At 38.8% G+C, this 53528-nt stretch overlaps 2 protein-coding genes and 1 long non-coding RNA gene across 8 annotated transcripts; 1 reads left to right on the top strand and 2 right to left on the bottom strand.

Annotated features, from left to right (window-relative positions):
• Positions 1 to 5016: 5016 nt before the first annotated feature.
• map7d3 (MAP7 domain containing 3) lies at positions 5017 to 31946 on the bottom strand. 6 transcript variants are annotated; one of them, XM_054597745.1, is made up of 20 exons: positions 31810 to 31946; positions 22760 to 22861; positions 22341 to 22421; positions 22058 to 22221; positions 21646 to 21757; positions 20690 to 20773; positions 19848 to 19955; positions 19037 to 19138; positions 18522 to 18620; positions 16520 to 16645; positions 14401 to 14516; positions 12010 to 12140; positions 11646 to 11866; positions 10006 to 10126; positions 9631 to 9916; positions 9336 to 9389; positions 9160 to 9256; positions 8754 to 8922; positions 8056 to 8348; positions 5017 to 7957 (listed from the first exon to the last, which is right to left on the bottom strand). In XM_054597745.1, exons 1-20 carry the CDS (start codon positions 31853 to 31855, stop codon positions 7950 to 7952), a joined length of 2520 nt encoding a protein of 839 aa, XP_054453720.1. In that variant the 5' UTR covers positions 31856 to 31946; the 3' UTR covers positions 5017 to 7949. The 6 variants fall into 6 exon arrangements, with proteins under 6 accessions (XP_054453720.1, XP_054453722.1, XP_054453721.1 ...); XM_054597747.1 differs by lacking the exon at positions 16520 to 16645; XM_054597746.1 differs by lacking the exon at positions 20690 to 20773.
• A 2342-nt stretch (positions 31947 to 34288) lies between these two features.
• Positions 34289 to 38194, bottom strand: LOC129089763 (tumor necrosis factor receptor superfamily member EDAR-like). Its single transcript, XM_054597126.1, has 10 exons — positions 38077 to 38194; positions 36927 to 36943; positions 36641 to 36819; positions 36435 to 36550; positions 36264 to 36314; positions 36072 to 36182; positions 35830 to 35977; positions 35599 to 35743; positions 34669 to 34708; positions 34289 to 34557 (listed from the first exon to the last, which is right to left on the bottom strand). Exons 1-10 carry the CDS (start codon positions 38192 to 38194, stop codon positions 34289 to 34291), a joined length of 1194 nt encoding a protein of 397 aa, XP_054453101.1.
• Positions 38195 to 49401: 11207 nt separating this feature from the next.
• On the top strand, positions 49402 to 50154 carry LOC129089708 (uncharacterized). Its single transcript, XR_008531165.1, has 3 exons — positions 49402 to 49464; positions 49779 to 49900; positions 50133 to 50154. It is a non-coding gene; the product is annotated as an uncharacterized LOC129089708 (long non-coding RNA).
• Positions 50155 to 53528: the final 3374 nt, after the last annotated feature.

The raw sequence follows: 53528 nt of genomic DNA, 5'->3' as shown, positions 1-53528 counted from the left end.
CTATATTCATGACTTTTTTTGACATCCTATAATAAGACTTTTTTCGACATACTATGATTACTTTTTTTTTACCATACTATAGTATGACTTTTTTCGACATGCTATACTATGACTTTTCTTTTATGACTTTTTTCGACATACTATAGTATGACTATTTTTTCATGATGCTTCTTTTATTGAGAATAATAATTTGTTTTTGAAAGTTTGCTATATTTACTTATTTTTACATGTAAATAAAATGTCAAATAAATAAATACATGTAAAATAAAAAGAATGGTTTTTTCTATTCATATTCATCAACATGTATCCCTTTAGTTTATGACTGTATGAAAATAATTGTTAAACCATACTATAGGCATATTGTTTTTTATAACATACTTTAGGAATTTTGCATTACTTTACTTTTAAAGGATGATAGTGTATCCTATACTATGATTTTTTTTTTACCATACTATATTACTTTTTTGACATCCTATAATAAGACTTTTTTCGACATACTTATATTGATCAGTTATGAACTTTTTTTTACCATACTATAGTATGACTTTTCGACATACTTTATGACTTTTTTCACATACTATATTATGACTTTTTTGACCATACTATAGTATGACTTTTTTATGACTTTTTTTTGGCAAACTATACCGTCACTATTTTTTGCCATACTATACTATGACTTTTTCCAGATACTATACTATGATTTTTTTATAACCTTCTATGACGTACTATACTATGATTTTTCTTTTATGACTTTTTTCGACGTACTATATTTATGACTTTTTTCGACATACTATAGTATGACTTTTTTTTACCATACTATATTCATGACTTTTTTTGACATCCTATAATAAGACTTTTTTCGACATACTATACGATTACTTTTTTTACCATACTATAGTATGACTTTTTTAACCATACTATAGTATGACTTTTTTATGACTTTTTTTGGCAAACTATACCGTCACTATTTTTTGCCATACTATACTATGACTTTTTCCAGATACTATACTATGATTTTTTTATAACCTTCTATGACGTACTATACTATGATTTTTCTTTTATGACTTTTTTCGACGTACTATATTTATGACTTTTTTCGACATACTATAGTATGACTTTTTTTGGCAAACTATACCGTCACTATTTTTTGCCATACTATACTATGACTTTTTCCAGATACTATACTATGATTTTTTTATAACCTTCTATGACGTACTATACTATGATTTTTCTTTTATGACTTTTTTCGACGTACTATATTTATGACTTTTTTCGACATACTATAGTATGACTTTTTTTTACCATACTATATTCATGACTTTTTTTGACATCCTATAATAAGACTTTTTTCGACATACTATACGATTACTTTTTTTACCATACTATAGTATGACTTTTTTAACCATACTATAGTATGACTTTTTTATGACTTTTTTTGGCAAACTATACCGTCACTATTTTTTGCCATACTATACTATGACTTTTTCCAGATACTATACTATGATTTTTTTATAACCTTCTATGACGTACTATACTATGATTTTTTTTATACTTTTATGACTATTTTTTACCATACTATTTTATGACTTTTTTTTTTTTCGACATACTATATACTTTTTTATGACATACTTTTTTTACTATATTTATGACTTTTTTTGACAAACTATACCGATTATTTTTTTTATATACTATGAGTATTTTTTTTACAAACTATACGTACTATTTTTTGCCATACTATACTATGACTTTTTTCCAGATACTATACTATGATTTTTTTATAACCTTCTATGACTTTTTATACTATATTTTTCTTTTATGACTTTTTTCGACATACTATATTTATGACTTTTTTCGACATACTATAGTATGACTTTTTTTACATACTATATTCATGACTTTTTTGACATACTATAATAAGACTTTTTCGACATACTATACTATGATTTTTTTTTACCATACTATAGTATGACTTTTTTTACTATAATATTTTTGACAAACTATAATATGGTTGTATGACTTTTTTCGACATACTATAGATATACTTTTTTTACCAAGACTTTTTTATATATATGTTTTCACTTTTTTTTTTTCGACATACTATATGATTACTTTTTTATCATACTTATTTATGACTTTTTCGACATACTATAGTATGACTTTTTTTTTGGCAAACTATGACTTTTTTTTGCCATACTATACTATGACCAGATACTATACTTTTTTTAACCATACTATACTATGACTTTTTCCAGATACTATACTATGATCTTTTTATAACCTTTAATGACGTACTATACTATGATTTTTCTTTTATGACTTTTTTCGACATACTATATTTATGACTTTTTTCGACATTTTATCGACATACTATAGTATGACTTTTTTTTTCGACATACTATTATGACTTTTTTTGGCAAACTATACCGTCACTATTTTTTGCCATACTATACTATGACTTTTTCCAGATACTATACTATGATTTTTTTATAACCTTCTATGACGTACTATACTATGATTTTTCTTTTATGACTTTTTTCGACGTACTATATTTATGACTTTTTTTCGACATACTATAGTATGACTTTTTTTTACCATACTATATTCATGACTTTTTTTTACAATGCTATATTTATGACTTTTTTCGACATAATATACGATGACTTTTTTATACATACTATAGTATGACTTTTTAACGACATACTATTTATGACTTTTTTTTGACAATATATTTTTTGCCATACTATACTATGACTTTTTCCACATACTATACTATGATTTTTTTATGATGACGTACTATACTATGATTTTTTATGACTTTTTTCGATATACTATATATATGATTTTTTTTTCGACATACTATAGTATGACTTTTTTTTACCATACTATTTATGACTTTTTTTGACCATCATGACTATATAATATGACTTTTTTCGACATATTTTTTTACCATACTATAGTATGACTTTTTTTTTATAGTATGACTTTTTTATGACTTTTTTTGGCAAACTATACCGTCACTATTTTTTGCCATACTATACTATGACTTTTTCCAGATACTATACTATGATTTTTTTATAACCTTCTATGACGTACTATACTATGATTTTTCTTTTATGACTTTTTTCGACGTACTATATTTATGACTTTTTTCGACATACTATAGTATGACTTTTTTTTACCATACTATATTCATGACTTTTTTTGACATCCTATAATAAGACTTTTTTCGACATACTATACGATTACTTTTTTTATCATACTTATTTGTGACTTTTTTCGACATACTATAGTATGACTTTTTTTACCATACTATAGTATGACTTTTTTCGACATACTATATGATTACTTTTTTTATCATACTTATTTGTGACTTTTTTCGACATACTATAGTATGACTTTTTTTACCATACTATATTAATTACTTTTTTCGACATACTATAGTATGACTTTTTTTCGACATATTATAATATTTTTCTTTTGACTTTTTTCGACATACCATTTATGACTTTTCGACATACTATAGTATGACTTTTTTTTACCATACTATATTCATGACTTTTTTCAACATACTATACTATGATTTTTCTTTTGACTTTTTTCAACTTATATAGTATGAATTTTTCGACATACTATAGTATGACTTTTTCGACACAATATACCGTGATTTCTTTTCTGACTTTTTACGACATACTATAGTATGACTTTTTCGACACAATATACCGTGATTTTTTTTATGACTTTTTCCGTCATGCTCATTCCGTCTATGACTTTTCTTTTCTGACTTTTTTCGACATACTATAGTATGACTTTTTTTCGACATAATGAACTATGACTTTTTTCAACATACTATACTATGATTTTTCTTTTGACTTTTTTCAACTTATATAGTATGAATTTTTCGACTTATATAGTATGACTTTTTTCGACATAATATCCAATGACTTTTTTTACCATACTATATTTATGACTTTTTTCGACATAATATACGATGACTTTTTTTACCATACTATATTTATGACTTTTTTCGACATACATAGTATTTCCGACATGATTTTTCTTTTGACTTTTTTCAACTTATATAGTATGACTTTTTTCGACATACTATACTATAACTTTTTTATGACTTTAATCGACATACTATGATTTTTCTTTTGACTTTTTTCGACATACTATAGTATTCATTTTTTTCGACATACTCTAGTATGACTTTTACCATTATACTTTAACTTTTTTGTCATACTATACTAAGATTGTTTTTTCTGACCATTTTCAACATACTATGCTATGACTTTTTTCGACATATTATACTATGACTTTTGTAAAATGACTATATATTTTCTTTAATGCTTTTTTGGACAAGCTATACTATTTTTTCCCCGTTTTTTTAATGATTATTTTCGACGTTCTGTAACCTGACTAGTTCATGTTTTTTGACATGCTAACCTATGCCTTTTCAAGCCATTGAAAATAAAATTCTGATTACCGATTTCTTTTTTGACTTACTATATTATGACGTTATGACATCCTATACCAGGGCTTTTTTATGAAAAGACTTCTTATTTTAAGACTTAAATGTAACTTTTTGTCAGATTTCTTATGGCATACTGTACAATGTTTTTTTTAATAATTTTTATGCCACACTATACCATGACTTTTGAAACTAGTTATTTTATGACATAATACACTTTTTTACACATTTTGTTGAAATTGACAATATGCTATGACTTTTTTTATTATTTCTTTATGGCATACAATATTATGACTAATATTATACATTTTCATGACCTTCTATACTGACTTTTTACTGCATCTTTTGTCGATGTTTGTTTAAATGCATACTTCTGCTCATACAAACTAACATATTAATATTTGTTTACATTTATGTTTGAACTGATTGTGCACTTGAGGCTTTATGAATTAAGTTAAATGTAAAACAAGAATAAAAGGAGGGAGTAAAGGAAGAAGGTAGTCTCTTATTTCACCACGGCAAGAATACATGTAAAAGGAGTATCTTTGCAAGACTTTATTTGTATTAACAGTTTGTATCTTCTCAGTACACTTAAGATATATTTACAGTACAAATTTTACTCGTGGACAGGGCGTTGTTAGGTCTGTAACTCTTCGAAAAAAATATTCATATTCACTTAGTCGCCCTGGTTGGATAGACTTGATTGTCGAGGCCGAGGTAAGGAAAAGCTTTCTTAGTTAAGTGTAATACAATAAAATACTAAATATCATTCTAAGGCACCGTTCTATCCTATTGTTATAGACAAAGTTGTGGATTTAAAGCAGTCAGCTCTGTACTCGAGCCCTCGAAGATACAGCAGGACTTGGAAGAGATACAGTATCTGTTCGAGCAGCAGCTACAACAGCCCCCCAGCAAATGCTACACATGAGTGGAAAGATGAGTAAGAAGAGTTTGGGGGGAATTTGGATGCAGGCAAGTTTGGGATTACTAATAAGACTAAAACATTTGGGAGGGAACAGATTACTTTTTCTTTTCTTCCAGAATATCACACAACTCTCCTACGATTCAGTACACTAAAACTACTCCTCAGTAACCATCCTTAAACATAGGGAGTAATTTGTAACAGTGCAAAGAGTATCATGTTTTCTAAATGAATAATGGATGAAAGCCAAGAGGAGGGCAGCTCTGAGAGACACGGTAAATAATGAAGGACGGTTTATGGAGTCTGTTACATTCTTTGAGAGAATTAATCAAAGCTAAGATGTAAAGCTTCTAGTCTTTATGTACAAAGAGATTTGAGTTAGACAGCAGAGAACAAGGCAGAAATAAAAGGTCCCCAAACCTCGTGCTTGGACTGTTCAAGCATAAGGTATTCAAGATTTCAATTCAGTTTTTGAAAAAATGAGACAGAAAACCAGTCTGACCTGTGACATATTTTGTTTGGTGCATGTTCCCTGCTCGTACTACAAAGAATAGTTAAAACCCAATTTGATATGCCGACCATAAGTATCCCCACAAACCCTTAGACAACATAGAAACCATGTTTTGATGACAGTTAAAACATCACTAAGAGGCACAGCCTTTACTTTGTTCATGGGTCAGACATTTTGCTGAGGGCTGTGACAACTGGCCATCAAACTGTCACCTTGTTTAGTCACTGTGAGGCAATATTCAGAATCAGAGCTAAGGTAAATGAGGTTGAAAGCGCTCAAACATACATACAAATACACACACCAGATTTTTCAGAAATAGTGGCCCATTTTTTTTTTGCAGAGCTCATGTGGAAGAGGGCTTTATGTAAATGTTTCCAGGCTGCTCCAAACGTAACCCGACAACCCCGTCACAGGGCACGAGTCGAACCGAAACCTAACACAGTATAGCATGGTCACATACACAGAGACTTCAATTATCCACATCCTGCCACCACTCCATCCTAAACATGGCTTCATTTGCCTAATACTGATTATATACACAATACAAGAAACACTTAAATATATGTAGAAATGTATTTTCATATATAAACAAAACAGCCAAATTTTATATTATATAAAATAATTGAAATGCATTTAGTCAGATGTAGCAGCTAGTGAGTTGAGAATTTTTAAAGACGGCTAGTTAATGGGAAATAAATGTAACTGATGAAGGAACCGCACAGACAGAAGGATGGATGGAAAAGTGTGAATTGATGTGTTGGTTAAGCTTAAATTAAAACCAGATAATTGGAAACCTGATTTTTAGCTTTAGGCTAATATTCATGTTCTGTTCAGTAACAAACAGAAACCGCCTTAAGAAGTTAAAAAGCAGCTGTGAATGAAACTAACGGACTTCCGCTGTTAAGATAGTATGTTGCTGTTATGTTTATTCAAACAGTTGTGTGGTTCGGATGCAGTCAGTGGAGACTAAAACTCGATGAACTAAGACTCTAATGCAAATTACAATGATGTTGTTAGTAAACATAAATTCTATATACATATGTAAAAATTAACAAAACTTAAACAAGCCCTACATGAACAAACTGAAGAAGCTTCACTGAACATGTGAATTCACTACAGTGTTTTGAATGAATCTCAACACTATTCAGCTTTAAATGTAACAGTTGGAGTTGTGTTCCTGATGCCCTCTAGAGGCCGAAGAAGCAAACACATGGGGAGAGAAGATGGGCGACAGAAAAATGGGGCTGAAGAGTTCTGATGGGAGGTATGAATACAGAATCCACTCCCAAGCGTAAGCACATGACAGATGAGTGCTGAACTGTGTTAGCATGAGCTTCAGCACAAGCAATTTAGCATATTCACACTTTAAATTAGAAGTTTGAGAACAAAATGGTAAGGCCATATTGCTGGATGCTGCGAAAAGCAGCCGGTCAAGTAATTTTCGATGAATCACATGCAAAACTTGGGATGCTGATATCCTTACCAAACCCCAGACAGAACAGAATGTAATAACGTTCCTTCCTTTAACTCACGATATTCAAATCACAAAGCCAAATGTGCATGTGTCCTGGAATATTCTCACACAAGAGAAAACAAAAAGACTAAACATATGATAACAATTATTACGATAACAAAGAAGCCAAAATTAATAAATTACATCAAATGCACCCCTGACAAAGACAAAACTCTTAAAAAACATCATCAAATTTGGACACCAAATAGAAAACAAAAATTTAACACAAGAGGAAGAGGAAAGAGACCTGACGCAAGCAAGTTGACGAAATATATGGAATTTCCCTGAAGCATAACTTTTTTTTTAATATATATATATATAATTTAAATATATATGTTTCCTCACAATGGGGGTGCAAATGTAGCACTTTGGGTGGTCTTTCCACTTCACCTTGTGCTCCTCCTTCTGGGGGAGGAGGAGGAGAAAGAGGAGGAAGCTGTTTGGGACTGGTAGAGGACATTTTTTTAAAGGAGCTCAGCTGGACAGGAACTTTACGAGTGCAACAGTAAGAGGCTTCTCAGCAACGGCTGCAGCATCAAATCTCTACAGAAACACAGAAGAAATGAGTTAGGGTCTTTAATAAGATGTCAAATCATGTCAAAACGTTCCAAATAGGTGAATAAGTGTAAGTGTCTCCTCACCTGAAAGGGCTTCTATGGGTTGATTAGAGGAATGCAGGGTGTTGACGGGGGTTCCCTTGTCCTCGAAGGCTACCCTGGTCCCATCTGAGCTCCCGTCACAGTTGATCAAGACCTGGTTACAGTCCTCTGCCTTGATGAGGGGCAGAGTCTTAGAGTGGACGTTGAGGTCAATGAGTTCCTCGAAGCTCCACTGGTTGGATTTACCGTTGAGACCGGAGACCAACCCCACCTTGGCGGAGTCCTGCTCATTCAGGAACTCCGAGCCCTCGACAAGGCGGCTCTTAGGGGCTGGACTGGAGAGGGGGAGGAAGGGGAGAGGTAAATGGTTAGGTGAGTGATTTGGAAGGTGAAAGACAGATTTCTCCCGAAAAGAAAAAGCTAACAATGTGTTAGTCCTTCTTAGCAATATTTCATACTGAAGAAGAACATCTTTAAATAAAAAGCACATTAAAAATACATAGTTTCACTTTTTACTTTCCTGAAACAGTAAGGCGCTGCTTTATTTAACAAATTATAAAACAAACAAATGTGACAAAATTGGTGCTTCTCTGGAGTTAACATGTGGCTGCTGGCATGTGGGAAACCATTACATTTCTGTCACAATTATTTAGTAGTGCTGACTCATTATCTTGCATTCTATGGCCATACATCATTATCTTCTGTAGTCATTCCTCATTATCGTTTCTCTCTAGTCATACCTTACTGCATGAGTCCCAGCTGTGCTAATGCCATTGTTATTCTCCTTGTCGTCTGTCTCTGGTTTTCCGTTCACGCTGCCCAGAGGCTCCTCTCTTTGTGCCACCGGCTCGCCAGAGGGCAGACCGCACTCGTCTCTGTCATCCTCCATGGCGAGGTCATCTGGCTGGCCTACGATGTCAATGGAGGAAACAGAATTGTATGAGACAAGTCATAAGTCTCGTTGAGTATTACGTAAATTCACACAAGCAACCCATGTTTGTGTATGTTAAGTATATTCAAACAAACACAAATAGGGGAGGACACACCTTCACTCTCAGTGACAAAGTACCAACTCATAAATGCAGTGATGAATACATCTTTCTAAACCTGCCCTCAGTGTGAAAATTAGGGGATGGGAACACTTACTCTGAGTATCACAGTCCTCTCCCTCCTCTCCCTCTTCTCCATCTTCATCTTCTCCATCTTCTCCATCCTCCTGTTTATCGTCATCTCCTCCTTCACCCTACGCAGGAGACACAAACAAGGTTTAGTTTTAACGTACAGTCAATGTCGATGATGAGGCTGAATGAATGTGAGCTCACCTTCAAGTCACTTTGGTCCCCTTTTCTTGTTCTTTTCATTATTTCTTCAATTCTCTGAAAAGGAAAAAAAAAAAAACATCTTTTTAAAATAATGTTTAATTGAGACCAACACAATGAGAAAAAATCTGTTCATGTGTTCATTGATTAAATCATTTAAAAGGAGAAGCCAACCTGGATAAATGTAGTAAAATGTAAACAAAAGTAGTGTAGGCACTTAATGCCTAGGAGTTTATATATCAATATACCAGATTATTGAAGACCCAAATAAAGAGAAGATTCATCGGTCTATCTATACCTTCTTCCTCTCCATTCGTTCTTGCTGGTTCTGCTGCATGATGCGGTCTCTCTCCACACGGACTCTCTCTGCCTCCTCCAAGGCCTTGGCTTCGGCCTCCTCCCGTTCCTTCTGGAGCTCGGCCTGTTTCACTGCCTCCTCCTCTGCCATTTTCACCCGCTCCTCCTCTGCTAGGCGAGCATCTTCCTCGTCTTTAATTTTCTTCTCCTCTGCAAGCTTCTTCTCCTCCTCCACGCGTATCAGTCGAGCCTCCTCTGCTAAACGCATCTCTTCCTCCTTTCTCAGCCTGGGAGAGTAAAGAAACAGCATTGAATGGCTTGAAGGCATGCAAAATGGTAAAATATCATGTTTTTAAGAGATAATCAATAATCTTACTTCTCCTCTTCCTCCCTCTGCACCCTGAGCTGCTCCTCCTTCTCTTTCTGCTCTCGCATCAGTCTGCGGTTCTCTGCCAGGATCTTGGCTGCCTCAGCGGCCGAGTTGGTGCCTGTCGAGGCTTTAGGGTGGGACAGGTGGAAAGACAAATATTGAAAATCCGTTTAGCACTTTATGTCTCACCAATTTCTGAATGTAGTGCCAACCCGAGACCACAACATCTGGCCCTCCAAAGGGCTGAGCTATGTAACTTTCACATGATCGTCTCTGTGCTCTCTGAGGGGATATAGTCACATTTCAGAAATGATCCCTTCAATATCTCTGAGTGTCAATGAGCAGGACTTCAACACATTGAGATTTCCATCAGATTTTTGTATCACAGTCAGGCGTTCATTTGGTTGATGAATCAAAAACAGACAGACATTCTCCTCTGGTTATTTCAGCCATACAAAGTGTCCCAGTTGATTTGATAATATTAAATGGCATATATATTATGCATTTACCTTTTCATACACTCCTAAACATACATTTGTACACCTAAACTGTGCCACCTACAATTTTATTTTTACATCTTTCTAATGCAAAGTGCTGTGCCCAGTTGCATATAGTAATAAATCATTATTAAGCTATTTCATCTTGCAGATAATGCTTCCCTCCAGGAGGTGGCAGCAGCAACAACCCGAGGTCTGTAACAAGATGTGACTCCAGATGGAACCTAATATGGCTCCTGCTCCACTGAGATTTATTGCAAACTGAGCTGGTGCCACGTCAGATTGCAGCAGACAAACACATACACAGACACACACACTATTCTGTTTATGGTCTGTGTATTAGAGGCTCCATTTTAATCTGCTCAAGTCAAGTCAAGGTGCCGCTGTGAGCATCTGATAAGATAGAGAGAGAGAGAGCGAGAGGTCAAACGGGAATAAGGACTGATCTTTTTTTTTTTGGTCCCCATGAAAGGGGCTTAGTTAGCTAAACTCACAAAAGAAGATGTCGAAAATAGAATTAGAGCAATATTCTTATGTAGTTCTGCAGCTTTAACAGTTTGGTTTACCAAATAAGCTTTTTTAGTTTCCTCCTTTTATTACTTTTTGCATTCCCTTAGTTCAGTATGTATAATGTAAGTGTAAATGGAACACGTGTGGCAATGAATACAAGGAGAATAACCAGCAAGAAGTTGTGTAGGAATAATCAATGATCAATACTTTAAAAATTAAGGAGCACCAAATTATTCAAAGCTGATTCTCTGGATCAAGATGTGCTTCAGTGATATGTCAACAAGGACATTACTTTGAGCTCTTCTGGGAGTGTAAGTAGGTTTGGATCTGCATCATTAATATTTATATAGTCAAGATGAAAATGATATCTCACTGGGTCACTTCTTTTCCTGAAACGGACACCATGTCTCTGTGCACCAGTGCAAACATCCTGGTTGCCAGAAGAACGATCAGCCTTGGCAAATATTGGTACTGACTAATTAAATTCTGTTAGCTGACCATGGTTGGAAAGCCCGCCTTTATATGAACCGGTTTTACATGTTTTGTACCATTATGAAAGACCTTCTATAGTGTTCGATATAACAATACAGTAAAACATTTATATTGTGGACTGTATTCTTATCACTGGGAATTGCTCACCATCTTTGTCTTTGGTCTTGTTGGAATCAGTCGACTGTGGAGACACAGCTTGGATAGGTAACAGATCCTTGGACTTGGAGTCCCTCTTTCTTAAGGTGGGGGGCCCTGTCGGAGTGAGAGCTGGTTTCTGGATAGGCGGCGGTTTGGCCGATGTGGGCTGGGGGGATGGGGGCCGTTGTTTCATTGCACCCGGTGAGGGTGGGCGTGTCCTGGGACTTTGCCTGTAAGAGAAAAGTGTGAGTTGAGTCCATTTGTGTTTTTAAATTAAAGCAAAATTGAAAGGCTGCATACAAACTCTCAAAACACTTGAATTAAAATATCACTAAATCACTAAAGCTGTGTTGGAGAAGCCTTGTAGTCTTACTTGGGTACTGTTGGGGAGGGCGTCCTCTTCGGGGCCGGGTTGGGGGCTGGGGATGGTGAACGGTTGCGTCCCAGGGTGGTAGATGGAGAGGCGGGACGTTGACCTCCAGGTGATGTTAACTGCTTGTCCTTCTGTAGGCCCATAGAGAAGGGACAGAAGTGAGGAGGTCATTCATGATCATGCTAACAACTCCTTACAAACACCCTTAGCTATAATCATTGTTGATTTAAATATCATTGCGTCATGAACAGTTGTAATTAAAGTTGTATTGACATTGAAAAAGGGTCAGTCCACCACCCTAATGAGTACTCGCTACAACTTGTGAAGCAAGAGTTACCCGTTATCCCTCATCATCAGAGCCTTTATGTGGACATCAATTGTAAGCACTTAAACCAAACTGTATCATTGACTTAAATGTATCATTAACTTTCTTTTAGAGGCCCAAAAGAGGTGAAAGTATCCAGAATTATGGAAGAAAAATGTTAGAAAAAGTAAACAATTTACACCAACATCATAACAAAGTAACTGTAATTCAAATGAAAATTGATAATTAAACTCCTTTTTAAGTATTTTAGTTTCACTGGCCCATCAAACAATGTTACAATGCTGCTGTGAATGAGCCATGTATCAGGTTATATTCATCTATTTTTAATGCTAATCATGTGCTATGTTTGGCGGCGTAAACATGATGACGGTACAGCAAGGTTAACCATGTCACACTCAGACAGACACAAACATACAGTACCACCCTACTTATATCATTTGTGAAGCAAAGGAAGGAAGCGTGAAGAAAACCTACATAGTGTGTTTTTGCACCATTTAAGTTGTTATCTTTAAAACTTTTTGATCGAAGAAATACCCCCTCTGAAGGCAGGCGGATTAACTCGTCTGACTTTAAAACAAAATTTAACCAAAGTGTCTCGCAACGCCTGAGTGATAAACTGTGAATTATCTCCACACCAATCTGTGCATGTGTAGGAGAGAAGACAATGACACGGTGAGGAAAGTCAAAGGCTTTTTACAATAGGCCCCAGGGTCAGGGTGGGGTCTGCTTTGCATGGTCTGATCTGTCCGTGATCAGGCCACTGTTGATCCCTTTGTCTCACGCTACGACAATGAGAGCCTTGACTGTCACAGAGGAGGACAGGCACGTTATGAGAGAGATGGAAAGAGAGAGAGAAGGAGCCAGGCACTACGGGCCACCAAGAGAGAACATCTGAGATATCAGTTATGAGTGTTGCCATGTTGCGCAACGTATCAACACATTCATATTATGAGGTCAGAGAGCAGCTGGAGGAACAACATTTCCCTATGGTTAGCATCCTGCAGAAGTACTTTGACAGGCAAATAAGCAGATATGTGCATATAAATCTGTCTGTCTGAGTCTTTGGTGCCGTCTGCTTATTACTCTGAGCAATGTCATTTCAATGCAGAGAAGACTGCATGTGTTCTCACTGCTTAAGACGTCTGTGTGCTGTCAAATGGTGTCGCTTCTTCTATTGCTACTAAATCATGTGCCCAGTATTTAAATTATTTTACAGTCCATCGATATTCAAATTTAATGACTTTGCCTTGGAAATAAAACCATACTACTGCTAAAATTAAAAGGCAACATGGTTTTACAAACGCAGCACTATAATATACATTGTACTGTATAATATATTTTTTAATTCTGTTCCCTAACAGTTTATAAAAAAAATTGATAATACACAGTATCTAGCTTATATGTACAACGAGAATGTCATACTACCTTGAAGCAGAGTTGTCATTGCTCGACCAATGTCAATTAAATATATATACCTCTCTGTAGTTTGAAAATGGACAAGATTAAATAATCCCTCAGTAAATGCAAACAGACTGACTAACACAGGGCTGTAAAATATTCAAATGATCCTACTGACTCCATAGGTGTATCGTAAATTAATTAATAAAATCCTCAAATTGAGATATCATTGTCATCATTTAGATATCATAGGTTAAATCTTGAGAGTGATGTCATGTTACAATAGGGGTTTCCATACAACACCTATAATTGGGATTCCAAAGTGACTGGACCCCCCAAATGAAACGTTTTCAATTTTTTTCTTTAAATACCGTACAAGTAAACGGACCTCATGCAGGAAACAATATCAGTCTGTCAGCTAGCACATGCATTTCTGTTTTACATGACTGATACTAAGTATACACTCACATAGCCATATAAGACATACTTATTCAATGAGGATTCAAAAACACAGCTTAAGGAGAAGAGCACCGGAAGGATGTTCAGGAAATCACTTACTGCGCTGAAAGCTTTCACATTAGGTCATTAACAGCTTTACACATGTATTTTTGTGAATGTCAGGTTCTGGCCAGTGGTGTTAGTAATAATAAGTCGAAAGGTGTTCTCACCATTGAGGGGTCGAGGGCTCCGTCGGCCGACACAGAGGTGGTCATTCCGCTCTTCTGTCGGTCAATGCTGCGGCTGCGCACAGGCCCCCGTGGTGGATGCAGGGGACTGGCAGAGGCTGAGCGAGGACACAGGTGACACTCTGGTAAAGGACACAGTCATCGCAGGGCCAGGGGGGCATTAACCAATGGGAGGCGGGATAAGCGGCCGAATTGGGCAGCAAAGCAGCAAAGAAAAGAAGAATAAAGACAGTGGAGGCAAAAGAGAGAGAATGAAGGAGACAGGGAGAGAGGAAGGGAGGGCAGATGATGGTTGAAAGAAATGAAGTAGAGTGTGTTTTGTGAGGGGACAAGAGCACAAAAGAACAGCGATTTGTTAGAAATAGCACAGTAGGCAGGCAACAGCTTGATTTCTGAAGCTTTGATTGAGCTGCAGATTACAGAAGACATGAGGAGCAGGGAGCGACAATCTCACAAAAAACCCAGACACTCCACAGGTGCAAAAGCCTCTGAACACAACATGAACACACCCCAACACCAAGAACCACAGCACAGCACGCACTACACAAAACCTACCACCAACACAGTACGACAAACACTGCAAACACATATCACACAGATTTATTAGTACACTAAACGCACAAAAAATGTTGATTGTGTTGTGTTCAGCATCATTTACTAAAAAATGTGAATTTGCAATCTTTCCGTTCTTCCTGACATCATAATGTAACTCTCCAGACTCTGGATTAGACATTGAATGCAACATTTGCTGTAGTTTCACGACAAAACTGCCTCTGGCATTAACATTACCTTACAATTTAAATCTCAATTGTCCAAAATGTCGATGCTGAGCTGCTGTGTAGTGAAGCCTGTATGTAGTAAGGATAGTAAAGACTGTAGTCCACTGGCTATGATCTTGCTGTGTCAGATTGAGGGATTAGCCATGATAATCCTGAGACCTGAAGAACTCTCCCTTCCACAGCCTGCTCACAAATGCTTTTTGTTATTAATTCTGACCACAGACCAGCTATGTTGACTACGAAATGTATCCTGCCATGAGCAACCACTGCTGCTGCTGCTGCTAATGCAGATGTGTCATGTTTCTACTGGGGCTATACTTAGCAGAAGATCTATAGCTGCTAATGGGTTTGTAATGGCCAGTCAATAAACACCACAGCCTAAAACCAACACGGGGAATACAGTAGCAGCTTTGGAATGACTCAGCGCTTTACAGTACAGTTCTTTCAACCTTGCTGAGTCTAGGACTATATATACCCTTAATCTCCGCCTTAAATACTGTAGAACACATCCATCGTAACATAACACTGAAACAGTTCACTTAAAATGTAAAGCATGCAGGTCAACCAGTGAGACTTAACACCTCACCTGGACAGCTTCTGAGGCAATTATACTACAAAATGTCAGAACAAACTCTAATGCCAGAATGGGGACATCCCGGAGTTTGAATAGCGCAACTTCAAGGCCATATATTCCATGGAAAAGCCAGTAATTACTCTTTCATCAACATGTATTGGAGTCCCCAGCACTCTGGTCTCACTACCAGAACACATGCAACAGCACTTCAGTCTCATTCTGACGCAACGCGAACCACCAGGTAAGCAGCTTAGAGCAAATCTCCCAGCATGGTCCCTGAGGCTCCTCGAAATGCTCCCAGCCAAGTCTGCCCTGCTCTGCTCAGCTCAGCTCAGCACACAACAGCCAATTGTGTCAGAATGCATGTGAGCTGGACCCGTGTGTGTATGTGTGTCAATATTTACTGAGTAACTATGCTCTCTCACATGAGTGTACTTTACTGCAAATAATTCCTGTACATGCATAACATAAACAGCTGATCGTTACAATAGCGGCTTTTAAATACATGGAGCTGATCAGCAGCTTCGGTAATTCCACCACCAACACCGCCAAGAGGCCACTATGAACTCTGAGAGGACTGTTTCAAAAGCATGAGGGTCTGCCGAAGGGCACTGGGATATGAGCTCAGATCTAGTGAATGATACTGGGAGCGCTGGGTTGAATTTCTACTGATATAATGAGGGCAAGTAGGGAGGACCAAGGTCTATGTCTAGCCATCCTTCCTATCTGTCAGGGTCTCCGAGGTTACCTGGAGCATTTGTTCCTTCAGCTGACAGGGCGGCGGCGCTCTTGCTCCTAGCTAGTGAGGCCTGGGTGGGGGTGAGCAGGCGACTAAGGACCTCTCCATCCACAGTGCCGGCCGGTGGCCTGCGAGCTACACGGCCGAAAATCACCCGAAAAACAGAGGAGAACAAAGAGGCCAAGAAGGAGAGAGTGGATGAGAATGGGGGATGAAGGCAAAACAGAAGGGGAGTAGGAGGGGTCACCATGTGATTTAACCAACAAAAGAGAATCAACATAAACAACCAAAGGTTATGTCTCAGTAATCTTACATGGGCTCCTTATCAATTGTCTTTAAACTGTTAACTTTCAGTGATATTCAATAAAATGAGGACAGTCAGTAAGAGACAGTAAGGTAAAGGATGCCATGGAAAAGTGCTGAGACAGACCAAATACTGATTGTCTGGTAACTGAATATCAGTTAAAACGTTAGTCAAGGTAGACAATAAGGTCAAATCAATGGTCCCTTGAGGTAGAGGGAGGTGTGCTGATGGGAAAAACAATCAATTAGTGAACTTCAAAGACGGCAGAGAAGAACTATTGGGTAGGAAGATGAGAAGTGAAACAAACCTAAAAGTGATAGGGAAAGTGACTGTGACCTGGCAATAGATATTTAGCTTCTGCTGTGAAAACTTTTCTATGGTTAATATAAAGAAGGTGGCAAATTTGATTAAAATTAGGCGGCTGACTGCAATGGTCATCATATCATGATAGCACTATTGTTAACATTGATTTCACAGCAGAAACAAATATCTCTTGCTTCCATGAAATGAGAGAATTAACAAATCCCCATTTAGTCCTTTGTTGCTACCTATCCTACAAAGTAGAAATAATACCAGAAGAGTTAAAGTGTTGTCGGGTTCCTTTTGCCACATCTCCGTAAATGCTAGCTCTTTAAAAAGAGAGTACAGAGTCACACACTTCCCGTTGGAGCTCTTACTGAGAAGACATCTGTTGCAGACAGACTTGTTTGTTAGCTGCTGAGTGCTCACCCTTGGGGCATGGCAGCACGGCTCGCTGCTCTGCACCCAGGTATTAAGAATCTGGGGTGTTAGTTTGAGTTACGGTTATAGTTGTGTGGGAGATTTTTGGTGAAATAAATGTATTAAGTGTTATTTTTGCAAGTTGGAAGTATTAAGTCAGTTTGAATGATGGTAGCTGTGTTGTATTATTGTCTAGGCTAACCACACAGAACAAAGACGTATACAGAACATTTTTACAGCTGATCTTCCGTACGAATGCTGACATTGCTATGGGTCAAACAAAAGCATTGGTGGTTAATGGCAATACACAGACTAAAGGGAGTCATTTCTGTGCTCTGGGGGTGCTATGGTGGGATGGCACTGCCACACACCACACTGAAAGCACGCGCCTTGTGACTTAAATCAAGCTATGAAGTCATCTTGGAGGGAGAAAACAATCAACACTGTGGCAACAAAACAATACACTTTGTTAGTGCAGACAAGGCACACAACAAAACCACTCCTGGGTTGTCACTTGAAAAGAAAACAATAAAAATGGTTAAAACAAGACAAGTTGTAAGTGAAAAACATGGCACATTGCAGGATCTGGTAGGTTAAGACAGCAGAAAGGTTAAGGCACACATGGAACGAGCAGAATGTTCCTGGTAAATCACAGATAGTTAGAGGGGCTTAGCAGCTGCCTAGGGGTAATGCAGAGTGAGCAAGACTTAATTAGAAGGGAACATAGACGGAAGGAAGGAACACACGGAGAGAAGAGTTGGCCAGTTTATAGACCCATGTAAGCTGATGACACAAAAATGAGCCAAGGGTTATCCCCAGAACCTCTTAGTAGCCAACTGTAGATAAGGTTTAAAAACCGAGCAAATTCAGAATGAGCAAGCAGTTAACGTCATAGCAACATGCTTGTTATCAAAAAAGAAAATGGAGGCCTGAGTGATGCAGATAGAGGCATGACAAAACTGATTGGTGATTGTTCATGCTAGCCACCTTGATCTTCCGTTGTCGCCTTATCAGGCTTGGCAGGGGTCTGTGCTCTGCCCTCACTTACTCGTGAGAGGGAGGAGCTTCTCTTCTTGACGGAGCAGCCTACGGACATGAAAGTGGAGTTATAGCCAAGGCAGGCGCTGGAGAGGAGTCAACAAGGAATCCCCAAAGACAGTCTACAAGTCATGTGCACTTCATTTGGCCTTATGCGAGTCACCAGGCTAGACCAGACAGCAGCTGATGTGAAGTTTAATAGACTAAGTACACAGAGGGGAGTTGTAACTGCCCAATCTGATAAAAAACAGGTTACCTATTTGTGGTATTAACTGCCCTGAGTGTTTAAACCATTAGCATGTACAAAGCAAAGACAGATTGCTATGTGGTTGTCATAGAGCTTAACTTATGATGGAAGTTGTTGACATTCTTTTCCATTAACTGTGGTGGTTTGCTATATTGCGCACATTAGCCCATCTTTATTATGAAAGCATAGCGTGGGATGGAGAGGGGATCTTTTGCACCTGTCTTTTCCACCTGAAGCTTTTTGCCGTCTTCCTTACTGGCCTGAGCAGCATTGCCATTGTTAGGCAACCGATTACAAGACGAACTCCTCGGCTTAACACCTGAGAGACAATGATGAAACACCCAATGTTGAATTTACACATCGCTCTTAGTGAATGGTTCAAAGTCTCTCAGACTTTTTAAGAATATATTCATAGGCCTGGGAAAGGAAAGGTATGAATATTAAACAAGTTGAGAGGAAGAGAGCAATCAACAATATCAGAAGGAAGAAATGGCACTGGCAACCCATAGAAGCTGTGAAGAAATAGGAATCAACTGATTGTGTTGATTAGTTTTTCATAAAAAAATCAAATATACTTCTTGTGTATCAAAATATGCTGTGTGGTGCTTGGGACCTCTTATGATTCTGAAAATGTGATCCAATGCTTCATAGAGGTGCATAGTAAATGGATGAGAGGCAGTGCTACTTTATAATATGCTTTTTACCAGTCTGTCAGCGCTCCAGTGAGTCTGTGTTTAAAGCCCTGGATATGGAGAGCACAGGGGTCAGAGTTCACTCCAGGCTTAAGAGTTAAAAGAGAAAGTTTGTTCCATATATTCCAGTTTGTCACCTAGAAGATCTCAATACGTTAATCATCAGAGTAATACATTTACATGGCTGATAATAGACTGTTTGGAACATACTACGTTGGTTAAGAAACAGCACATAATGCAAGAGGGGTAGGAGGAATGGAGGAAGGGAGGTAGGGAGGGGGAGAAGGACCATATAAGGAAGTGGGGAATGGGGAAGGAGGGAGGGAGGAGACTTACGTTTGTCAGGAGATTTGATAAGGGTGGCAGAGGAGGAGGATAGGCGTTTGCTGATGCCAGCCTCGGACGGCTGTTTCAGGTTCATGGTGGATGTGGAGCGCTTGTCCACTAAGAGGGAGGAGGAGAGACAGACAAGGGAGGCGGGGTTTACACTGGAGGTTGGACAATGGAGGAGGGGAACTGGGTGCACACAAGGGAGTACAAGGTTCTGCAAGATCCTAAGACCCCTAATATGCAAAGGGTGATATGCTGCTTCATAAATATACCTTAAATAAAATTCTTAAAAACAAAACATACTGATGTACTTTTCCCGTTAACCCATTGATCTAATGTGGTACTAAAGCAGTGCACATTTAGTGATATGAACACATGATATATAGTATGAATTTGCTGTTAAATATCATGTTCAAAATGACAATGTTCATTTTTTTAAGGCACGGTGGTTAGTAAACAACAGATGCTTCTTTTGGACCGCTCCAAAGAGGAGAGAATCACCAATATAACATGATCCATGGCAGAGAATCCAACGGTGATATTAGTCCTGTTTTTTTGTGTGCCATTCAATTGGCCTCCCATGCAAAGTCGCCCATGTGACCCGGAAGTGCTCAACAGTGTGAGTGAGTGACCAATCTAAAGCTACACTTCCAGCTATTCACCCAGTACAAGGCACATTAGGAACAAAGGCCCCATACAACAAAACTGTTAGTGAAAAACTTCCAGTTAGTCCGCAGGTGGGGCAGGAGGTGTTGGGAAGCATAAAAAGGTAACCAAGCTATCTAGAGTGCCAGTGCCAGTCCATGCTGTGTTGCTACGTTTGTGAGCAAATTATCAACAAACAAAACCTTGTCGACTCCTTGGTGGCTTTTCTGGCGAGGCAGGGGAGACAACTATAGTTACTGGAGATGAAGAGCTTGCATCAGAGTCTCCTGTGGGAAAAGACAGTTCCCAGAGGGGAGCGTGAAATACAAGATGCTGAGAAACATCCTTCATACAAGGAGAGAGAGAAGAGGCAAGCCTGGCTGCAAGCCTTCGCCTGACACCCAGTCTCTAAAGCAATAAGTATGCTGGTTGGGTGTTCAGAATTGTTGCACCAAAGATTCATGACAATCAGTTGGTACCTTTACAATATATAAACAAACTAATTTAAATGAGCCATGCATTTCTAAATTATGAAAGTTACGCAGATTTCTGCAGAACATTGAGGTTTATTGATTGAGTGTCGAATAGTGGGAGTGATTGTACAAAGGGGTCAAGTGATAACATGCATTTAGTGATGTGAGAGTGAGAGCTTGACAGACTAGTTACAATTGTGATTTACATTATATCCTCAGATCTCAGTAAATGAATTGGATGTTATGAGTTGATGTTACTGCATGGCTAATTAGGGTTTGAATAATTCCTGACAGCTAACAATATCTGACAGTACTGTTAGAAATATCTGATTAGATTTCTGACTTTAAATTAGATTGTTGAGAAAAAGCTTTTTAAAAAGGGCTCTACTTTCTAAGTCAAAAAAAGGGGGACTTTTCATTTCGTGGGTTTTCAGATTTGAAACTATTAACTCAGACGATCTTTAAAAAATGATATGCAATGCATAAAGCTTCACTGATAACAAGGTTGAGCGCTTATGGCTGACCTTGAAAAATACTATGAGATTCAACACAAATAAGTAAATATGGCAGCTGAAGTGAATAGCTCCCAAGCCTAGAGCAGCTTGATATTGTGGAGAAACACAGTAAAAAGACACAACCACCTTTTTGAACAACAAAAACAGATAATACTATGAAAGGGCCTCTACCTGTCCGCCCATCTGAGTCTGTGGACAGTCCTCCCCAGGACCATCTTTTGTGCCTCTGCTCCACTCGCTGACTACGCTCTAATGTCCGCCGCATCATTGACTCGTAGTGCTCCTGCAGCATTACAGGGGGCAGACGTAGAGAAAAATGCAAGTCATTTAAAGCAGAGCAACAACGGTCGCCAACCAAGAGGCAGTGAGACCTGACAATATCACAAAAGCACTACAATGTATGCATAAGACTGCTGTTATCCCCTTAACAATCTCCTTAATTAAAATGATCTTCCTCTCCTTTTGAATCTTCTGCAGCATAAACCTGTGTTTATAAGTAAAGTCTATTCGTTAAGTCACACAAGTCAAATCAACCAAGCAACAACAAGCACTGCTCTCAAGACTGAATCTATGCTGCAGTTACCTTTTCCTCTTCCTGTTTCTGCTTCCTCTTCTCCTCCACAGCCAATCGTTTCTGCTCCTCCTTTCTTCGCTGTTCATCAACCTTTTTCTGACGCTCCTCCATCTGACGCTCTACTTGCACCTTGGCCTTGCGCTCCCGCTCCATGATCTGAGAGTCTTTTAAAACTGACCGCATGTACAGTGTGTGCATGCATGTGTGCAGGAAAAAAAAGTAACTTATTAGCACGTTGTCTTGAGCTCAGGCTAAGATAAGTTCACACAGAAACTGGGATCCCCCCCCTTACCCTGTTGTTTCTCTGCCTCCTCTCTCCTCTCTTTCGCCACTCGCAGTCGGTCGTCTATTCTAATTGCAGCACCGTCAATGACTGCAACACATGCATGTGTATATGTGGTTAAAAGGTATAACATATGCAGCAATGCGTATGCTGAGAACAAAAGGGGGGATTACAATGCAGCATTGTGTTACAAGAGCTTTGCATTAGGCCGGCAGATGTGTGCATGTGACTGTCATTAATGAGCTTTGTCAACTGTTACAGTAATGAGATGATGACTAAGGTTGACCTGCAGTAAGCTATACTGACAGGGTGGTGGAAGTGGATTGTGTTGCATCTCATGGTTCAGATTACGGAAGACAATACAGCAGTGATGGGGCAGTGTCAGTGTGAACCAATCTGTTTCTGTGTCAAGGTGTGGTGTCATTTACCTGGCCTACTCCCCTGAGGTTTAGCTTGTGCGTTGGTTGTAGGTCCTGGGCTGTTCCCTGACAGGCTGCGCCGCTCCTCGGCTTGTGCCTGTGCAGCTGCAGCTGTATGTAGGAAAACACAGACACCCACAGTTTACACACACACACACACACACACACACGCATACACAGGGATCTAGAGTCACTTCATGTCATGACTGACAAAGCAGGTATATCAACTAATATCTAGGAAACAGAATAGCTCTGGGTAGTCCAAATCAATAAAGTTTAAATGTATGAATGCTTTTTTTTCTCTGTGCTTTGTTTTCCATAGGAATGCTAGTTCAAGAGCGATCCAACCGATTTGAGGCTACAGAACAATCCAGCTATTCAGCCATTTGACATAACACCCCCCCTCATGGTCAACCCTGTAGCCAACCATACACGGATTTCTGTGACAAGCTCAGAGGGATGGGCTGCTGTGAGAGACATGTCTATAATCAAACCCTTGTGAGTTTCCTGGTAACGACATGCCCACGAGTGGACACCATTCTGCAAAACTACTCCATAAAATCAATATAGGAACAATTTCTAGTCATCTTGTGCTTGTACCAAACTGATTAGTTTTCCAATTTGGGGTTGTGATTTTAAACCAGCACAGAGAGAAAATGTCAGTGTGCTGCATGCATAGCTTACATTTTTTTGCCAAACCCATATGAAGCACTTTCAGATAAAGGCAGGGTTTACCAAACTTTTAAGGTAGCAAATAAATCAACTCGCCCACCACGACTACAACAGGGTTGAAAGCACATTTTTAAGTTAAAACGACACTATTAGTGGGAAAATCATGGGTAGGAGATACAGGGGCAGAAAGGAAGGAAACCGTGAGGACATGATCAAGCTTTATGTGCCCTGGTATCAGCCTTTTCTCTGGTCTCTTTCCTTCTGTGTCGATGTGTATTCAGCATTACAAAAGTGCTGACAGAGGCAGAACGATGGTCAGTCATGGGATATTCACATTACTGATGAACGCTTTTAACTCTGTTCCGTGTTCCCCACTGTCTCCATCGCTAACTCGTCTAATTCCTACTGTTGCCATAATCATTTCAATAAATGATTGCAATGTGCAAATAATCAAGCGTCTGGCAAAACGCTGACATCATCATTATATCTTCACTTATGTAATCTTGTCCCTTTAAAACGATCAAACTGTTTTAGCACATTTATGGTACTACAAATCACATGTACATTACATCAGTCATTACAAAAGTTGGGTTTGGACCCACAAGTGGGTCGTAGAAGATTTTTTTAAAGGTCGCCATTAAACTCTTTCTTACTTAACATTTATTAAGTATTCAACATGTTTAATATATGTTCTCAATAACACGTGCATTAAACAAAGTTTTGTTTCATCAAATGTTCATCTCTTCAAAATGGCAGATAATATAATTTGATGTGGAAACGGCGGTAAAAATAGTACAGGACATTCATTTGTTCCTCTCATGATTTATAGATAAGGCCTATTATAAAAGTTATGGAAACACTGCTTTACATCACAACCACCAAATGTTTTGTGGTCATAAAATGAAAATGCATGGACTGTTAAGAAAGTTTGAACATCTGAGTCTTGAGAGTGAGTAGCTGAAAGTCCATCTATTCACACATGCTTTTATCATACTGTATTTTATCTAAATCAATGCCTAGAATGTGGACTACAATTATCAATAAAAAAAAGGAATGTTTTGGGAAAGTGTATTCAATTTTTAGTAAATGCACTAGAACAGGCAAACACACCAGCACCATTTAGTCAATAGGATAAAGAACATCGCACATTAGGTCATCGACAACATCTTAATTTGGTAAATAAATATTACTATTATTAAACATTAGTTTTGCTTGTCGACAGGAAAACCAGCACTGACGTAGGGGATGTAGTGTCACAGAAAAGGAAATCCATTACTGACCAAATATACTGAATAATATATATATATATATATATATATATATATATATATATATATATATATATATATATATATATGTGTGTGTGTGTGTGTGTCCAGTGTGGGTCATGATGCGTCACGCACAGTCATGATCATATGCGTGTTGTCTCCCTGTAATATTGTCCCCTCACCTCACATCAAACACTGCAACAGCGAATCACAAAAGGCTTTTCTTGATAAACCAGCCATAGAAGTGCAGCCTTATAGACGTTTGATTTGAAAGAAGCAGCTACAGGGAATTGAAATAGTTACGTGAAGGCGCTCATTTTAAAGCCATAAAAGTAAGCAACACCTTTTACCGTGCTGTCTCAGCGTATGGAAAACATTCATGCTGCGCCCACCACAGGCACTGATCGTGGTACAGCATGGCGTGCAAGTCCTATCAGTAGGGAAATTGACGCTACACTCAACTACCATACTCTCTGGAAACAAGAGAGGACAAAGGGCCGTTCCTACATGAAGTGACACCGACAAATGGAGATAACATTTGTTCACTATTGGATATGCTTTGTTTGCACCCTTGAACCAAAAGGAAGATGTATTAGTGCAAACATGAAGAACTGAGACAACGTGGCAGGGTATCTGGACCAGCTTAAGACTGATTACATAACTCACACACAGGGCTAGGCGACATGGCCAAAATCTTAATATGGGTAATTTTATATCTCAATAAAAATACATATTTATCCCGATAAAGCAGGTTCTCTGGTAATTCCATAAATAAAAGGTCTACATGAAATAACCACATGTTAAAGCCTATTTTTGTATACTTCTGATTGAATTACATACTTGACAAAGGGGACTATGCAGTATTTTCTTATCTAATGGAAAACTTAACGGTACTGTGAACATAATGGTTTCAAGCGAAATTATAGAGAAAACATTAAAAGATATTTCCAGATATACACTGACATGCATGCAAAAAAAAAATCTAGTCATATGATAGTAATCAGATTTAGACCACACCTTGATTTAACTCTACTGAGGTCTTTCCATAAGCAGAATTCTTACCAATTCACATTTTCTGCAAATTTTAAGTATTAGTGTAGCTTGTTATTATCAATCTAAACAATGTAGCCTTCTTGTGTACCATGACATCTCAATTTCTGATTTTATCAGGATACGATTCCAATTGTAAGACCTACTCTTATAGAAAACAATTATCCTCAAGTAGCTGTAACAACCCAGATGTCAGAGGTACCAGGAGCTGGACAAAGCAAAGGCAGCTGACAGGGTGGCAGTCAGACACTGAGTATTTGTATTCTGCAGCAGCATTGATGCTCTCGAGTCAAGCAGTAGCTTATGAGGGTCAAAGTCTGCTGCTAATGCCCAGTGGCAGTGGAACGGTCACCTCACTTTTGCTCTAAGTCTGCCTTTTTAAAAACCCCACTGGTGACTTGGCTAAACGATGGGTAAATAAAGAAAAAATGTCTGTGACTTAACAGCAATTTTAACATATTTTACAATACAAAAGAGTAACTAATTACTCCAGTCAGTCACCATTGCTGTGCCATTGGATTATATATGTGTTATGAATCATACAATACCACAAAGAATACACTGACCTCAAAGGAAACACTTAAATTTGCATGCTATGGTGATTGTAAACAGTTTTTCGTACTGTATGTACAGACAGCGTATGTAAGCTTATGGATTTCTGGGCCACTGATGAAACTGCTGTTACCTTCCGACAACACAACCATTCTCCTTTCCTCTAGAGAATAAACAGGAAAACAGACTGGCCGCTGTGGGTTAAAGGAGCCGATCTATACTCGGAGGGAAAAGCCATCTGAATCTAGGGCATGAATGAATTACAAACACAAAGAAAATAAAATATGTTAAAATCTCTAATATAAATATGTTAAAAGATCCAGAGCTATTAAATCTGGATGGTTCAATTGTGCATATTATGTAATTAAAATGTCTTGGTTTGAATCCAGCTAAGCGTCATCTCTTTTCCCCGACCTTCCCTGTTTTACTCAACCTTCATACAAAAGGAAAAATAATAATTAAATAAATAATGCCAAGCAGCCTGTGTAACAGGGTAACTGTTGCTAAGTGATGCACACAGCAGCTCAGGATGGATGACGAGCTCAATCATGCTTAGGCCTGTATCAAGGTAGACACGGAGTCTGAAATTAGATGATTCATAGCTAAATAGAGGGAACACATCGTAAAGCTTTGATGCTAATGTCTGAATTTAGCTTGTAAAACAAGCAACAATTACTTAGTTGGGCCTGTACAGCATACAGCATATCAACAGTAACACCTGAAGGGGCAGCACAAACCGCATCAACTTGCCCAAAATAAAATAATACACAATGTAGTTGAGAGCCAAAATACTAAGTTTCAATAGTATAACGTCTTAGTACATGACATGACATGACAGAATTGAGACTTCATTCTGCATTCTCTGGTATTTAAAGGGAAGTAAAAGCAGACAGGAAGGCAAAGTGGCTGAGTAGGTAACAGCAGCCAAGCTAAAAGCAGGCAGACTCTTTCTGTAGAAGCAAGATTACTTATGCATAACATCCCTGGCTGTAACATCCAGTTTGATAGGCCTTTCTGTTACATTGATGCTCTGAAGATTTTACTACAATTCGGGTTGTCACAACAACAGTAGATGTTCCTTCTCACCGAACTTACTGATAGTCATAGTCATATACAGCCCTTTGGAATAAAATGAACAATGAAATCTCCAGTGACACAGACATTTATGTTAAAAGAGATGTGGTAAGAGTCTGTTTCCCCCAACAGACCTCAAGAGAGCCAGGTGTGCTCGTAGAAATGAAAAGAGCCAATCAGTGGAGAAGAGTTTCCTCTCATCAATCCATCACTATGGAGATTTGCACAAATTAACATAAATCAGTGCTTCACACGTTGACAGACTCAGCTCAAAGTTAATATAGGTTAGAGGGACAAAACCACTAGTAATTAACCTGGCCTCTTATTACACAACGGGTTGATCAATGGCCTTATCAGAGCTAGATAATCATTTGCTCAGGTATTTATAGCTTGTTTGAGGTTGTTAAAAATCCACGCTGCAATGGGCGTAGCGCGCCATTTCCACTCAAAAATCATGGTGTCATTAAAGAAGTTATCAGGTTATTTAATGTGATGTATTTCAGTCGTTGATCTGTAATCCAGCTGGTAATGTTGTGACATATGAAGCTCTAGTGTAACCTCAGTCGGGAAGACAATTATTTTGAATGCTGAGGCCTGTAGACATTCATCTGCTATTCATGTCTCTCATGCATGCTCTCTTATAATTTCCTTGCTGTCAATCATGATATCATCAGTTCTCAACAGCTGGTCTCTTCTATCCAATGGCAGAGTGACACACCTAAATTGATCTTGCTGCTGTCTCTTTTTAAATATGATTGTCTCTAAGCCTCAAGTACATTCATGTGGCTGTTACATGCCCCCCCTCCATCTCATCTGTTTATAATAAAAGGAATATCCTTTGTTCATCCTTACTTGTTTCTTCTGTTTGAAATACAGTTCGTATATTTAGTAGAGCTATTGTGATACAGATTACAGCATCATCGAGTAGTTTCAGGAAGTAGGGAGGACTCAAAAGAGTGCAGCACATACACAAATATGGATTCAGTCCAAACTTCAGGCTGCTGATTACTATGGCAGCAGTAAAGATCACCAGGAGGGCCGGTGATGACTCTGCTCTGGGGGCTAAAAAAACCCCACTTAACAGGAAACAGGCCAACCTGCATTACATCATAACACTTCTAGTTGACTGCTCACAAAGAACAAATGCTAGTTCTCTAAATGACAAGCATCTTTAGACATACATTTTGCAGGATCTGTTGCAGAGACAATGCAAAGGTATAGTGGGGAAGCAAGAGTGGGTTAGGACTCTTTTTTTTGTCCCTCGTTCCAACTGCAGCCTCTAGTGAGCCCAGCTGCTTTGTACAATTAAGTAGCTTGTAGCACAGGAAGTGACTGCGCTGCTTAATGCAAGGGTGGACAACGATAAGCCACAGAGCACTAAAAGTACTCGCAACACAACAGGTTAATTCACCTAAACATCTTAAACAAGCAATGACTTTCTTTTTTTTTTTAATATTGTCCAAAATCAGTGAAACTGCATTGTGTTTCTTAAACTAAAACATTAACCCTCTTGGCTTTTTATGTAACAAAGAGCTTCCCATTGCTGGCTCAAGATTTCTGGTCCCCAGATAACACTGCTGATGCACACTCTCTCACACTCACACTCACACACACACACACACACACACACACACACACACACACACACACACACACACACACACACACACACACCAGATCTTCTTTGGGATTACTCAGGACCTCTTCATGCAAAGTTAAGCCTTGGCTATTTGCAGTACTGGCAGGATAATGATGATACATCCCAGTTTCCTAGGGAGTCTCTTCTTCTAGGTGCACCATATTCTCTTGTGGAGATGGGCATTAAAATGATCCAATCATATCCAAATGCAAAACTAAAGTACTTGCAGAACAGTTTTTAAAGTATTAAGTTAGTTGTATTAAGCTTTCTCTGTTGAGAAAAAAGTATATTGTCAGCTCTCTTTATGAAAATGGCAGACAGTATCCAAACATGTAAATACTACAAAGTTATCGATAATGTACAAGTACTCTGGAATTACTGGTTACACGACAAATAGCAGAAATGACTTAGACTTTAATCGTCTATTACACCTGTAATTATTTAACAAATTACTACTTGCTAAACCTCTAATTCACACAACTTATTGTTTTGCTGCCTCACAGTAAATGTATGTTCCAGTGTTATGAAGTTGTTTACAGTCTGCTAACATCGAAAAGAGCAATACACTTTCAATAATTGGAAAAAATGTGACTGTTTGCATGAGAGTTCCTCCTCAAACCCCAGATCTCTAAGCAGAGTTGTCAGGGGACTTGTGTCTTCTCTAATGTGAAATGAAAGGGGGGAAAAAAGAACATTGCAGAAAGAAACTAGAAATAATTATGATATATACACAAACCAACTGATGCCTTGACCAAACTATTCTGAGGATGGTCTGACCTTAGTTATAGCCTATTCAAATGAACATGTTTTGCTATTCAAATCTTTTCCTGTGTGTATACATGTATACTGTAACACAACCTGTCAGTCAATTCAAAAGGTGGAAAATTAGACAGGGGTTGGGAAATTTGTGCAAGAAGAGCAAAGCCAAGTGGATCCAAGAAACTGCCGTTCACGCCGAGTTTGAGGCTGGTCCATTTCCTCCTCTGGTTAAATACGACCAGTTCAGAAATACTTCTCATGCTTTTAATTCTGCAGCAGCGTTTGCTGAGCCAGGATCAGGATAACCTTGCAGTGTGACTTGCAGTAGTGTGATCTCTCTTCATAATAGCAGGGTACATTTTATCCTTGCTCACATTCTTGTGGAAACGATCATGCACATGAACCAGATTCCTAACATTATTTTATCATTGTCAGTCCCCTTGCTTTGACTGGAGGCCTAGCTAACTGACATCCTTTTATTCATCACAGTGCCAGGATTCCTCCACTTTCAAAATCACTCTCGATGTCGTGGATATTTTCATAAAACCACAGAATTGGGTGGAGGTAAATTCCAGATTGAAAAGACTGAATGGAAAAGTTAAGGGAAACAGGAAGAACACGGACTATATTCGTGGGGTCCAGTTATTGCCAGGAGTAAAACAGGCCTACACCCACACTGGGTATGCAGAAAACTCCCCTCTTACCCTGAAACACTAAAAGAAACGGCCGGCCAAACTACAGCCCGAGTCATAACAAACTGTGCATTCATGCCCACAGATGCAGACACAGTAAACATCAATGTCTACGTCTGGAAGGGGCCAGCTGAGGCATGGATGGGAAGCATTGATAGAGACTTTGCTGCTGCAGTTGGCGCGCATATATATATATATATATATATATATATATATATATATATATATATATATATATATATATATATATATAGTACCAGTCAAAAGTTTGGACACACCTTCTCATTCAACTACTTTGAAGAATCTAAAATATAAAACATATTCTGGTTTGTTGAGCATTTGTTTGTTTACCACATAATTCCATATGTGTTCCTTCATAGTTTGGATGTCTTCAATATTAATCTACAATGTAGAAAAAAACAAAAATACAAATAAAGAAAACCATTGAATGAGAAGGCGTGTCCAAACTTTTGACTGGTACTGTATATATATATATATATATCTATATCTATATATATATATATATATATATATATATAGATATATATATATATAGTGCCATTTACAAATAAATAGCAACGCGCCTTTTGCTTAAGAGAGACTTTTGTGACATCAAGATGTAACAGAAAGAGCCACTCTGCAGCCTCGTTCTCTTATCACAGTGTCTGACAGTGTCTGACAGTGTCTGACTCTCCAGCTTTATCTCAAATCCAGGTCAGACATTGTTATAGTTTCCCTCCCTGGAGAGCGGAGGGGGGCTGTGCCATATGTCAACAAATAAGCATAACTGTCCCATGGACGTGGAGGAGAAGAGCCCACTTCTGTGTGAGATAAGAGGCGTTCAGGGGCAGGAAGCCACCAAACTGCTGCTGGTTCTCCTTCTTCTCCTGGTGGTTCCTGTGGAGCAGCTCCTCCCGGGCTCTTCCTGGTCGGGGTAGCAGATGATCACTTTTGACAATAATCCCCTGATGACTGATAAGCAGCGTGATCTACAAGCTGCAGGTACAGTTAGCCTCGCTTAGCATGCGCGCACACAACACCGCTTAGAAACGTGATCACGAGTCGGTGAAGTTCAGCTACACGTGCGTGGCGCCTCGTTAAAGTCGTGACAGTCGTGACGTGACGTTTGGATGCGGGAAGAAGTTGTTTTTTTCCCCGCATCCATTGTCAGCAGACACCCGCACCGCGAGCTAACGCTGCTAGCCGGAGCAGCTCACCGCGGGGCAGCGTGCTCAGAGACCCGGTGATCGGCGGCAGCAGCCCGCAAACACTACGAAGTGATCACGACACCGTCAGACACCGTCAGGCACCGCCGGGCTAAGACACACGCGCGACTGACACGGGGTTTCTTACCCATTTGGGCTCGTAAGCCTTTGAGAGTCGTGGAGCCCTCCGCCATTTCTGTGAAGTTTTCCTTCTGTGTTTTTTTCTAAACCAGGGGCGCGTAACACATCTCAGCCGGTAGGACGCCGACACCGCGGGGACGTGGACGTCACAGATAGGGCGAGAGGCGAAGAGGTCTCACTCTGACCCTTTTTCCGGAAACCAACAGAAAGTGAATAGAACCAACATAGTCTTCACAGATAGGGTGAGAGGCATCACAGATAGGGTGAGAGACAAAGAGGTATCACTCTGACCCTTTTCCGGAAACCAACAGAAAGTGAATAGAACCAACATAGTCTTCACAGATAGGGTGAGAGGCATCACAGATAGGGTGAGAGGCAAAGAGGTCTCACTCTGACCCTTTTCCGGAAACCAACAGAAAGTGAATAGAACCAACATAGTCTTCACAGATAGGGTGAGAGGCATCACAGATAGGGTGAGAGGCAAAGAGGTATCACTCTGACCCTTTTCCGGAAACCAACAGAAAGTGAATAGAACCAACATAGTCTTCACAGATAGGGTGAGAGGCATCACAGATAGGGTGAGATGCAAAGAGGTATCACTCTGACCCTTTTCCGGAAACCAACAGAAAGTGAATAGAACCAACATAGTCTTCACAGATAGGGTGAGAGGCAAAGAGGTCTCACTCTGACCCTTTTCCTGGAAACCAACAGAAAGTGAATAGAACCAACATAGTCTTCACAGATAGGGTGAGAGGCAAAGAGGTCTCACTCTGACCCTTTTCCGGAAACCAACAAAACGCGAATAGAACCAACATAGTCTTCACAAGGCTGTGTGAGTGGAACATTTTCAGATCATCTTCAGCTGCAGATATCTTATACTAAAAAACTTTTAACATTTGTTATCGAAAGCAGTTCCCTATTATTTGTATACAGAATAAACAGTGTTTAAATGCTAAATCAGTTTGTCAAGAAACAATTTGAACTTAATACTTTTAAATATTTTTTTGTTTGTTTGTGGAGAACATATGTAACACTGCAAATAAAATAAAATAAATGTTCATGAGCTCAAGTGGTTGCATTAAAACGCGTCAACCATGGTGTTGAAACATGTGAGCTCTTACGCGTCCAGTTGCAAGAGAATGACGTTTCACATGAGAGGATGCAGCGTTTTGCAGATGATTCCTGTTTGCTTTTTATCACACAAGAACATTTTCTTTCCACAGGCCATCACTCTGGTTAACAGTTGACACCAGTGATATAGTACAGTGTCAATAACCCTGTAAAACTAATACATCGAATGTGCCTACAGATTACAAATGAAATATTCACAGTTTAAAATACACTCTGTGATTTAACATTTATGCATCAACACTTTCAAATATAAATCTAGCATTTTGTATATTGTGTAGACATGCATATTTTTTGTATTAATATTTGCTTCTTTTATTCACATACTCATATGTACATACTAGTTCTATTTGTATTTTTTAACTATTTTGGTTCAGTTTGGTTGTACTTTTTTTTGACCGTGTGTCAGATTCGCTACACACACTTAGCCAATAAAGCTTTAAAGATCCCGAACATAAACTAAACGTCTTGCAAACAGCACGGTTTACCATTATTTGTGACTTGTAGTGCATTATCTTTCTAATAGACGATCTAAAGGATCGCGCTTCTACATTTGCCATATAGCGGCCTCTAGCGTTTTTGTTGCATACTAATTAATTGAACATCAATCCACAGAGATAATGACCACACCAGCAATTAAGTTTCGGACCCAATTCATTAAACAGGCATGATTGCAAAATGGTTTTTGTCGAAAAAATGAAGTACTTTCATGATATGAAATATTTTTTTCATTCAGCTTTTGAGCTTCAGAGAGTTTTTAGAGTAGAAGTAAATAGGTCTCAGACAAGAGAGAAACTTTACTGACTCATTTGCTTTAAAAAGACAATCGTGATGGGCAAGAAATGTAAACCTTACCAGATTGAGTGTGTCGAAGAATCTGCAGAGTTAGAGACAAAGGTAAAATGCAGTTGGCAAATGATCCTCCCAATGAGAGAATAACATATTTTCTCAGGGCTCTATGTTCTTTCTCTTGCCATGAACACTGTATCCTCTGTCCTGGTCTGTCTCACATGCTTTAGCCAGAGGGCCTCTCATCTATTTTACATGGTAAACAGGAAGTAACACCGTGTGTAGGGTTCAGTTGCAATGGCCTAGATATTGTGTTATGTAGCCTAACTCTGCAGGCCTCTTCTTCCCATTCAACTTCATTACTCATGTTACATATATTAGAAATAAGGGTTTTATTCAGATGGAAGTAGTTATCTATGTAAATTAAGTACAACAAAATAATATTGTGTGAAGAAAATGTCAGTTCTTTAGGTATTCCTTTCTTTGGCAGTATTTCCACTCAAAATTAATTAAGAAATGCTGCAAACAGCTGAAGTCATAGCAACAGCAGATCCTTGGGGTCTAAGTGGTCACTTATTCATCACAGCTCTGTGTACCCTAGCAACAACTTGAGGATTAGGCAGGAGTGCAGCAGCCTGAGCCAGTTGGGGCAGCAGTGTGTAGGTGGAGGTGCGCAGGTACTGAAAGAGGTCCTGGAAGCCTTGGAGATGAGCGTTGACCTGAGGTGGGACACCCAAAGACCGTCCCAGTCTCCTCAACACGTTCCTGTTGTCAGCAGAGTCAAGCAGCAGGGACAAGTCCTGGACTGAGTCGTAGTCGAGCATCTCAATACTCTGACCTGGACAGAGTAAGGACAGAATCACCAACATGGACTTCAGGCCACCGGACAAAACGTATATTAATATTATTATTATTTATGACTACTTTGACTAAAGAAAAACAAGCATACCTTGAGCTACTTCCCATATTGTCTGAAGTTTTTGCTCCATCTGATATTGAAAAGAGGACATTGCCATTTTTATAGAAGCAAAATACATTCAACATAATGTGTATTAGTACGGAAACTGTTCGAATTAAAAGAAAAATGTAACGATGACAATACATTAAATAATTAACAAAGTAAAATGCAAAATATTTTCTAGTTAAAGCTTCTGAAATGTGAAGATACTCTTTGCTTGTTTTTTCTTTAATACAATTCTTAATTATATGTGGGGCATTTGTTATTATTTATCGATTTTTTTTTGATTCAGAGAGATATCATTGAATCTCAAAATATGCAACTCGGCCATGATTACTAAATGCAGTGTTTAGCTCAATATTCAGTCAGCAGTCAGCTTGTCATTATATTGTGTTTGATTTACATATCTTACTCTTGAGTACATCATAACAACCCTCTCGCATAATTGTGGCTTAGATATTCAGAGTTTCTGGTCTGCTTACATATCGTAATACTGAACAAACAGGCAATATCCTTCATGAAACCGATTGACAGAGATGTCTGTGGATTATATGACACATCATTTCTTGAAAGGAACATGTTGCTTTTGAGTTGTTTTTCCCATGCTTTGTTCAGCACAAATGAAAATACATTCATTTCACTTGTGGGGTGATAGCACATATCTAACTGATGAAAACATGAAAACCCCAATAAATATAACCAAAACTGTCTCCATGGTTAGATACCACAATGGGTAATTTATTCATTGTTTTGTGATTTGCTCGGTAGACTTAAACCAATAAAACCAATAAAGTAAAATTCTCCTGAGGTGAGTTTTTATCAACAATGGCACATTTTAATTAGAGTACATTTTAATTTTAAAGCAGTACACTTACAGTATCTCTTGCTGACCATGACTCTTAATAAGTTAAACCCCTTTACCTCCTCCATGGAAGAGCAGCGTCTTTGCTTCTCCTCCCATGTGATGTTCTCCTCTTTCTGAGTGGAGGGCTTAATGTTGGTGGTGACATTAATCACAATAGAAGTAGGATGCACCTCATTGTCATGGCTCAGTGAGTTCAGGCCTCTGCAGGGATTAAATTAATATAAATAATCACATAGAGACTGAAATATGTCAATTGAATGATCAACAGTACGTATTTGCATAAGCACCTTAGCGGATCTTGAGGTGGAGTAAGTGTCAGTAAAGGGGCCTCTGATTGTTCGGCTGCTCTCTCTGTGGGGCCGGACAAAGGTGAGTACTGAAGCTCATCTACAGACAGTAGTCCTTCAGGCCCAGGACAGTTCTCAGGAACCTGCTCTGATTATTGCAACAAGTGTGTAAGATCAAAATTTAGTCAAGCAAACAAAGGAGGAGGGGGAAATATCAGAGCTGTCAAACATCAGGTGCTCACTGAATTTCTCAGCAGTCAGAAGGACGACCCATAGCAGCAGGGCAATGAGGAAAATCGACGAAGCTGCTGCTGAACCAATCAGGACCATTGAAAACGTTTCTTCTTTTACTCCTAGATTAAAAAGAAAAATCACACAAATTAAAAAGATTCCAAAAGAAAAAGTTGTTTGTGAAAATCCCAAGGGTTACTCACTCTTCTCTTTAGGTTCTTTGAAATTTTCCCTGGGTCTGGTGATCCCGCTGTCTGTCAGAGAGCAACAGTTAGAACTTTACCTTGACAACATCTCTGAAATATCAGCAGTCAATAAACTATTTATACAAGCTTATTAACATTATCACTCATTCTGTAATCTCTGTTTTTCACCTCCTTGAGAGCCGTGAGCTGTCAAAAGCAAACACTCTTTATGGACTTTGTCACGATTGTAACAAGGCACACAGGGCAGCTCCACTTCCCCCGTCATGCTCCTGAGTTCATAATACCTGCAAAAACAACCACGTTCATACACAAAAACAAATGCTAGCACTTATCAGGTGACTTGTGTTTAGGCTAGTACTGTAGGTGTAACTCACCCTGGGAGGCATTGACCACACAGGGCGTCTCTGGTGGGTGAGCATGGAGTCTCCTTCAGGCGGTTCAGCAGATTGCACTGGACGCATCGCATGCAGGGAGCAACCCCTGTATCTGCACTGAACTTCCCCTCTCCACAGAGAATGCAGACACCTTCACCACCATCTCCAAAACCACAGTCCTGATAAAGATATACAGCATAGACTTAAAGGATAAGTAGCATGACTGGTAAAAAAAAAAGAGAAGTGAAAGGGGATACAATGCTGCTGCCATTGTTATGTGTGTTACCTCTGAGAGCTGCTCTCCTGGTCCACATACAGGACATGAAACACAAGTGTCATTAGTGTGTAAGAACTCTGTCTGATCACAGCTGGGCTCGGACTGCACTAGTATGCACCAAACCTGAGGAAACAGAATAAATAAAATAAACTTCATACAAAGTAAATTGACTTAAGTAAAAAAAAGAGAAACATTACCAGCAAAATATCAATTTAATAGTACTTGTTTTGATGAAAACTAGCTTCGTTGGTGGTGTTTTTATATATGACTATATCTTTCATATATATTTATATATATATATATATATATATATATATAGATTTATATGTATATATATCATCAGAAACCATATATATATATATATATGAACCTCGTTGTCATTGCAGTTTGAAAACGGTGCCTGTACCTTAAAAGAAGAAAGAATAAGGCAGGTTGCTAAACTAGAATTATACTTGAAATGAGTTCATATGAGTTGAAAACAAATCTTCCAGCACTGGCAGGTTCAATTTTCTTTTTTTAAGAAAATAAGACTTCAAGATCTTCAAGGAAATGACTCAATAATAAACTTTTTTGCTCTGACCAATGCATCATATCATGTATGAACTGAAAATGCAAGTAAAGAACAGGTATCACAATATTGTGCTCAAGTACAGTATGCATGAGAAAATGTTCTTAGTTACTTTCCACCACCGAATATAATGATACTATCTGGGAATGATACAGGACTACAGAGTCGAAGTTTGACAAATCTGTATAAAGAAATTGCTTTAAGGTCAGACCTACCATGAGCAGAGCAGCATAGAAACAAGCCTCCGTTGGAAAACTGTTCATGGTCCTTCTCTGAGGAGGATGTTACCTGCCTTCTTACACTGACACTGTGACCCAACAAAAGGATGTAATATTGCACAAAACTAGCTGATACCAAAAAAACTAAACATGCTCTGAAGCTAAAACGTACTGCTCCATATAGTTCAATAAGCAGTTCATCTATAATAAACTGTTCCCTTATTTGCAGCTTCTATCAGTGGCAGCTGCTCCACATTCAGAGAGTGGTGGGAAAACTTTTTGGGAATGCCCCTCATTCTACATCACTAATGACGCAGGAGAGGTTCCCTACCGGACTATCAACCAATGAATAGGAGACTTTCAGGTCCCCCACCTGGGCCCCTCACGTCACACCTGGTCTTCTCGTATTTCCTCTGGGGAGCCCGCTTGTTTTGGCTCGGGCCTCTCAGACAGAGAGCAGAGGAGGAGGAGGAAAGGGAACTAGAATGCATGAATGAGACCTTTGTCATCAAATTTGTTTCCAATTAAGAGACTTTGTGTCTCTTAATTTGGAAACAAATATTGTTTTGTTCTCTTAAACTTCACTGAAGAGGAGCATGGTGAAGGTGAGACCAAAGAATCATAAAAGAGTTCCCAAACAGCCAAAATCAGTCAGTTGCAATATACTGTTTGACCACATTGAGGTAGCATGGAGCCATAAAACAGACATCCCTACCTTTCACCCTGCTGACAGGATATTATGGGTGTCAAAAAGAGGAGATGTTGACATACATCGCTTGTTTGAATTGTTGAGACTCAAAGGAAAGCCGACTTATGGACTTTCTTTACCTTCAGGTCTGTACAGCTGAGAACAAGGCAGTCATGATGGCCATCATATGTCACACACAAAAGCCAATTAGGTTTGTTTGAGCAGTTATCAATTGAAGGTAATTGTAAAGCACAAGATTAGAGGAAGATGATTACTTTGACTGTTTGCTGACCTGACATATAGAAAACAAACAAAACACACACACACACACACACACACACACACACACACACACACACACACACACACACACACACACACACACACACACACACACACACACACACACACACCTGTTGTCTCAGTGATAACCTTGAAAAAACTGAACCTAAATCGTATCCAGCATTTGCAGAAGCAATCTTTGCAGATGTTGATTTCTGTTTTGATGCCAAATCATGTCATCTTCAGCTTTTAGCTGCCGGGACCATTAACAAGTCAATAAGTCAATAATAGTCAATAAGAATCAGTTCTCAGAAGCATCTGTGTTGAAGGAATAAAAAACAAATGAAGCTTACACAGCATCCCCAAATGTAAAGCTTGTTATGTGTAATAAGACAAGCCATTTTGATAATGCTACAGTTGGTAAATGTGTGTCATCAACATCTACAAAAACAAGGGTGTGCGTCAAGTATTTCCCAACATCCTGCAGCAGTATTACTTTAAACTTTAAGCCCAGTTATGATAACTATTACATTAAAACCCTAACTGAGCCACTGGACCCTCTGACACCACAAACTAGGTACATTCACACTGAACACAAATGACTTAAATGTGTTAATGGGAGGATTTTTAAATTCACATTTGCAAAGGTTTCATGAAGTCTTGACTGTAACGTTATCCAGCTTGTTAGTTATGTTTATTGGTGCCGATTAATGAATAACTCGGGGAACTACAGGCAGCGGGTGTGGAAGTCTTCTTATAGAGAAATGAAGTGACGCTTGCCAGTAGACTCGTGGCTCAGCCAGCTCATGAACTGACATTGGTTGTTACATTTCTCACAAAACAGTTTAAACTTCGGATTTGAAGGAAATGACCACGGTAAGTCTAAGTTATGTGTTTAGCTACATGACGATACGTTGATAATTGTTGTATTACTTCCAGGTGAATGCAAAGTAAAACAATTTTTTATTATTTTTGTCACCTTTCAGCAAAATACCATTTGACTGGCTTTGGAAGGTTTTGTTTGCTGTCATGAACTCCGTCAGAAGCCTGTCTTGTCTAACTCTACTCTGTCTGTGTATGCAGCTTCTCGGCTCAAGTAAGATTCAGACCAATTAAATGATTTTAAAGCACTTGACAATGTTTAAAGTAGTACAAAATGTCACACAGACCAATAGCTGGCTTTTTTCATTGTGGAAAAATTGAGAATAATGGATTGCTATGATGGCGTACGTTATGCTTGTCTGGCTCTATTTTTTGGGTAGGATATCATACATCTTCATGGTTCTCTTTATCAACTTGTGTCTTTTCCACCAACGTGTCGTTGCAGCTTTCTCTGCCAGCACCAGCCTGTGGGGTAAGAAGCTGCTGTTCATAGGTCGTCCGTGTTTGTGGCAGCTACAACCAGAAGCTGTGATACCAGCCCTCCAGGAGCTGAGTGTATGCATGCTTTTACTCCGCACCCATAGTGCAAAGTGGACCGGTTTTGACTACAAAGCACCAGGGAAAGGACAAATAGAGCTGGGACTCGGGGGTACAGGTACTCATCTGTCCGTATGGCTGTTTGGAAAACCATACAGCTTGGAAGGAGATTTGAAATTGAATGAATGGCACACGGTGTGTTTCACCTGGTCTGGCCGAGCTCGCAGGCTGCGGATCTACATCAATGGAACCAGTCATAATGAGACCTCATTGAGCCCCAGCCTACCCGAACAAGTGGCCCCAAACGGCACCCTCACTCTGGGGGTGTCTCATTATACAAAAACCAACGGTGAGGTGCAGCTGGAGACCGGGAAGGATCTGCTCGGTGCGATCGGTCTGTTCAGGATTTGGGCCAGAGAATGGAGCGCTGAGGAGCTGATGGGGAAGAGCTGTGCGGATGGAGACGTGGTGAGGTGGGACCTGCGTCAGTGGAAACAAAACAATCAAAACTGTTATCCTGAGCCTTTCGACAACCTACGCTGTGGTAAATATCCGTTTGCATTTCATGGTCATGCAGTTTGAGCTGTCTAGATTTTTAAAAGTGAATTACTCCAAGGGGTTTCTCACCTATTCACACTGCTAGGCAATCTACTGCAGGTGAGAGTTAAAAGAGTGGGCAGATAATACACTCAGCTGTTCAGTAACTACAGTTTGAGGTCAAAGACAAGGTAAATCATACACCAGTTCAACAGTAACTGGTTCATTAACCTGTGCATAGGTCTAAAGCTTTCCTTTTGAAATATTCCATATTTTAAAGCAGCCATTTCATTGTTATTTTCTAGCATGGTCACTCTACAAAATCAACATGTGGACGCTCACGGTTCGCTCTACACAGCGTGGAAATTGTTCAGTGTCACTGGAGGAAGTCACAAGAAACTGGGTTTGAAGAACATTTGATTATGCAAATAGCATTGGGCAGCAAATTACTTTGAACAAACAAATCAGATTTAAAATAACTCATCTTTGTCGTCATCTCTTATCAGTTGGAGAGCATATTCCCTCAAAACATGTCAGTCCATCACATCCTTGTGTCATCCCCAAGGTAATGCAGCTTTTATTAGTAAAACACTCCTCTCAGCTGGCAGTGATGGTCAAAAACTTCAGAAAAGGTAGCAATACTGCTTTATAAAGATTTATATATATATTTATATAATTTTAGTGCTTATACCTGTAAATGGGTTCAAATACTTTCCATCACTGCCAGCTGGTTTGCGTGTGTGTCTGTGTATGTGTCTGTGTGTGTGTGTGTGTGTGTGTGTGTGTGTGTGTGTGTGTGTGTGTGTGTGTGTGTGTGTGTGTGTGTGTGTGTGTGTGTGTGTGTGTGTGTGTGTGTGTGTGTGTGTGTGTGTATATTGGCCATTAATGACAATGGTCATGATACGTCCAAATATAAACTGCAATCCTGGACAACAATTCTGTCTGTAATTTCTGTTATCTGTGTTCCCATACAGCCGTAACTGCTCTGTGGTTAAGTCTAGTGCTCTACCTGCACAACAATCTCAGGTACACCACTATTAAGTCCTCAGTTTGATTTTCCACAGAAGGAAACAGCAATATCCTCAAAGAACAGCTGATCAGAGAACAGGCCTTTTTTCTTTATTGAGACAATGTCTTTTTCCGAGGAAATGAATGACGTATGTGAGCCTTGAGCTGAGTTCAGAGGAAAAGGTGGCTGTAATTTTATTAAGGACAATCAGTTGTGTGTAAGTAATTACAAACCTTTAATAAGGACGTGAAACTGTGTTTTCAGGGATCAAGAGCATTGTCAAACTCCACCTGTGACCAGTGGTGAGACGAATTCAAGACATGAAAATATTTATAATCATTACAGTATATATGAGGGCTGCATGGCAAAAGATGAATGAAAGAATTCTCCAAACTGCATATTTAACCCATGTCAATGTGATAAATCTCAAGTTTCAGGTGTGAATTCCACGTGAATGTGGATCCTGCTGCTAACGTAAAATGGGTTCAGGCAAACATTGCCTCGTTGCTGAGTTCAAACTTCTCTTTCGACTTCTTCAACCTGACAGCAGACCCCAATAGCATCAGCATAATCCCTGTTGGTACGTACAGCACACTATAGTCCTCTCATATGTAAACTACTGCATCTGTCAAACATTAACCAAACACAGATTATATGACCATTGTCTTCATAAAGGATGTATTTTCAGCCATATTTACCTACATAATTGTATGATATTTGTTTAGTTTTTCCTTTCTATAGACACAAAGCAGACTTTGGGGCAATCAGGAAATGTTCACTTCATGCGTCACACGTTAACAAATCCATTAAAGTGATTAAATTGACCATGCACTTTCATTAAGATTGAAAGTGGCTGTATTAAAAAGATGCTGCATAGATATAGACTCGTGAAAAAAAAGGTTATTGCACACATTCACAAATACATTAAAGCAATTGACATCATCAATGTGTTTCAAAAAATACAACTACTCATTATAATACATTTACATTTACATAATTTGATTTCTGTCAGACTTCATGCTATTTTTAAGTTGTTCTTTAAATTATGTATTTTGTCTCTTTCAGAGATACCCCCTGCAGTGTCACAACCACTGCCAACTGACAGCACTGGTGCACTTACACCAGGTGAGCATGCAAGAATAAAACAATGTCCATGAGTGTTTTTGGTGCTTTGCAGCGACATGGAATTACAGTGTGATAGTCATTTCGTTTTTTTATACAGGTGCAAGACAATCACTCTGTGCTGTAATATTTTCTTTTCATGTAATTTAATTGATAGAAACAGATCCAACTCTAAGTATGCCAGCTCGACCCGCTAACATGTCAACGACAGGAGATCCTCTAGATCTCAACGAGACTGCAGGTCGGTTTATTTAACAACTCAGATGAATCGTGTTCGTCCATCTTCTTCATTTTTGTTTTTTCTTCAGTTCAGAGCTTAACTGACTGACAAGAGAAAAAGGTTTTTGGTGGCAGCATAAAAACATAAAAGCATGAACGGTATACAATAAAAACACAATTAGACATTTTAAAAGATCAACAGTGCTGGTAATGAACAAAAAAGAGAAAACAATTATATGATAAAAGCAAGAAACAATAAGAATGTTGAGAAGATAAAGTGATAGGCTGTGTGGAGAACAAAGAGGTGGTCTATTTTCATTAGTAAAAGAGTTATTTTTGCAAGTGAGATGGAGGAACACATTAACTTATTTATGGAACCTGAATACTTTTCCAGAGAAAAGACAAAGGGTCTGGATTTGCTTTGATGGATCACAAATGATTTTCCTCGCTGACGTGATTGATTCCAGTTTCACTCATTCAAATTCTCATTCCAACAAATCGTTAGATCTGATTCTGTGATGGATCAGTAAAATAACACCATCAGCTCTCTGTCAATATATTCAACCTAAGCAGAATTTACAGACTTGTGTGCACATCGAAGCTTCTTGTCAGGTATATTGGTACCTCATTAATTTATACTTTATACGGCTGTGGCGTAGTGGAGAGCAAGGTAGTTCTCCAATCAGAGAGTCGGTGGTTCGATACCCGGCTTCGGCAGTCGATGTGTCCTTGGGCAAGACACTTAACCCCAAGTTGCTCCCGAAGGCTTGCCATCAGGGTGGACTGGATGTTGAATGAATGTTAGTTAGAGTCTGATGGTGGCACCTTGCATGGTAGCCTGTCATCAGTGGGTGAATGATATGTAATATACTACTGATTGTAAGTCGCTTTGGATAAAAGCGTCTGCTAAATGACTGTAATGTGATGTAATGTATACTTTAGTTACTCACAACCTGTACAGTACAGTCATTGATGTAGAGAATAAGCAGTAGTGGGGGCAGGACAAAAAGTCAAATTCTGCTTAGAAAAAACAACATGTGTTTGTTCGTCTGTATAATGTTGACAGAAATACATTCACTGTAGATGCACTGCTGTTTCATCTGTTGTCTTTTCTCTCCTGCAGTCGAACCAGACAAATTCTTCAGAGTTAATTTGACTTTAAGTGTGTATGGCAGCCCGACAAAACCAGAGGGTGTTATTGAGAAATGGGTAAGAGATTCACATAACTAAACTTGAAAGCTGTCGAAAAGAAAAATGAGTGTACATTGAATTATTCTCTTTTGGCAAAAGGTGAAAGAACAGCTGGAGGTGAATGGCACCATGATTGTGCTAAATCTCATCACAAAGGAGAACGCTGGCAGGTGGGACCCATTGAGTTAATTTTAATTGTCTGTGTGTGAGGGTTTTATATGTGTGATATAAGAAGTGACAGTTGACCTATTATTCATCACTAATATTTCATAGGAACATGGAGCAGCACAATGGACTGATGGTGAGTTTGCCCTTCATTTAAATAGCAAACAGAAAAAGACAAGATGAAAAGGATATAAATGGCATCATTTTATAGTTTAATTCTCTGAATAATATCTTATAACACTGCAGCTACTGATTTTTACATTAAAACACCTCTCTGGTTTCCTTTCTTTAAGATTTTCCGCGGCCGACAAAAACAGTAGGTGACAAAAAAAAAGAGGACTAATAATAATAAGCTGCATGTTTCGAATGCCACTAACTGTTTGTTTCATCTGCAGATATTACTGCACCTTCCATGTTCAAGAATACAACAAAAACAGTGTGGCAGAAATTCTCACTGTAATTAATACTACCTTGATATCAGGGTATGGAAATGACTCAATTATTATTCAAACTATGGATGTGGCGATCAAACACATAGGTAAGCTTGACTGAAGGTCTGAGACTTGAATCAGAGAAATCTTTCAAATCACCTCTCAAAACGTATCTTTTCAAAAAGGCCTTTTATTAATTTAAGCAAACTATCTTATTTGTTTATGTATCTGCTTTCATTTGACAATAAAGAATAGTCTTGGTTCAACTATGTAAAGCACTTTGTTCTGAAAAGCAGTTGTATTATTATCTAAGCTGGATTTCCTAACACAAGTAAAGACGTGTTCAGTTATGGAATCAGATTTTACATTATTTATATATTCTTTTTCAGTGCCAGCAAACTGTTTAGAAGAAACTACATCAACTATCTATGGACAATACATTTGGCCTGAAGTATTTCCACAAGTTAACCAAGACATTGGATGCAGAAAGCTACAGTCAGAGAGAGGCTTCAGGCTTTGGTAAGACATTTATCCAGGATTTATTATTTGACTGATTGAGTCCATTAAATTGTCAGCAATCATCACGCTGTACAAAATGATTTAATGTATTATTGACTGACATTATACAGCGGCGTGGTATAAATGTCTTTCACGTAGTAATAATAAAGCATATAAAGATTTACAATAGAGACAACGTGTAATAATGTTCAGGGGTTTATTCACACCCGCTTGAGTCATCCGAGCCAACATTGATCTTGCAGGATTATTTTTTTTCAATAGTTATCTATCTTCTTGTACAGACCATGTTTATCTTTGTCGCAACAACCTGTTTCCATAGAGACGCCTCAGCTAGACAAGAAAATTCCCTCAATTACAATGTCCTGCTCCCACCAGTCCTCCCACTCTGCACACAAGCTCTAACCACCACACATGCAATACTGATGGATCCCTGCCAGACTGCAGCTCAGGAAAAAAAATATTCAATTTCCTATAAGGGAATTATTAGTGTAATGAAGGGCTTATTATCTCTGACAAATGTGATATAAATATTAATCAAGGGACAATATGGGTAATCAGTTTTATGGTCTCTTAGCGAAACCGTTGACGCTTTTAAGAGCAAAGGTGCTGACAGGTGCTTTTCATTTTTTTATAACCCTTTATAACAGTTAAGTTTAATTATACCAATCATTAAATTAAACCAGAAAGAATATATAATGTCTTCTGCCTCTGTTGTTCCTATCTCCTCTGATTCTCTTCAGTAAGTTAGACATTGAAACTGACACGACCAGCTGGGCTAAACCTGATATGAAAAATTGTAAAGTGCTTGTGACCATATCAGACCTTGACAATATCACCGTCACCATTGGTAAGAGTAATGTTATTTTAAAAATATACTTTGAAATAAAATATTTCCCTATCTTGTTTATTCTGTATCCTTCCATCTAAATGAAACCACAAATGGATAACCTGCCAAAAACACAAGAAAAAACATTAATGACATTGTGGATTTCTAGGTAACGCGGCCGAGGTTGTGGACATGATTCAGGACCTTGTAGATGTTCAGCTAGGCGACAGTGCAGAGCTCTCTTCCTCTGAGCTGGATACAGTTCTGGAGAAGCTCAGGGCAGTGGTTGACATCAGCAGGATCAAACCTGCAGTTGGTGCCAATATCTTCAATATTGTTGCAGTTATCCTGCTTTCCAAAACGTATATCACTCCAGTGGCTAACATGTAAGTGGAAAGGGAAGTGTGTTTCTTGTTCATTTTAGTAAATGTAAAACTGAACATAACTTTTGAACACTTTTGAGATTTTAGAGAAATGCATGTTCCTTCTAAATCCCATATTTTCTATCCTTACTTTCTTTTTTGTCGTTGGGAAAAGTCTCCTTAATCTGACGGACAGAATGGGGGACAATATGGACTTCCAAGATGGATCTATCAGTATAACAGCCCCCTCGATGGCCCTGTCCATGATCAACGTAGATCAAAATAAATACAGTGGCCTCACCTTTGGTGTGTCCTTTGTTCCTTCAAACCTGAATCCAAAGGTGAGACGCTGAAAATGGTTTCACCTGACTGTTTTAAGACAATTTCTGTGACACTAATGTCCTGGAAACAATGTTAAAAAAAAGACTTTGTGGCCTCAAGCAGTTGTGGCAGATAAACCTTTAACGAGAAAGCAAATGATAAGAGTTGGAAGTCCGACACACAGTTTTAAGGTTGACAGGTGATTAGAAGTTCCTTGTTTTTCCACAGATTTTTGTCAACCCCGGCTTTGTGAGTGAACCACTCCCTGACACAGATGCAACAATCTCTTTGCCCTCTGAACTCCACACCTTTTTCCCTCCTGGAGAAAAAAATAAAACTCGTGTCCAGTTTCAGTTCTATGCAACAAATGAACTTTTTCAGGTATTAATTCTTCTCTTGTTACTATTTGCAATTTTGTTATTTTAATTTGATTTTTTCTTGCTTTTTTCTTCCTCATATTCGATTTTCAGATGTTAAAAAAATAATGAAATATTTCCTGCAGACCAAGTAATACTCAGAGTTGTGGCATTTGGAAAACACGCTGATTTGCTGTCTTGCAGAGCTAAACGAGAGATTGACACCACACTCTTGTCTGTGGGAGGAATATGAAGTTACAGACAGGAGTTAGTATGGTTAGCTTAGCATTAATATTAGTAACAGGTGGAAGCGGCTAGCCTGGCTCTGTCCAGAGGTAACAAAACAACGCCTACTATACGTACAAAAACAAACCTTAAAGATTTCAATTTATTGTTTTATGGGGGGGTTATGTTCCAGACTGTTCTTTAGCTTTGCGCAGTGACACCTTATGGTTGCATGGCAACCTGCAGATAATTCTTGTTTTATATTCCTTTATTGATCCCCATGGGGGAAATTCAAGTGTTGCAGCAGCTCAACTACACAGACACAGACAATAAATAAATACACATACTATACAACTACACAGACAATAAATACACATACTATACAACTACACAGACAATGAATACACATACTATACAACTACACAGACAATAAATACACATACTATACAACTACACAGACAATAAATACACATACTATACAACTACACAGACACAGACAATAAATACACATACTATACAACAAAATAAAGATAGAAAGATAGAACAGGAATAAAAATGTACAGTATATCCACAGGGGCGCCTGGTCAGCATGATGACAGACTGTGGTCTCCGCTGTTGTTATACAGTCTGATGGCAGTGGGCACAAATGAGCGTCTGAAGCGCTCAGTCCTGCTCTTTGGTAGAATCAGCCGATGGCTGAAAGAGCTGCCCAGCTGCCACAGTTCCTCATGGAGAGGGTGAGAGGGATTGTCCAGGATGGCTCCGAGTTTGGCCTTCATCCTCCTCTCACCCACTGACTCCAGACTGTCCAGCTCCAGACCCACCACAGAGCTGGCTTTCCTCACCAGCTTGTTGAGTTTGTTGGCATCTCCAGTCCTGATGCCACCACCCCAGCACACCACAGCAAAGAAGAGGGCGCTGGCTACCACAGAGCAGCACTGGTGCAGTTTATTGCACACATTGAAGGACCTCAGCCTCCTCAGGAAGAACAGCCTGCTCTGGCTGCCGGCTCCGCTCCGGTAGCGCAGAAGCTGGTCGCGGGTGTAGGTCAGCATGATTAAAAGTTCCAGTTGTGTGCAGAGAAGGTGGAAAAAACGCTACAACTAAAACGCTGAAGCAGGAACATACAATTACCAAAAAAAAGAAAACAACAACGAATAAAAATAGCAGAAAAAATACAAAAGTAGCAAAGCTGGTAGAGAGCTGCTGCGACAGGCTGCCGACCTCTGGCGCCATTTTAGATGAAATCTAAACTTGATGTGTTGATCTGTGTGCTGTAGAGGATTTTGAACTGAACCAGGCTAGCTGTAGTTTCATATTTACCGTCAAAACTTTAGAGTGGTATCAATCATCTCATTTAACACTCTGAAAAAAAACCGACAAGGCGTAAATGTCAAACCGTTCCTTCAAGAAACAACAATTTAAAAAAGGGGCACAATATTAATACAATTTTCACACTATTTAAAGATTAAAAAAATGTTTTTTTCAAAGGACCCACACACAACCAATGCAACACAGAGCAACTGGACATTGAATTCCTTTATAGTATCTGCCAGCATCAATAACAGCCATATCAGCAACCTGAAGAATCGAGTGGTGGTGACCCTCAGCCATCGAACAGCTAAACAAGTGAGAATGAATTCAGTTTATTAGTAAGAAGAAGAGTTTTTATTTAACTTTAAAACCATCATCACTTTCACGTTTTCTTTATTTTACAGCCAGAAGACAAGGTTCAGTGCATGTTTTGGGACTTCCAGAAAAACGGTGAGTCCATAAGTTTTATCATACTTAGATGATTTACAGTATTTCAGCCACGTGAAACTTTTGCGGAACCAGGGACATCAATAAAGACCCGTTAACGCAGGAAGCTGTCTGTCTACTGATAAGCTGCTATGATCAAATGTGTGTGTGTGTGTGTGTGTGTGTGTGTGTGTGTGTGTGTGTGTGTGTGTGTGTGTGTGTGTGTGTGTGTGTGTGTGTGTCAGGTGGGCAGGGCGGTTGGAACAGCAGAGGTTGTGAAACCCAGAGTATTTCTGCTTATCGGACCAGCTGTCTCTGTGATCACCTCACACATTTCGCTGTGCTGCTGGTGAGTCACTGGTCTGCTTTTTATAAATCAAACCAGCGAACAAAAAACTCCCACAAGCAACAACATACTGTGTGCAATCTGGCCAGTAGCTGACTGCTGGCATATTTTTTCTGCTAATGATGCAGGAAGCTGATGTTAACACCACAATGTGTGAATTATAATTATCTCATTATTTTTTGTAAATAGTTATGAAGGGATGAGTTTAAACAGCTTGCACATCTGCTTCCAATTATGTCTGTTTTGGCGCTACAACTAAAAAAATTAAACGGTAAGCAAACACTATGTAAACATACAGTTTGTGTATTGTGTTTCAGGATGTATCCAGAAAGGACTTGAGTGAAGCTGACAGACAGATTCTGACAGTGATCTCATATCTCGGTTGTGGTTTATCCTCCATCTTTCTGGGCATCACTCTCCTCACCTACCTTGCTTTTGAGTGAGTCTCTCTAAGTGACACCGACACACTTATCACATTGTATCGAGGTTTATATTGTAACGACCATATTTGCTGCAATAACCAGCGAGAATGGACTGAATGGAGAAGTTCCATAAGCTCAATCTTGCTTGATTGCAGATTGTGTATAAATCAAGTTTTGCCTGTTTGCACATGCCTATCATCTGGTGAAATCTCAACTGTTCCCTGTGTCCGTCACTCTGGTACACTTTAGGAAGCTACGTCAAGACTACCCATCTAAGATACTCATGAACCTGTCAGTTGCCCTGCTGGGGTTGAGCATGATCTTCCTTCTGGACTCCTGGCTCTCATCCTTCTCCAACTACGGTCTGTGCATTGCCACTGCTGCAACGCTGCACTATTTCCTGCTGGCTTCTTTTACCTGGATGGGCCTGGAGGCCGTGCAAATGTACCTCGCACTGGTCAAGGTCTTCAACATCTACGTTCCTTCATACATCCTCAAGTTATGTGCTGTGGGATGGGGTAAGACAGAACTTAAAGTGTTTCTCTCTGTAGTCGGAAAAGTCCAGTTGGCTTTGATTGTCTGAGAGGGTTCAGGAGTGGGTTTTTATTTGTTCGGGTAAAGCAGCTGAGGGTTAAGTTGGTAACACTTTATTTTACAAATTCTAATTTTTTTTTTGTAACTTTTCTGAAAGTATCCTGGAGAGTATTATGTAATACATTTTATGTAAAATAGGAATGTCCTTGAATGAATTAGCTCCATTTACACCCAATTAAATATGTGTTCATCGCTCATTTATTATTACAAACTTTATTCACCTTATATGTTGAAATGTTAATTTACCGTAAATCTCATTACTTGGTCTTACACCTTTAGAACAATGTCTTTGTCTTTAAAAAAAAACATAAAATAAAGCCTAGCTTAGAAGTTAAAATTGATGGTTTATGCTTTTCAATTTTATTTTTTATTATTAGTGGCTAAACAAGTGAGCACCTCACACTGTCAGTTTGGTAATTTAAGAAAAAACACAAATCAACTTCCAACTAGAAATATATTCAGGAATTGTTTTCTTCTTGGTCAGAGTGTGTGAATATGTTTAGTTAACTCTGATCTGAATTATGATTTGTTTGTGTTCTCACAGGTATTCCTCTGCTCATAGTCAGCCTGGTGCTGGCCATAGATAAAGACGCCTACGGCAGCTCTGTGCCTGAAGCGGCTGCAGTGTCACTTCAGTCCACTGACCAATTGTAAGTATAAGCACTGGTCTGTTGTTGAGACGGGGGTGAATCATGGTGAGTCATGGGAGCATCATGTTTAAACCGTGTGATGAAAACTGTGAGATTAGATAAAATGCGAGCCTGATGGAATTGATGAGATCATGAATTTATAGTTGAGGATGAGAAAATTCCACAAAATAACATCCACCAAGCAATACATCCCAAACTTTGCTGTGTCGAACACACAGAAAGCATGTTGTTTTGTACATTTGTAATTTTTTTTGCATAAATCTCATTGTAAATGACATGATGACCATCCTTCTCCCTCCCTCCAGCTGCTGGCTGCAGAATAAGGTCTTCTTCATCGTAACAGTGGTGGCCTTTCTCCTTTTGATCCTGCTGTGCAACACATTTGTATTCATCGTGGTTCTGATCCAGATCAGACAGATGAGGACCAATAAGCATTCAACAAACAGCCGTAGCTCTTTGAAAGACTTGAGGGCGGTGGCCAGTCTCACAGTGCTGTTAGGCCTGACGTGGTCAATGGGCTTTTTTTCATTTGGGCCAGGCAAAGTGGTCATGATGTACCTGTTTTCCATCTTCAACTCCTTGCAAGGTAACTATGAGCTGTAGCTGGTGTTAAGTATTATTAGCTAGAGAGGAGCGAGTCATTTTTTCAAAACATCTGTAATTTGCCTAACTCATCATGTGTGTTATTTTGCATTTACCCCAATGCAGTTAAAGGTAAAAGGAAAGCACATGAAATAAAACAAAAGTGTTAATAGAAATAGAAAAATACAAACACAACTATGTCAATATCATGTTGAATAATTTCACATTTGTCTCCTATGTCTGCTCTTTTGTCCCAGGGTTCTTTGTGTTTTTGTTCCACTGTGTGATGAAGGAAAATGTGAGGAAACAGTGGAGAGTCCACTTGTGCTGCGGACGTTTCAGACTCAGTGATTTCTCAGGTATAGCTACATATTGTTTGTTGATGTAGGACCTATTGCAGTATAGCCAGATGGTTAAGAGGGAGTTATTTTCAAGATGTATGATGCACTTTCTCCTTCTCGTCCCTTGTGTCTTCAGACTGGAGCCGCTCTGTGACAGTGGGGGGTCGCGGCAAAAAGAACCATCTTGTTAACTCTGACTCACTTGCTTCTGACAACACTTCCACCATCAGAAAGGTCTCTGACTCCTCCAGAGCATCAACACCAAACCACCACCAGGGGGCGTGAACGGGCCTCTGTATGTGCCCTTCTGTACATCTCCAACCCTCAAGATCCATCCTTCATTGACAAAGCAGTTGTCAATGAATTGATAGCAGAAAATAAGTGCAGGGAAAGGATCAAATAAACATATGTTCAGTGGGATACAATGAGTCCAGAGACACTCCTGCACCATAACCAGCCATGAAAATTATAATAAAATGAAATTATAACAGTCAGTTCAAAGTCAAGTAAAGAGTGCTCTGAAAAGTGCACATTTTATGCAAGCACCCCATATTTTATCTACAGTTCATGTTCAAGGTTTACATTACTACCTTCACTGTACCGTTGAATCACAAATCAACACAAACAAATATTAAGTGTTTGTAAAACTTTTAATAGTAAAGTAATGAGTCAAGTAAATGTTGCATAGGAAGCAGTTATAATAGTTTTCCATGTAAATGTAACATGAATGTAATGGAAAGTCAGTATCTGTAACCAATTACTGTTTTAATACATAAGAAATTATACTCATGACTGGGTTTTTTTACATTTGTAAGACCAGTCCGCTTCTTCTTTAGACCTTTAAATGTTTTACTGCGTATGATGTTTCCTTTGAAGACTTGTTTTAAAGGTATACTTAATATCAATGATAGTTTTGAGAACATCTTGAACTTGCTTTTTCTCTTTGAAGATTTCAACCCATCAGGGGAGCACAATCTTGACTGTAAACTAAAGTAAGAATTTAAGCACCAATTGTCCTGTGGACTGAATGGGAACATAGTGTGTTAAAATAGAATCATTAATTTATCCTATTGAAATCTTGTATAAAATATTGCAGCAACAATGTCATCATTTGCTTAAACAGAATTTACACAATAAGCAAACAACTAGTCTTTGCATCACAGACCACACTGATTGTCTCGTTCTACTTTCAACTTTTGAAAAAATAGCTCCACAGGACATTTTTATTCATTATTAGGTTTTCATTTATTATTAGCATATTGAAACAAACAGGGTTCAACACTGATTGACTGCACTGGGAATGCAGAGAAGCACAAGTCAACCACAGAACCCATGAAGTTAATCAGTTAAAACTAATAAAATGTTGTTGTTTTTGACTTGGTAATATGTTAATGAGGTTTAACTTTATGTCGTAATATCCAGATTTTTTAAAATATAATATGAAATTTAGCCTCTCTGACTGGCAATTCACTTCAGAG

The sequence above is a fragment of the Anoplopoma fimbria genome, chromosome 4 (assembly GCF_027596085.1).
Source record: "Anoplopoma fimbria isolate UVic2021 breed Golden Eagle Sablefish chromosome 4, Afim_UVic_2022, whole genome shotgun sequence".
In the NCBI taxonomy this organism is placed as follows: Eukaryota; Metazoa; Chordata; class Actinopteri; order Perciformes; family Anoplopomatidae; genus Anoplopoma; species Anoplopoma fimbria.
Note: the sequence above shows the minus strand (reverse complement) of the source record. Positions and strands in the feature narration are given on the sequence as shown.

Excerpts from the sequence above, each read along its gene's own strand:
- map7d3 (XM_054597745.1), bottom strand. The coding sequence starts at position 31,855 with ATGGCGGAGGGCTCCACGACTCTCAAAGGCTTACGAGCCCAAATGG. Across the intron at positions 22,862-31,809 it reads AGGCTTACGAGCCCAAATGG|CTGCAGCTGCACAGGCACAA; the intron begins GTAAGAAACCCC and ends TCCTACATACAG. Across the intron at positions 21,758-22,057 it reads AGAAACAGGAAGAGGAAAAG|GAGCACTACGAGTCAATGAT; the intron begins GTAACTGCAGCA and ends GTAATGCTGCAG.
- LOC129089763 (XM_054597126.1), bottom strand. The coding sequence starts at position 38,194 with ATGCATTCTAGTTCCCTTTCCTCCTCCTCCTCTGCTCTCTGTCTGAGA. Across the intron at positions 36,183-36,263 it reads CAAAGAACCTAAAGAGAAGA|GAGTAAAAGAAGAAACGTTT; the intron begins GTGAGTAACCCT and ends TTTTTAATCTAG. Across the intron at positions 35,744-35,829 it reads CCACCTCAAGATCCGCTAAG|AGGCCTGAACTCACTGAGCC; the intron begins GTGCTTATGCAA and ends TAATCCCTGCAG.